Raw genomic sequence first — 72,089 nt, 5'->3', positions numbered from 1 at the left:
TCAATCCTGAAGGCAGAGTGCTTGGTTCTTATGTGAGAGGTTGCCCCTGCATGAGCAGAGCCCCTCTCCAGCATTCGGAGTCCATTCTCTGATGCTGTTTGTAGTGATCCCTGGTCCGTCAACTGATGGGCCCCTGAGGGGGTAGCTTTGAATTTCTTTGGGCATCCCTGGTTGCTCCAGACGTGCCCTGACTTCCTACAAAGTGGTGAGTCCCTCAGACGAAGCATCTTTCTTGTTTCTGTGTGGGTTGCTGTTGCCAAGGCTTGTTGTGTCCAATTCAGGCACCAACGCTGCAGCACTCGACATCCTTTGTGGGACAGCTCGAATCCAGCTCCTGGTTGTCCTCAACACCTCTTGGTCCTCATGGCTGAAGAGTCAAGCTTCACCTTCTTCACCTGAAATCACCCGACATCGGTGGGCATCTGCCTATCGTCTTCCTGGTCACTGGCTAGTGACCCAGACCCTGTCCCCTCTGCTTTCAGGTTCTTCTCATCTTCGATCCAGGCTTGGAACGCTTCGGACACTTCGCATCTTCCCGGCAACAGAGCTTCTTCGCCAGCTCCCACTGAAAGCGACGAAGTGACCCGACACCATTTGACACCTATGCACCAAGCTTCCCTGGGTGAGGTAACACGAGTACTCCGGTGCTCCCATGGGTGTTCACCCTAGAAATTCCTAAGTCCAAAAGGGTTTGGTCCTGACTCAATTCTAAGTGTCCCGAATCTTTAAAAATCTAACTGTGACTTTCCCCATAGAAGCTAACGGGAGCTCGCGGCTGTGTTCTTACACTGCACACGGCCCTCATAGGTCCCCTGTGTCACTACCTTGGGTGGTTCTTTGGGGTCGCAGCAATTCTACAGGCTCTAGGCCTTTTGTCTAGTTAAGTCATGGTTCTTATACCACTATTATAGTATATGGTTTGGCTCGCCCCTAGGGCCTGACGTGGATTTGTGCTTATTACTGTCCTATTTGAAATGTAACTTATGTGTTTTGACCTCTAGCCTCATAAAGAGTCTAGGAGGGTATGTTTAGAAATAAATACATATATTTTATATATATACCTGGTGTGGGTGGCTTTCATTTAGGCACTCAAGAGATAATAGACTGGTTAAACAAGCTGCTTTAAATTCCTTCAAGACTTAGCCTTAAGGCTGCTCTCCATAGCTACCACTAGGATAGCTTTCAATAAAGGTTGTTTGGACTGGTACAGGGTGCCCTCTATAACTAGTGGACAGCATATACCAGGCCAAATTCTCACAACATGCACCTTTTAACACAAAGCCAAGACTATGTTGAGGATGATTAAACCCTTTGTTTGGAATATTCTACCAGGAGCAAGAGAAGGTCACAAATGGGCAATTGAGAGTAAACAACGTTTTTTAAATATGAGCCTTTATGTGAATTTGTCCTGAAGAAAGAGGCGATTTGATTCCAAGATATGCCGAAACCGTGCGTCAACATTTTTATAGGAATGAGATATACTAAGCACAAAGGATTTTTTTTTTAATGATACAGCTTTTTACGTGATTTTCTGCCTATATTCGCAATTGACGATTTATTGCCATTATGACGATGTATTGACATTATGAGACACAATTTATACAAGGATAACTGTTAATACATTATGGGCCAGATGTACGAAGTATTTTTGCACGCGCAAACGGGTTTGCGACCCGTTTGCGCATGCAAAAATACCTGAGGGCCATGTACAAACCCTAATACGCAAGTCACAATTTATTTGCGACTCGCTAATTGGGATTTGCGACTCACTATTAGGAAGGGGCGCTTCAAGGGCGTCCCTTCCTAATAGCGAGTCTGAGCCCTATGTATGACTGTTTTGCGACCACAATTGTGGTCACAACACAGTTGGAATTTACCGCCAACTTCAAGTAGGTGGTAAAGCATTCGCAAACAGGAAGGGGTCCCCAGGGGCCCCCTTCCCCTTTGGGAATGCATGGGAAATTATTTTAAGGGCAGGCAGTGGTCCCAGAGATCACTGCCTGCCCTTAAAAAATGCAACGAAAACGTTTCATTTTTTTTTTAATGCATCCAGTTTTCCTTTAAGGAAAATGAGCTGCATTTTTTTTTTTTAAACTGCTTTATTTAAAAGCAGTCCCAGACATGGAGGTATGCTGAGCCCTGCAGGCCACCATCTCTGGTAGGTCCAGCCATTCCCAATGAGGTTGCAAATTGCGAGTGGTTCATTAATATTCATGACCCTCGCTTTTTGCAACCCCATTGGGAATTATATTGCGACTCGCAATTTGTCGCAATTTGCGAGTCGCAAAAGCAAAAGGTCGTAGATCTGACCCTATATCTGTTCACAATGATCTGCACATGTTTATAATTAACAATATACAGTGTACATAGGCAAAGCAAGGATTGCTTATGTGAGGATTATAAATGAACATCGTACATTGTTACATATTTCACTGATTAGACACTTAGATTGTACATGAGTAGGATTACTCTTTGACTTTATTGTGTTGTGGTGTACTTTATACATTATATTTGCCAATGTGTAAATCTTGGACAGAATGATGTATATTTTTAATATTATAATAAATACATATTTTTATGATGGGAGACAGCTATAATCAGTGGTTTATTTGATGATTAATGAATATAAAGAAGGAGATTGGTTCAGTGCATTCTGAATGTGTTGTTGACTATTGGTTGGAGAAGTGAGAGCACAAAAGGGATCATTAGCTAAATCTTTCCTCACCTGTAGACCATTTGTGCAGTGCTCTCGTTATAGTTAGATTTGTACTATATCCTCATATATTCATATATACCCATACTGCTACTATCTGAACCATCTGTGAACAAAACAGTAATCCAATTATTTGATGAGTTCTCTGTGTACAATTAATCGGCCTTAAACAAATCATTTAGTAAAGCCAAAACTTAACTGGGTCAGCACACAGCAAACCGGTGCTTAATTTGTACAAGCATAATGAAAAACTTTAAACCATAATCTCATTAGATTCACATCTATACATTATAAATTAAACATAAGACTGTGCAATTTACAAACATAAAACACAATGATGCTAAACAAGCAACACCAACTATAAAGTGTACAGGCAGATACTAGTCCTACTCCTTTGTGTATTGATACGGGGACTCCTCTCATTAATGTCCTCACGTTACAATAATATTTCTATGCCCAAGTTCTGGGCAAGGATTTGTACTGGGTTCTATCAGCTGGCCTCTCGGGAAAACGTATCCAAAACGTTTAGACCTGCTAATTGGCGTTTCTTAAAACGAAGGTCTTCATCAGGGAAGAATCTTATTCAAGGAGGACTGGTACCAGATCCGATCATAATGAGAGGAGTCCCCGTATCAATACACAAAGGAGTAGAACTAGCATCTGCCTGTACACTGTATAGTTGTTGTTGCTTGTTAGCATCATTGGGTTTTATGTTTGTAAATTGCACAGTCTTATGTTTAATGTATAATGTATAGATGTGAATCTAATGTGAATATGGTTTAAAGTTTTTCATTAAGCTTGTATATATTTTATATGTGAAATAAGGTAATAGATTATTTCTCTAGTAAGTCCTGCCCAGGGACATCATGTCTTGGTTCAAAATATAAAAAACATCATCTGTATTTAGTTACAAACCAGGGATGAATAAAAAATGTATATGGTGGCAAAAAAGAATACTCTTATCTATGGTGTCAGAGGTATTGTGCTTTGAATACAGTTTAGGATTCCCACCTCTGACTCCTAAACAGAATCATTCCCCTGTTTTTTATCGACTTTTTGCCGATAAAGCGGCGATATTTTTATCTCCCTATTAGCAAGCTGTCGTTAACAGCTGTGAGGAAAATAAAATATCATGAGGCCTATGTGTCCCCGTGTGTTCCTCACCACTCATGTGCACATACATGTAACCTATGTATTTCCCCTCCATGGCCTGTCTATCATGATGCTTATGCTATAACGTGGCCTGCCATAATCCAGTCTCCCATGAGAGAAACGACAAATCTGCTCTGAGGCCTACACGTTTTACATCATGTTTTCCCGCATTTCCATTATTGTGGCTCAGCCAGAGCCGAAAAGAGGTTTCAGACCTCAGAACGCTCTGAAAGCTGCAGCTGCGTATCCTTGGCCTTGCACACTTGGGCCTCAGCCAAAGGGGCCCCGACCGAGGTGCCGAGACAGTATTGAGCACGGTTATCTGCTTACTCCTACCGAAACCACATTCCTGCCTGGAGAAGGAGGGATAAACATGACCCATCTGCAAAGGAGAAAGCCTAGCCTTCCTGTCTCTTTTTGTGCGATTACAAAGCTCACGTCAGTGAAAATCCCATAGCCCCCATGTAAGACTTTAGCAGTAAATGAAGAAATAGATGCCACATTGGCTCTTGGTGATGGGCAATCTATGTCACGAATCAGTCCCTGCTCCAGACCTAAGATATCAGATAATACAAGATGTGCTGGTTGCCCTGACACTGAAGGCCTCATTTCCAGACTCCAGACTCCCCGGTTGCATAGCAACCCTTTCACACGTCAGTTACACGTCGTGCTCGAGTTGAGCACAAGTAAGGCAAAGTTCCAGTAAAATTCCAGCTGATCACGCAACCCCCTCTAGGCATCTACCCACCTATGACACTTACCTATTATCATCAAGTGGACGCCCACCTTCACGCCTACTTACACACCCACATGCTCTTATCTCATTCTCTCTTGCTCCGCCTGAAGCACTCCTGCTTACGTATATTATTACAAACATATATATACTGTACTCTGTGAATAAAGTTTGAGAATATATTTTGAGAATCCTGGTCCTGATCCCTTGTGGTGATGGAACTATTCTCCCTATAACTCGAGTTATTTGAATAAAGCCCTTTTGAACCTGATACCACGGACTCAGCCTCTTGCTTCATGCATGATCATATTGATATATAGAAATTCAGAGCACGTAATATTTTATTTACGACATTAATGGCGCCCGAACAGGGACAAATCTCCTTTCCCATGCGCCGGAGATGAAGGTCCAGTTTTGCCCCCTTCCACAGCCGTGACGGACTTCGAGTGTACACGTCGCGGGTTTTCCCGCCAACTCCCTCAGGCCAACGAAGGAGACGGACTGCGACCAGGCATCCATACGAGGCGGTGAGGATTGCGGATCGTCCCGACCCAGAGCCCACCCTGCGAGAGAGCTGTGTCCGAGGTTTCTAGAGATCCACCTAAGATACGCCATTCCCTGCGCAGCGTCAAGTGTCCGAGGCCTTCAAGTTCAAGTTCAAGTTCTGCTTCCCGGTGAGTTTCTCATGGGGGTTGCAATAATGACGGGTTCATTTAATGAACACGGTAAAGACGTGTCTCACTTGTGAGACCGGTATGTTCAAGAGCATGCATTCAAGGATTAATGTTTCAAGAATTAAAGTCCAAGTTTTCAGGTGCACCGATATAACTGTATGAATGTTATTGCCTCAGTAAGGTTCAGTTAGGTTTGAATGTGTCAGGTTTTTGTGTAAGTTTGTTTCATTGTGATTTTTGGTTTTTTTTGTTCATTGTGATTTTTGTTTTCGGTTACAATCCAACATGCCGTTATTTTCAAAACTGCGTAAGATATGTACCAGGAAAGGTGTACTAGAGGAACCAGTTAACATTCCGCCTAGAGACACACCTGGACATTTCATGTACTGTAAGCATGGTTTAGATGCCGTGTTGTTTTTAGAACTATGGGTGGATTACACGAAGGATTTAGAGACAAAGTATAAATGGCCCATTACGGGAACGTGGGATGCGGAATGCATTATGAAGGTAGAGGAAGAGACATGGAAGAGAAAATCTAGACCTGCTCAGAAGGATGCCATTGAGTTATGGCGCAAGGAGTCACATAGAAGAACAGAGAAAGAGTTCCACAAAGCAGAGAGAAGTAGACAGGAGTCCGAAAAAGCCAAAGAAGAGAAAGTACAGGAAGAAGGGGAGCGGGTAAAAAGAGAGCAGGCTGAAAGAGAAAGAAATACTGTCATTGCTGGTATTTATCCCGTCCTTTCAGAGGAACTAGCAAAAGTGGCCCCAGTAGAAAGACCAGTTAGAGTGCCACCGCAAGTACCCCGAAAAATAAAACAAACAGCATCCGAAACGTTCATTAACACCTACCTAGAGGAATCCCCACCAGCATACGTGGACGGATTTTTCCCTGCACCCCCAACGCAAGAACAACTCCAGGAGCTCGAGGACGGCGGGGAGGGAGGATCCGGGGCAACATCAGGAGGGGGGCCGACAGTAAAAGTAGACATCTCCGAATGTATATATGACCCAGATCCAGGAAAGGGCAGAATGCTCGTGTTTTCACTACGGCTTAGACGAGCAGTCGCAGATTTGGAAAAATTACCAGATATGGATAAACATCTAAAGAAAATGTACACATTCATAAGAACAGGGGAAGGTCCTGAGTGTATAGCAGAAGCTGTACAAAATAGAAAGGTAATTATTAAGAACTATATCCTTCGCTTCCTAATTAATTGTCTGATCAGGGAAAAAGACGAAGGCGACGGGGACGTAGACCGTTGTTATATTGGTTGGAGTGATCGCATAGATGCCGGTCAGCATGATAAATCAGGCCAGACAGACAGCATGTTGACGAAAATTCGAAAGGCAATAATAGCGTCACACGAAGGAGGCCCGAACGAAAAGGCTGAGTTATCATCTGATGACGAAGCAGGGGAAAAAGACAGAATACATTACGTGGGCCATGCCCGGCGATTCGAAAGGCCCAAGGGCCTCAATCACCATAAAAAGGGAACTGCCATAAAAGAAAGATATTCCCTTGAAAGTTTGTTCCAGATCACCGAAAAAGCGGTGAATAAATGGCTAGGTAACGATCAGCCCCTCACCCCGACCGAAAATGAATTAGCACGATCGGCCACCCTGTGGATATCCCAATATGATATATATAATAATGATATCGTAGCACAAACGTTCTTGAGCCTCCCACCAAACGAACAGCGCATAGCTGGTGTTTACATGGTCCAACATTTGATCACGTTATATGAGAGTCAATATTCTGGTCCTGGTCTATTATATAAGTTGCTGGACGACATAATACTAGACAGGTGGATGAACATGGGTACTGAACTGATTAATGTCATTCTGGATCAGCGACACAAGTATATAGTATACGTGACTAGATCCCTGCTTCCCGCTCCACCCCAGGTTAAGGGACAGTCATACGACAACCTGAACCCCCTACGAGAGGTTCATCCTGTAAAGGATGCAAACAATGAACTACAACGGGTGTATGTCTACACCCCCTTGTCGAAATTAGAGATACTGGAAATGAAAAAAATGTTACCATCCCATGATAAAGACCCGGGGGGTTTTCACCGAGAACTAAAGGACATTCTTCGCTTAGGAGAATATACATATGCTGACATTCTAAAGTTATTAAAAGTACTATTGCCTGCTGGTATTTACGAGAAGCTGAAAGGACAGGACTGGGAGGTGGGAGAGAAAAGGCTCAGCTGGGATCTGTTGGAAAGAGAGGAAGAGGGAAGAGGCCCGGGGGTTGGTCTGGGTCCCCGAGCTAAAGACCTACCTGAACTCCTTGTACAAGTTTTGCCCAGATTACTAATTACCAAGAAAGAAGACTGGGATGCTATTTCAGCCTGTAAACAGAAACCAGACGAGGACACTAGCGATTTTTACTCTAGGTTTGAGAAATGTTTCACTATCAATAGTGGTCTTAAGCCCGGTAGTGATTCATATCCCCATCTTTTCGTGAGCAAACTAGTAGAAAATTCCCTACCAGAAGTGAAGTATAGGGTACTGAAGGTTGAGAGTACTTGGCAAGCAAACAGCCCTTCACAAATGTTACAGATGTTACAATACCACCAGAACAGAATTAGAGAAGAACACGACCAGGACAAGAGACGCATGAGAGATACAAAGATGAAGATGCTGGTGGCCCAATCGACCCCGGCAAACACAAACACGAACAAGAATAGCACGAAACAAAATAATGGGACCTGTAATTATTGCAAGAAGCCAGGCCACTTCGTAAATGAATGTGCGGTCCTGAAACACAATATAGCGATAGGTAAAACAAAGCCACGTCCTTATCCTCCCAAAGAAAATAACACACATCAGACATCAGATACATTTCCACCGCCGCCGCCGCCTGTCCATGCACCTGCACCAGCCCACGCCACAACACAAATGTATGAGCACGCTGAGACTAACTATCCAGAATACCAAGCATATTCGTGAAGAATCCCAGAGAGGGAATTCGACTTGCCCCTTATTCCAGTTCCTGTGGACCAAGCGGGTCCCTATGTGCATGCACGTTTACTAGGAAAAAATAAAAAGTTTTTCATTGACACTGGGGCAAGTAGAACTACCATCAGTCATTCTGAGGTTCCAGGGGCACCCCTCTCGGGCTCAAAGAATATATCCCTGGGTTTTTCAGGAAAGCCTATTATCAATGAGGTTTCAGAACCAGTCTCTTTAGGAGTTGGTCCACTAATACATACAACAGACTTACTGCTTACTAAATCATGTCCAGAAAACTTACTCGGCATAAAAACGTTAAAGGAACTGGGGGCAATTATCTGTTGCTCGCCAGAAGGAGTGCGACTGTATTTACGTGATTTCAAGGGACATTTTGTTATGAAAGATATTGACATCAGGCTTCAAAATGTACCACAGCACCTATGGGCACAAGGCCCGACTGACATAGGTTTCATGAACATTACACCATACCAGGTCACCCTCAAGGAAGGAGTGGTGCTGCCACGGATTAGACAATATAAAATTGCACCTGAAGCTGAAGTAGGGTTGCTGAAAATTATCGATGAACTCATCGCACAAGGGGTGGTGATAGAGACAGATTCAAACATATGCAATTCACCTGTTCTTCCTATTCTTAAAAGAACTGATCCCAATGCATCACCTGTCTATAGATTAGTTGTGGACCTGCGAGAATTAAACAAATGTGTGGTGCCACAGTACCCTGTGGTCCCGGACATTTCTTCATTATTGACTGCCATTGATGCGAAGGCTACGTTCTTTACAGTTATCGATCTGAAGAACGCCTTTTTCAGTATCCCAATACATCCAGACAGCCAATATCTTTTTGGTTTCAGTTTAAAAGGCCGCAGCTTCAGATTCACAAGAGCACCACAGGGCTTCACGGAAAGTCCTAGCATCTACAGTCAGGCACTCAAAAGACAACTAGACAGTATTCATATGCCTACCACTACAGCACTGATACAGTATGTAGATGACATTCTCATTACTGCACGATCGGAAACTGACTGTGAAAATGCATCACTCACTGTTTTACATTTCCTAGCTGACAAGGGGCACAAAGTGCCCCCTTCGAAGTTGCAATTCTGTGAAACAGCAAGTGGCGTACCTTGGGCACTTGCTATCCAAGGAGGGTAGGCGACTGACACCAGAACGTATTCAATTGATTTCTGGCCTTTCACATCCCAAGACACAAAAGGAGGTACGTGCATTCATTGGCCTCACTTCATATTGCAGGCAGTGGATTCCCCAGTATGCTCACATAGCCAGGCCCCTAATACAGTTGACGACACAGGAGGTAGCTTCTACTAAAGTCCTCCCTTGGACACAAGAACACACTGTGGCATTTGAAGAATTAAAAAGAGCTTTGTGTCAAGCACCAGTTTTAGCGATCCCTGATTACAACAAATCTTTTATGCTTTTTGTGACAGAGCGAGATGGAACAGCACTATCTGTCCTAACACAAGATCATGCAGGAAAACACAAGCCCTGTGCTTATTTTTCTAGTACATTGGACCCAGTAGCACAGGCTTTGCCTGCGTGCCTAAAATCTGTTGCAGCAACAGCCTTAGCCATAAGACAAAGTGACTCGATAGTGCTGGGCCACCCCCTGACAGTACAAGTACCACACGCAGTAGAGGTTCTCTTGAACCGAACACAAACACAACACCTGACTGTAGCGAGATTGACAGGTTATGAGCTGACGTTATTTCAACCACACATAGAAATCAGACGATGCAACATACTGAATCCTGCTACTCTTTTGCCCTCCAGTACAGAAAACGTTTCCCCACATGACTGTGTTGAAGTAATACATACCGTGACTAAACCAAGACAAGACTTGACAGATGTTGCACTCCCAGACCCTGAACTAACACTCTATGTTGACGGTTCATGTATGAGGACGGGGGCGGGAGAATTAGTGGCAGCATATGCAGTGACCACTGCTACTGAAATCATAGAGACTAAAAGAATAGACATACTGTCAGCACAAGCAGCAGAGCTCATCGCTCTGACACAAGCGTGCATAAGAGCTAAGCACCTGAGAGTAAACATTTACACCGACTCACAATACGCATATGGGGTAGTTCATGACTTCGGAGTACTATGGAGGGAAAGAGGTTTCTTGACCTCTCACGGAGCCAAGATACAGCATGGCCCCCTTATTCAAGCCCTTCTGGAAGCTATACATTTACCAACAGCCATAGCGATCCTGAAATGCAAAGCACATACTAAAGCCACAGATACCATTTCCCAAGGCAATGATCTGGCAGACCGAACAGCTAAACAGACAGCTCAGACCCCACTAGACATGACAAAATCACAGATACCATCAATGACCAAAGCCATGACAGTCAGGGATCCTTCCAAGGATGTACAAGACATACAGACACATGCTACTCTAGACGAATTAAAGAAATGGTCGGAACAAGGAGGGGTACTGACTGATCAGGGTTGGATGACTAAGAGCAAAGAAACATGGTTTCTTCCTGATGCGATGGTACAAGTGATCATAAATACCGCACATAGTCCTGCACACTTAGGAGAGAAAGCAATGCTAGACAGCTTACAGAATATATGGTTCAACAAGCACAAAAACAAAAGGTCAGAACATGTATGATCTGTATGATCTGTTGCCAATTCAATCCAGGTAAAGGCATTCCAATGGAACGAGGTGGATTCCATCCACCTGACCATCCTTTTGAAGTCCTTATTATATCCAAATGGACAGATGCAGAGGTTACAAATATGTCCTGGTAGTAGTATGTTCACTATCAAGATGGACAGAGGCCTATCCAGTCCCTGATTATACTGCTGTAACTACCGCCAGACAATTGGTACGAGAGTTTTTCCCACGTTATGGATTACCGCGTGTCGTATATTCCGACAACGGTCAGCCTTTCTCCTCTGAACTCATGAAAAAGGTGTCCCTTCTGTTAGGGTATACCTGGAAGTTCCATTGTGTACGACATCCTGAGGCAGCAGGCCTTGTAGAAAGACATAATCAGACCTTAAAGATAAAACTAGCAAAGATTTGCGCAGACAAAGGTGTAGATTGGATGGTAGCCCTGCCGGTTGCCCTCTTTTACATGCGAATGGTAGCCCATTCTAGAACAGGCTTATCTCCCTATGAAGTGGTCTTTGGTAGACCACTGAATATGTGGGGCACTCCAATGCCTAAAAAGATCACTGATGTTGATAGTAACATGCTGACAGATTACCTGGCTTCCTTGATGTCTGCACTACTCTCTTGTCGTTCGCAGGTTGCTGCCGCCTTCCCTGACAACACCCAGGTCAAGGAACATTCCCTCGTTCCTGGGGATTACGTAGTCATACAGAACTTTGATAGAACGAGCCCTCTTGAGCCAAGGTGGAAGACGCCCAAGTTGGTATTATTGACCACAAGGACCGCCGTTAAAGTCGAAGGACGGAAAGGATGGGTTCATCTTCATCATTGTAAACGCTATTTTGGAAATGACGATTCGTTTAAAAAGGACATAAACTTTTCAGACTTTGAGCCCCCTTTACTAGAGAAGACTCCCCAGCAGGAGTACAAAGCTAAACTTAGATCTAAGAAGTCAGAACCCATTTGATCAATTAAGTCCACTAGGTGGTGAAGCGGTTGAACATGTATTCTGGCTTGCATAAGATTTTGGATACTACTGATGAGAAAAAGAGCAAGATGAAAAGCAAATACTGTAAAATATTACGTGGTAGATGTATAGTGACTTTGATTTTTTTATTTCTTCTGTGCATCACGATGATATGTATCAGCTTAATACTACATGCTATTTTTCCTCCTATTGCCTCACTCTTACACTCTTCTACTAATGATACCCTAAAGCACACATTTAGTGATCTGCCATCCCATGAGCTATCATATCGACTTGCTTTACGCAACAATACCTTTATTCAGATGCTGCACCATTCACATCAGACTAGCAATGCTACAGACTGCTGGGTCTGTGGCCGACTTCCCCCGTATCAGAAGGTGAAGGGAGTGTTGCCTCTTTTCCCATTTCCATTCTCCCATAATGGTTCTTGCGGAGCATGGTTTGCCTTAATGACATCCATCAATGGTAATGCCAAAGAATGTCAAGACAAGGAGTGTAGGGGCGACTGGGTATGGGGTAACTTGAATAAAGTCATGAATAAAGCATGTTTCCCAGAGGAAGAAGGTCTTCCCCAAAGGAAAGGTACAGATCTAGAAAATGAAGAGTATCTGCAAGGAAATGCGACCCTCGACTTTATAGTGTTGAATGTCAAGCCCATACACAATTTAGGTCCATCCTCAATCACAGTCCTGCCAGTAAAAGGGAACTTGTGTGTCAGAAAAGAAGGCTCTGTACATTTGGGGCACAGCAAGTGTAACACTATACTGGTGTTTAAAGACAAAGGAAAGTCTTACTTCAGAGCATCACGACACACCTACTTTATTTGTGGCCAGACAGCCTATGTGCAACTGCCCTTAGACTGGGGTGGGACGTGCTATATATCATTTCTTCTACCACCCGTTTTCTTGGCCCCATCGAACTATCATCAAAATCTCCAACTAGCACTTATCAGACACAGACGAGGGTTCGATGCCTCTGGCATTGACCAGACTGAAACAGCTTGGGAACAATATACAGATTTCAACAAAGGATTCTTTTTCTTCATAGGTCCCGTCCAGAATAGTAAACTGATCCGCAGACTAACAAGGATTCTAGAAACAGTTGCTAATGAGACTGCATCAGCCCTGGGGAACTTGACCCAGGAACAGTCTGCTATGAGAATGGTCGTTCTTCAGAATCGTCTTGTTCTTGACGTCATCCTAGCGGATAGGGGCGGGGCCTGTAGGGTCATCGGTTCCAGCTGTTGCGTTTTCATACCTAATAACGCACCGTCTGTATACAAAGCAATAACAAGACTCCACAAGATTGCCCAAAGCATACACCAAGATCCAGGCACGTGGACTTGGTCCAGTTGGCTCTGGGAAATAATATCAGCATGGGGATGGAAAGTGTTGACAGTCTGTGGACTAATACTACTGATGATATTCAGTTGTTGCCTATGTCTGCAGTGTGGCCCGGCCATTTGCGGCCTGTGTGCTACTGCATGTGTTCCACATCCCCATTTACAGAGCATTGAAAATGGTAAAATAATGCTGCAAGAACAGATTGACTGTCTCATGAGAATAGATGTGACATGAGGGTCCACTAGGGGACAAGGAGGGAATGAGGAAAATAAAATATCATGAGGCCTATGTGTCCCCGTGTGTTCCCCACCACTCAAGTGCACATACATGTAACCTATGTATTTCCCCTCCATGGCCTGTCTATCATGATGCTTATGCTATAACGTGGCCTGCCATAATCCAGTCTCCCATGAGAGAAACGACAAATCTGCTCTGAGGCCTACACGTTTTACATCATGTTTTCCCGCATTTCCATTATTGTGGCTCAGCCAGAGCCGAAAAGAGGTTTCAGACCTCAGAACGCTCTGAAAGCTGCAGCTGCGTATCCTTGGCCTTGCACACTTGGGCCTCAGCCAAAGGGGCCCCGACCGAGGTGCCGAGACAGTATTGAGCACGGTTATCTGCTTACTCCTACCGAAACCACATTCCTGCCTGGAGATCCTTCTCATGACCCATCTGCAAAGGAGAAAGCCTAGCCTTCCTGTCTCTTTTTGTGCGATTACAAAGCTCACGTCAGTGAAAAGCCCATAGCCCCCATGTAAGACTTTAGCAGTAAATGAAGAAATAGATGCCACATTGGCTCTTGGTGATGGGCAACCTATGTCACGAATCAGTCCCTGCTCCAGACCTAAGATATCAGATAATACAAGATGTGCTGGTCGCCCTGACACTGAAGGCCTCATTTCCAGACTCCAGACTCCCCGGTTGCATAGCAACCCTTTCACACGTCAGTTACACGTCATGCTCCAGTTGAGCACAAGTAAGGCAAAGTTCCAGTAAAATTCCAGCTGATCACGCAACCCCCTCTAGGCATCCACCCACCTATGACACTTACCTATTATCATCAAGTGGACGCCCACCTTCACGCCTACTTACACGCCCACATGCTCTTATCCCATTCTCTCTTGCTCCGCCTGAAGCGCTCTTGCTTACGTATATTATTACAAACATATATATACTGTACTCTGTGAATAAAGTTTGAGAATATATTTTGAGAATCCTGGTCCTGATCCCTTGTGGTGATGGAACTATTCTCCCTATAACTCGAGTTATTTGAATAAAGCCCTTTTGAACCTGATACCACGGACTCAGCCTCTTGCTTCATGCATGATCATATTGATATATAGAAATTCAGAGCGCGTAATATTTTATTTACGACAGCTGTTAGCGACAGCTTAATGGCGATAGCGGCCATTTTTTTACCGCTTTGCATGTCAACGATATTTATCGCTAATGACATGCAAAGTAGGCGTTCCTCACTAAAAGTAATAGGAAGAAGTCGCTAATACAACTTCTCCCTATTAGCAATGCTCGCGAAGTGATAAAAAAACTCGCGCTAACCGCAATTATCGCTGGATTTTAATACCTGCTGAAATCCTGACTTAGCCATTGTTTTCTATGGGAGGTGGATTCTACGGCTGAATCCTCACCTGCCTATTAGCGACCTTTTTCTTAGCGATGGGAATTCATCGCTGGAATTCCCATGTTATTGCTGGAGAATCGCAGCTATCGCTGGTTTATTATCGCCTTGGAGATAAATGTTGATAATAACGCGATATCTCTGCGATGCAAACCAGCGATAGCCGGCGATAAAAAATACAGCGCTAAGCGCGCTTTGCGATAATTATCGCACTTTCTTGGTAATATGGGACTATGTGACTATCACTGATGGTAAAAATCTGACTCTTATCTCTCTGGAGTCCCCACCTCCTGGAATACCCTGAACCCTCCGGACCCCCTCCCTCCTCCGCCATGTCCTTCCGCCACCCCCCATATCTCTCAGCTCCAGTTGTACATTGCAAGCAAAACATTAACCATTGTATAAATACTTAGGAGCCCTATTCCCCTAAAGTTAAAAAAAAGTATCTGTAGGAACATAGATTTGGGTAATGTGCAACAGATCCCCGGTCTCACTGCTATACATCTTCTGATGACTATTGAGCGAAGGCCCTAGAGAAGACAAGAACAAGTGAACAAGGGGTCATCCATTAACTCCTTCCTGGTGAAAGCAGCACACCTCCCTCCTTAAACCAACGCAGGACCTTATTTCACAGTAGATGATCAGATCAAGTTCTCAAAGACTTTCAGACAAGGTCTGGTAGTCTCTGTTGTCTGTATGTTCTCCCGAGAGCTCCTCACTGTCAAAGGGTTATAACATTTTTACAAGTTGTACCTCATTTCCCAGTACAGCAACCCTTGCATTGGTGCTGTCATTGCCATGTCAAATGCGCTGTTGTTTCCTTTGATTTACCAGTCTCATTTTGCAAGGTAGAGATATCTATCCCCAACAGTTCTGCTGCTCATTCCAGCTCTGTGAAGTGATGTGGTTTATTTTGATACTTGAAAGATATGCCAAAGGGGTATGCCCATCTATATCGGACCTGGTTTTTTCACATCTATTCGGTAACTGGTTTAAGATACATTCACCTCGCCAAAGTAGCAGGGGCCGTAGTCCTCTGAATTGATATAGGTTCTTGGTTACAGACTTCCAGAAGGATCCACTCCTTCACCTTGAATGAGTGCAACTTAGCCAAAACATCCCTAGCTCAGGGGTTGTCTCCAGGTCTCTGCGGCCCCACTCTGTGGGCCATTTTCAGTTGCACCTCCGGGTGCTGGTCTCCCAGGATGTTCGAAAACATGCCCACCATGAATGCCTCCTGGTCGGGCCCTTTTTCCTCCTCCGCCAAGCCTCTTCTGTGGATATTATCTCATTTGGAGCAGTTTTCTAACTCTTCACACTTATCTGGGAGCGAAGATTAACCACTTCTGTCTCCAGTGGAGACATTCTGTTCTCAAGTTCGAGGCTTTTCGTTTCCAGGTCTAATGTTGTTGCCTCTACTGAGTCCACATCAGCTTGAAGAGCGGACAGGGGAGTATTTATATCACTTCTCAGGGTATCCAATTATGTGGTGCGGTCGGCCTATGACTCCTCTTGAAATTCGTTTTTAAGATTCCTTAGAGATGTCAGGAGGTCCTTCTTTGTGAGTGGCATGTCACTTCCCATGTTTGCCTGTGAGGTCCCGACTGGTTGAGTAAAATAGCTATTGACTCTATTAAACTAGGCTTTCTTTGGTGGCATAGAAACTGCTGAGTTGGGTGTTCTAATCCTCCCAACTTCTGTGTGTCCCAGAGAGGCATCAATCCGGTTGGCTGCCTGATGGACCAGGGAGCTGGTCGCGACTTCCGCTAAAAGAGAGGACCCCTCTCCAAAACGACACCTTCTATGTACAAAGTCCATAGGATCAGATTGCCTAGGGGCCTAAAGGATCATGAGCCACTAATGTCTAATCCACAAAGATCCCATCAGGGTGGTCCCCCGGCACCCTTCCGTAAATCTGCTGGGGAGGGGGGCGAAAGCACTCCCAATGTAGGACAACTGGTCAGCCTGCTGGACCTCCAATTGCCAGGCAAAAATCGCAGTAGATGAGGGGCGATGCATGTCACCAGGCCCCCAGGGAGCAGTCTGACTCCCTCATACCAGACCAAAAGATAAACACTTTGGACTCCACGATGGCCTCCTGTGCATTCCTCGGAAACAATAGGCAAGCTTTGCAAATTACACTGCAGTCACGGGGGAGGGGGCCGAACACCTCGCCATTCAAGGACATCAGCATCCCAACTATCATGCTCATATAGCTGCAGAAAGTTCAAGGATAAGGCCCCCAGTGGCCGTACTACCGATCTCGATATGGTTTGGCATTGGGGCACACACGTCTATACCCTGAGCCGCTCTCACCCTATGCTTCTTCTCTGTGCACTGCTCCTCAGGCCCCTTCAAAGCCGCCTCAAGTTCAGGGCCATGTTTAATTCAGGCACAAATGCAATTGCGGTCTCTTTGCTGTCTTTCCCGAATTCGTCATACCGCACCAGGCAGTTGCAACTCCGTCTGTTCGGTCATGTCTACTGGATGAGTAACGGTTGGTCAGGGGCATCCGTCGGTCTTCCTTATTGGTGCTGCCGTTGTGGCTGTGGCGTTTCGGTCACCATGATACTTTCAGGCTGCCATGTCACGGTGGTGGATCCTCTCAATTCCCCCCAGTCCGGAATCATCTAACTGCCTGCAGGTGGTAAAGTACATCAGTGAAGCACGGAGCCTCAGTGGATTACATCCAACCGGCCATGATGGTTGACCACACCCCCCCGACAATGTGTTTTAGCCTTGTTGTACACCAGTGTGACTGCTGTTCAGCATAGCTAAAGGTTAGTGGAGTGGAGTGTCGTACAGTAGAGTTGGGGGAGTGTAGTGTAGTACAGTGGTGTAGAGGAGAGTCAAGTTCAGTGGTTCAGTGGCAAAGAGTGTTATAGAGTGCAGTGTCATGGAGCGGAGCGAGGTGGAGTGGGTTGTAGTGGATTGAGGTAGTGAGATGAATTTGATTGTAGTTAAGTGGGGAGGATTTGATTGGGCTAGAGTGGGGTGGATTTGATCAGAGTGGGGTGGATTGGATTGACAGGATTGGAGGGGGTTGGATTGGGTGGAGTGGGGTAGATTGGATGATTGGGATGGATTGAACAACGGTGGGGTGGATTGGATTGGGAGGGAATGGATTGGTGTAGGATGGGGTGGATTGGAGTGTGGTGGAGTGGGGTGGATTGGAGTGGGGTGGACTGTGGTTGAGGCTGTAAAGAAAAGTGTCATGCAAGCCAATTTATGGTGAGCAACAGGCGGACTCCAAGCCCATTTTTGTTAACAATAGTATCTCGCAAGTGAGATACATGCGCTAGTGTATACTATCACAGGCTCGACCCTTAAAAGTACCTCCAAAATCGGACGAGCAGTGAAAGGAAGCTGGGCAAGGAAGCAGAACTTGGGCCATGCTTTGGGGAGGGACAAACACTCAAAGAGTAGGTGAAATATGCACAACCTGGCCAAGGAGAAAAACAAGATGAGATTGACAATGAAGCCAACCAATGGTAAGCAACAGTCCGGTTCCAAACGTCCTGTAAGTAAACAAAATGTCTCGCAAGTGACAGCAAATACAGTGTCTCAGGTGAAGACTAAAAATCTGGAGTATAGCTACATACCATTACCTTTCATGTCACAGTTAGCGACCCTCATTATTATATATACCAACTTGTCAGGTTATCCTTTCAGCATAAAAAGAACAGTTTTCATAGCGGGACTCCATCTGTGAAAAAACGTGTGAGTCTCACGGTTTGTGCCACATCCTCAAATAACATATTTGGCACTGTGGATTTTGCATTAATGTAACTGCTTTGGGATCAGCATGGTTTCAGTGTGTGCTTGTAGACCTGCTACATTTCTCCAGATAGCTCTAAATGAGCGTATAGTGGCTGAATATTCACCGCTTCTAAATGGCAGCTACTTGCCACCCAGTGTAAGCAGAGGGCATCAACAAAATGTGCACTTACAAAACAAAATATATAAATGCCACTGGGCTAAATTAGATTAGGTGAGCTGCCAAAATTCACTAATGAGGCACAATAGCACAAATTGCTTTTTTGTGGTTTTATTGCTACTAAGAAGTGAAATTCATGTACTTTAATCCGTGTTTTCAAGCAAACACATGCATTTGCCAGTGCTGCCATACTGAAGTCTGACTCTTACTCAAACACGTGTTTAGCCAATCAACTTACAAAAAGTGCACCTACAACTATGGAGACACGACGTCATAGTCTACAGTTTTAATCGTGAGACTAAAGCCCAAGAAAAGCAGGCTGTGAAATCTTGAATTGATGACTCTTGTCACACAGCAAATAAAGGATCAAAAGAGTATCAGTGACCATTGCAGGCTACATTCCATACCGCAATGGTTTTTAAAGGCCTGGGATTCTTCGGATTCTGTCTGTGGGAATGTCCCAGCAGACAGGACATGTTGGCTTTTGAGACAGTTTGATAGAAGCAAGCTACTGAACTCAAGCAATGCATTTAGGCAGAAACATTCATGGCCTTGTTCTGGTACCTGCAGTATATTGTTGAATCAGGGCCGTAGGGGTCGCCGCCGCAGGTACGCAACAACACAATCCAGCACACAATCACAACACACAACTCACGGGCTGATACAGGGTCCCTGTCCACACCAGACACACTTGTGGGGACAGGAAGACATCCATAAGTGTACCCACACATATCTTACCTGGCACCAAATCACCCCTCCGCATCCAGGTCATGAATCTATCACAATCATGAAGTAATGTCCTGGACACGTCAACGCAGCGGTGAATACGCGGGAAAACATGCGCACAATGCAGAAGGCAGGACAAGGCATGGGCAGGCCATAAAGACCACAGGGCCACACCTCCACCCTTCACACACTGCCCCCGCCTACATGAATAGACATGCCATGTGCACCCCCCTGTGCACCCCCATGCCCAACACCAAGCTAGGTGAATCCACACCCTGCACCACTCAACTAACAACTAGGGAGACAGCCACAGCAGGAGTGGCTGCAGAGGAACACACAGCACAGAAGCACAGGCCCAGGGCAACACACACACCACAACAACACCACATTCATGGCAAGAAAGCTGAGTACAACCACGAAATGAACACACACACATACAATGAACAAACATTCCACTGGACACACAGCCTGCAAAGTCACACAGACATACCCCACACTGACACACAGCCACATACACAGACCACATGCTACCAGCAATGGAGCACTTCATATAGGAAAGCCAAAGTGAGGTGTACACAAATGGGAGGTCAAGGAGACAACCAACAAGCATGTGTACATCACATGCAAGACAAGGAATAGAGAACAACACCCTCACACCATCAAAGCACACATGGCTGGCACAGTAATTGTCAAAGAGAGCGCCGTCCTCAGGATATGCATAAAGATTGTTTATTCCACCTCCAGGCAGCTCCAACTCAGAGTAGCTATAATAGCACTGAGTATTGGAGTGGCCAGGTGAGGGAAGGGAAGGAAGGGGTCTGCGGGGAGGGAGATCTGTAAAAGAAAAAACAAGATACATACACAAGGCCAATCACATATAGGTTAGCAGACCTCACTACACAATGTGTCTTAAGTTTGCTCCAGTTGTGCCTTTGAGAAAAAAAACAATGCACCAAGGAATGTGTCACAATCATACAGGTTGTTTGTGCCAGCGAGATGCAGTTACGTTACATAAAAGAGAATTTACATTCCTAACATCTTGGATCACAGGCGCGCTTGTTCAACTCACAAGCAACAGGTGATGCAAAGGGTGAGAATAACCAGAAGTCTTCAGTGATCATACTAGTACTTAATGTCTTTCCCAAGCGCGCTTGTTTGATTCTTCACAAGCGCGATTTAAGGAATGCCCTTTAATTCAACTACGCAGTGTTAAAGCTTCACAGCGCGAGAAATGCCTTTTAAATCAAATGCGCACCGTTAAAGCTTCACAGCGCGATTAATAAATGCACTCCGAATAAATGATCGTCGCCACTTAAATGAGCCTCTTAGGAATTATGAGCAATCTCCCCTACTGTGTTGTCCGTACCATCGACTTCTATCCCATCCGAGATAAACACAATCACCGCGCCGCAAGATGAAACCTCCTTGCCGGCCGGTGAATGATGGTACACAAGATCTTACCCTTAAGACCGGTCCGGTCTTACCTTGACACTCGCGGTAGTGTATCGGAAGGCAAATCACCGCTTCTAGCAGTACTGCGCCACTCTTCCAGCAGCCAGCACCAAAGCACGTCTCGTCAAGAACGGGGATTATGAATAGTGAGCACCGAGATACGTGCTCACGCTGACTCATCGGCAGTCAGCATTCAAGATGGCTGCCACCCAAGACTTCTGGGACTTGTAGTCCCCTTGAGTAAAGACAGGGAAAAACACAAAAGGGCTACAAGAAAAAACAAAGGAGTACCCATAAACGTAAAGGAGGCGCCACTTCCATCATAAACATCACACAACATAACACAAAACATAATTATACAGCACTTCAGTGCACAGAGCAGCGCTACCACCAACGGGCCCGTGGGCCAGAGAAATGAGCCTTACCACACGGTAAATGGGGCATCTGGCGCCGAGGACAGACCCTCCAAGGCGTCGTTGCGCCAGAGGCTGGGGCGGCCTCTAGACCGCGCACCGCCACGTTAACAGTACACCCCCCTCCCAAGTGCGGTCTAGGACCCGGCTTATTGGGATAACGGAGGTGAAAGCGGCGCACCAATCGTGGAGCATGCACACAGTCCGCAGGTTCCCAGGAATCATTCTCCGGACCATAACCCTTCCAGGAAACAAGATACCAAAGGGCGGAGCCCCGCCATTTGGAATCCGAGATGGATCGCACAACATATTCCCACTCGCCCTGAACTAGCACCGGAGGAGGAGAAGTAGGCGTTACCCCCTGGGCAGGTTTCAATAAGGAGGTGTGGAAAACAGGATGGATTTTCATAGACCCGGGCAATTGCAATTTGTATGTCACAGGATTGATTTGTCGCTCAACTGTATATGGTCCAATAAATCTGGGATGGAAAGGGGACCGCTTCCGAAACTGAATGTTTTTTGTGGATAACCACACCTTGTCTCCTGGTTGATAAAGGGACCCTTCAACGTGACGTTTATCGTAATGAGCTTTGTATTGCTGCTTAACCTGGTCTAAATTATGACGTATGTGAAGGTGGACCTGGTGTAGGTGGGTTAAAACATCCTGTACTGCCGGATTGGTGACAATACACTCTGACAAGGTTACTGGCAAGGTATGGGGGTGAAAACCATAAACACCAAAGAAAGGGGACACTCCTGTAGAGGTATGAAGGGAATTATTATAGGCCAGTTCCGCCAACCAAAGATGATCTAACCATGACTGTGTAGAGTCTGTCACATAACAATGCAGATATTGCTTGAGGGTTTGAGTCAGCCGCTCGATTTGGCCATCCGACTGTGGGTGGTGGCTAGTGGACAAGGCGGCTGAAATTTGTAGGGCTTTTCACCACGTTTGCCAGAATCGAGCAGAGAATTGTGATCCCCTATTGGACAGAATAATTTTGGGCAGACCATGCAACCGCACCACGTGATGTTATAGCAATGTGGCCAATTGGCTAGATGTGGGGAGGCCTTTGCAGGACACAAAATGCGCATATTTAGTGAGGCTATCGACTACAACCAAAATCACTGTTTTCTTCTGATCTTCAGGGAGACCAGTAATGAAGTCCATTGAAATGTGTTCCCACGGTCTTTGTGGCATGGGCAGGGGTTGTAATAAGCCTATTGGTTTTGCATGACTTGATTTAGCTCGTGTACAGATGACACAGTTTTTCACCAGGTTTTTTATGTCTTTTCTCCAACCTGGCCACCAGAAATATCTTTGGACTAAATCCAATCTTTGGAATTCCTGGATGTCCTGCCAGCGGATTTGTGTGCAACCATTGGAAAATTTGTTGACGGAGTTCTTTTGTGGGAATAAACAATCGGGATTCGTACAACGGTAAGCCTTGTTCTATGGATTTCTTGGTATCTCCAGCTACCCAATCTTTCCATTTTGGGAGCAAGAAAGTGTCTCGCACAGCATCTAAGAAGTTTTCTGCTGAGATTAAACACAACACCTTAGAAGGTGGTATTATTGACTCTGGAGTTCCTTGGACGTGACCAATTGTGGATTCTTGCCGTGATAAGGCGTCCGCCTTTTTGTTGTCACTTCCTGGCCGGAAGATTACTTCAAAATCAAATTCTGCAAAAAAGGACATCCAACGTAGCTGTCGTGGAGTTAACATTCGTGCGGATTGCATGAACTGTAAGTTTCGATGATCCGTGTAGACTGTAGTTATGAATGTAGCTCCTAATAAATAATGTCTCCACTCTTTGAAAGCATGGCCAGCAGTTCCTTTTCGGCGATGGTGTAATTTTGTTCCGCATCATTGAGCTTCCTGGACATATATGCCACTGGATGTAATTGGCCCGACTCAAAATGTCTTTGGGATAAAATTTCTCCCACCGCGATGTCCGAAGCATCAGCTTCCACAATAAAAGGTTTGGTGGGATCCGGGTGAGTCAAGATGGGAGCGGACGTAAATGCGTCTTTAAATGTCCGAAACGCCGTCTCAGCACTTGATGTTCACTCAAATTGTGTTTTTTTCCGCAGCAACTTGGTGATTGGAGCCACAGTCTGTGAAAAGTGATCAATAAATCTGCGATAAAAGTTCGCAAACCCAAGAAAACACTGGATGTCGCGAATGTTATTTGGGTGGGGCCATTTAGCAACTGTGTCCACCTTTCTTTCTGCCATTTGCATCCCTGCTGGTGTTAGTATCACCCCTAGAAATTCCATCTGATGGACATGAAACTCGCATTTGCTAAGTTTGCAGTAGAGTTGGTTTTGTTGTAACGCCTCCAAAACCTTTGTCACATGCTGTTCAGGAAGATCTTCAGTGTCAGAATAAATCAGGATGTCGTCAATGTAGACGATTACGAAGAGGTCTAAAAATGCCCTTAACACCTGTTTAGAAAAAACTGAAAAGCGGCTGGGGCGTTGCAGAGCCCGAAGGGCATCACCAAATATTCGATCAAACTGTACCGTGTTTTGAATGCGGTTTTCCACTCGTCCCCTTGCCTGACACGCACCAAATGATAAGCACCCCACAAGTCGAGTTTGGTGTAAATAACGGCCGATTTCACCTGGTCTAGCAACACAGGGATGAGGGGGAGCGGGTATCGATTTTTTATCGTGATCTTATTAAGGGCTCTATAATCGATACAGGTGTGCATCTCTCCATTAGCCTTCGGAATGAAAAACAAAGGGGATGCAGCTGGAGAGCGAAAGGGTCGAATAAAGCAGTTTTCCAAAAATTGATCTAAATATTGCCGTAGATGTAAAGTTTCTGTCTTGGATAGTGCATATATGCGACAACTAGGTGGAATAGCACCAGGCTCTAAATCAATTTGGCAATCATATGGGCGGTGCGGTGGTAGCTGTACTGCTTGTTGTTCACTAAAAACTGGAGAAAAAGCCGCATATTGTACAGGTAAGGTAAGTGGACATCTTTTTCAGCTGCGGTAAGCAGTGCTAAGGGGGAATCTTGCTCCTGGCTGTTTCGTGAGAGGATACAATGTTGTTGACAAAAATGGGATGAGAATTGCATCGACCTCTTACTCCAAATAATTTCAGGATTGTGCAAAGCCAACCAAGGTATTCCCAAAATAATCCCATATTGTGGGGCTTGAATAATATTGAGCCGAAGCTGTTCCACATGTTCGTCTTTGCTGGTGGTATGACTCGGTGTAATTGGTTTAGTTTGGAAGGTTACAGGACCTCCTAAGAGGTTGCTACCATCTACCACCTGAACAACTTCGGGAGTTTGTTTGTTCTCATAGGGGATGGTGTACTTCTTGGCCATGTCCATGTCTATGAAATTACCAGTTGCTCCTGAGTCTATTAGGGCTTGTACTGCAAACTGGCTACCATTTTTTGTTATTGTTACTAATATCTTAAAATGGGGTGTACTCTTGTCATCCAGTCCTGCCAATGAAGGGATAGTGAAACCACCCAAGTGTGTCCCTTCTGTTAGACTCAGGCTTTCTAGTTTCCCATAGATAAGTCTGTACTGGCTAGACTTTGTTTTGAGGCGTAGGACACCGGAAACTTCCCTTTTGGCTTGGTTGGACATTCCTTCACGAAATGCCCTTTCCGACCACAATAAAGACACAAACCGTTCTTTCGCCGCGTTTCTTTCTCCTCTTTTGAGAGTGGTTGTCGAATGGCACTGATTTCCATAGGTTCGCCACGGTTCTAGGTTACTGTTTGTTGGGGTCGAGATCGCTCGGAACGCCAGGCGGTTTTGTCTCACCTTCTCCGATCTCCTTTTCTTTCTGACAGACGATGGTCTAATCTCAAGGTGAGGTTAATGAGATCTGCACAATCCGTGGGTTGGGGGTCGATTTGTGAGAGTACATCTTTGAGATCGTCTTTGAGTCCTTGATAAAACAGCGCCGAACGTTTTTCTTCGGGCCATGCAGTTTCGGCGACTAGACGGTTAAATTGAGCCAGATATGAAATGAGGTCCCTATTTCCCTGGCGTAATTCAAGTAGTTCTTTATCCGCGGACAAGGTAACCGCCCGACGGTCAAAGACTTTCTCAAATTCGTGGACAAATCTTTTCCAATGGTAGAGCAAAGGACTGTCTTGACGCACCAAAGGGACTGCCCAGGAGGCTGCATCCCCGTTAAATAAGAAATGAGAAAGGCAATCCTTGACTGTGGGTCTGGGAAGGTTGTGGGTCTACATGTAAAAATGTAATTCTATCTGGGTTAAAAATATCTGGACTTTCCCTGGATCTCCAGAGAATCGCTCAGGTGCTGCTAAGGGGATGGTTGCTGGCACATGCACTGCAATGTTTGTGGTGGGGGTAACAGCGGGACCTACACTAGGTGTGCCTGTGGGGACGTTCGCCCAAGGATGGGAAGTTGTGTCTGTTCCTGCTACACCACCTTCCAAGACCCCCACCTGGTGTTTTAACTGAACCACCTGCGAGCCTAACGCAGCGGTGGCGTGTTTGGAGTCTGCAAACTCCTTCTGCATTTGCGTGATGCCCCGTAGCAAATCATCTAAAGTGGCCATTATAAAGAATCTCCACGCAGATCAGGAGAAAAACTATTCTTGGGCTCACTATTCTGTCAAAGAGAGCGCCGTCCTCAGGCAGCTCCAACTCAGAGAAGCTATAATAGCACTAGTATTGGAGTGGCCCGGTGAGGGAAGGGAAGGAAGGGGTCGGTGGGGAGGGAGATCTGTAAAAGAAAAATCAAGATACATACACAATGCCAATCACAGATAGGTTAGCAGACCTCACTACACAATGTGTCTTAAGTTTGCTCGAGTTGTGCCGGTGTCAATAATGTCCAGTCAATACACAGACAAACAATCACACTCCCTGGGGTATCCACAAACATCACACACACACAGGGATGCCAGAACCAATGTCTGAACAAAAACAACAGCCAAACACATAACACAACAGAAACACACACAGCACCACAACAAGACCACACATGACCTGTGCAGCCAAACTATGGGAAGGCAATGGGAGCACAGACACAACAGGAGTGCACAACCTCATCAGTCAGGAACAATGCACAGACAACATAACACAACACAGACAAGAAGTGCACCATCACAGAACAACACAGCCAGATCAAACACACAACAGATGCACATGACAACAAATCACATAGCAAACACAGCAGGACATCAGGGGATGCACACCAGGCCAGGGAAAGGCAACATACATCCACAGCACTGCATGCACAACAAGCTGTGTGTGCACATAAAACATAACAGTCCCACACAGCCATGAGTGACACACCATGAACACCCACAACAACAATCAAAACATACTGACAACATCACACCCAGGAAGTCAAGCAGTACCCCAGGATACACACATACACCTAACACAACAACCACAGATGCACAAGTCTGGGACACAAAAGTGGAATCAACTTGACCAGAGGACTGGGCAGCACAGACAGTTGAACTGCACATGATCAACCATGCCTGCTGAACAGTACTAGAACAACACAGATAACGAATTGGGGAAATGTCATGAGTGGCACAGTGCCACTGGCGAAAGATACGCACCACAACGCACAGTGTCACAAATGAAGTGATGGGGAGGCACACACACAGGCAACACAAGGCAAGGGGACAGCTGACATCAAAGTGAAGTGGGGTGCACCTCATGAGCGGACATGGCAGGAGTGTACCATACACCAATAGAGGGAGTGCTGACTCACAATGTCAAGGCATCTGAAGCACAGATAGGGGATGGTATCACACCACACACCACATGCCACACTGGAAGCAATAAAGGACCATGTGACAGCAATGCATGAGAAGATCACACCCACAATGTCAGTGTGGTTGAGCAGGTATGCACAGTGAGTACAAACAGTATCAAGACACATGGCTGTTCACCAAAACAAAACCCTGACTTGCCAGTCACACACTATGCATACACACAATTGGCAAAAGCAACAAGTAAAAGTCAACCAGAACTGCAAGGACACAACAACACACTGCACAGTGCACAACATACAACTCACACATGTGCACACAATCACAGGCCAGAACAATCACACAAAGAGGCACTCTACTCCTGGGTGACACATGTGTTTAGTTGACATTGCATGGGCATACACACATCAACACTCACAACAAACCCACAACCTTTACACTGCTCACTACTTGACCACCCAAGTGCACACATTGAAAGTAACCCATGTGACTAGGATGACTGCCCATCACAACATGACCATACACCTACACTGCTGGGCACACATGAAAGCAAGAACACACATACATGATGACCCTTGCCAGCCTGCCTGCAATCCTGTGGATATAATCCCACAATGCGCTGGCAGTGCCCCCAAACCAGACATGTGTATAATATTGCCAACATGAACAAAGAATGAATGTGAAAACGGAATGTCATCTAAAAACAACATCATTGCACCCACAAGTATAAATCAGGAAGAATTGAATTCCCCGTCACCCCTGTAAAAATAGAATAAGTGAGACAAGCCATTGGCACAGTTGAAGTGGCACACAGAGCATGTGGCACAGTAAACCATATACACACAGAAAAAAACTTTATTTAGTAAGGACACTGACAAAACTGACAACAGGAGCAACTGTTTTTATTCACATATTGCACAGATAGGCACCAATATTAGACAAGAGCAAGGCACAAATGCAGAGCCTGTCCATGAGAAGATGCACAGGCTGGGGGCACACAGCAGTGAACGACAAGGCCAGTGGGCAGGACAAAGTGCAGAGGAACTCCATGAGAAGCTGCACAGGCAGGGGGAAAACAGCAAGGCCAGTAGCCAGTCCAAGGTGCAAAGTGAGTCCATGAGAAGCTGCACAGGCAGGAGCCAAACAGCAGTGAACAGCAAGGCCAGTGGCCGTCCTAAGGTGCAGAGTGAGTCCATGAGAAGCTGCACAGGCAGCGGGCACACAGCAGTGAACGACAAGGCCAGTGGGGAGGACAAAGTGCAGAGTGAGTCCATGAGATGCTGCACAGGCAGGGGGCACACAACAGTGACCAGCAAGGCCAGTGGCCAGTCCAAGGTGCAGAGTGAGTCTATGAGAAGCTGCACAGGCAGGGGGCACACAGCAGTGAACAGCAAGGCGGCCAGTGGCCAGTCCAAGGTGCAGAGTGAGTCCATGAGAAGCTGCACAAGCAGGGGGCACACAGCAGTGAACGACAAGGCCAGTGGGCAGGACAAATTGCAGAGTGAGTCCATGAGAAGCTGCACAGGCAGAGGTCACACAGCAGTGAACGACAAGGCCAGTGGGCAGGAGAAAGTGCAGAGTGAGTCCAGGAGAAGGTGCACAGGCAGGGGGCACACAGCAAGGCAAGTGGCCAGTCCAAGGTGCAGAGTGAGTCCATGAGAAGCTGCACAGGGAATGTGTGTGACTGTACCCTGCCATGGTCAGCAACACAGTCTGGAGTGTCACGATGGGCAGCACAGGCACCGCTGTGGGAGAGACAGGGGTGTGAGGTTGACAACATTCAGACTTGGCTGTCAGACGGACTGCAAGCTGGCTGTGTGTCGGGCACAGTTGGAGCACTTCACTAGGGAGAGAGAGGCCCAGCTGAGGTAGAGCTATCAGTGGCATGGCAAGCCGGAGGGCTGCTTGGACCAGGTGGTGTAGTGGCACGTGGAGGTGGAGTCATGCTGACGTGAGAAACAGTGTGGGTGTGAGATTGTGGAGGGGTGCCTTTCCACTTCTTGGGGATTCTAAATGGCTTGCCTCACGTTGGATCAATGGGAAGTGGTGTGGACACAACAGGCACACGCAACACCAAGCCTGCAGTAGGTTCAGACGCTGGCCCTCCCTCTGGGGACATGATGGATCCAGCAGGACGCTTTGCCTGGCCTTGCCTCTGCCCCTCATCCCATGTTTACCAGGTGTTCCCCCAACAGTGCCCTCCTTTCCCTGCTTCACTGGGCTTGGAATGGGAGTCGAGGTAGTGGGTGAATCTGCCTTGGAGCCCTTCTTATGTGTAGCCTTGGCAGGCACCACCTTCACAGTGGGCCCGGAAACTGTCTGCTTGTCTTTGCGAGACGCTTTTGGGACAGGAGAGTCCTTGGCTGGGGATTGCTCTGAGGCATGTGACCCTGAGGACTGCTTTTTCGCTTTTTGGTCCTTGGTGTCGTCTGACGGGCTTTTCTCTTTGCGCTCTGGGGTGGCTTTGGTTTTCTGTGGGGATGGTGTCTGTGACCTGGACCGCTTGGGCTGCTGCTGCTGTGGGCTACGTGTGCTGTATCATGACCTAAAGGTGTGTGGGGCATGGTCACTACCATCAGACGTGGCCACTGACATGGGGGTGGACAAAGGGACTGGAGCTGGACAACAAGATTGTGCCAGTTGAAGTGCTGCTGTCACTGCGGAGGACATTGACTGGACGGTCTGGTGCAGCCCACCCATGTCTGAATGTATGCCCTCCATGAAAGTAACCACCTTCGCCAATTATTTGTCGTGGTCCATAAATGCATTGAGGAGAGCTGTCTGGCCTACACACAGCTGGCGCAAAAGGTCCACAGACTCAGCACTGATGGCAGCAGGGGGGACAGGGGCAGGGGCAGCAGTTCCTGGGGTGAAGGACACTCTTCCCCTCTTACTGGTGCGAACACGGGCAGCACTAGAGGAAGTTGCTGGGAGGGTGGGCACTGGACGCTGTGTGGTGGAAGATGATGCAGAGTCCCCGTTCCCTGTGTCCCCCAACATGGCTGTGTCACCGCTGTTGTCAGATGACGTAGAACTTTGCGTCTTGGGCTGTGATTCCTCCAGCAGACTCCTGTCCCCCTCCAAGGCGCTGGTCACATCTGTGTCACAGGTCTCCTGTGCAGTTGTTGTGCTTGTTTCCCCACCACTGGTGTCTGTCCCCTGTTCCTCGATGACCACGGGAGATGCTGCATGAGAGAGAGAGATGTAGGGTCAGTTCCGTGGCAGCAACAGAACAAACATATGCAAGCAAAGCAACACTGAGGATGACTAAGTCTACATGTTGCAGCCCACCCTGTGCAATAACACTGTGCAAACACACTTTTGTTACTCAAACAGTGCGTGTAAACAAGAAAACAAGGCATAAGTGAGCCATTTGATGACCACACAGCACAATATCCTGCATGTGGCTCCGTACAAACACTGATCAACAAAACCAGGAGTGCAGTTCCTCTGGGCGAGAAGGGGGGGAGAGCGATTAGTCTCTATAGAATGCCCTCACACACCTAGCAAGGTGTCATGCTTCATCATAGGACTGTGCTCCTCGTCGGGCCGGCGCTGCAATGCCCGATGGGCTCCCGCGAAGGGGCTCTTTTTCGGAGATCTTTTTAGAGACAGTCGTATGGGTGCGTGGGGGTAGGTGCAACAAGTGTAGTGAGTAGTGGTGTGGTGGGTTAAAATAGGTATGGTATTGCCAATCAAGGAACAATTTTATTCTGGTGGTATACCAGCCTAATTAAAATAGGTGAACCCCAAGGGGATTATGATGCTCCCCAGGGAAATAGAAAGGTCGACATGTTTCTTGCCCTGTGCCCAAACGGGTCGGTGGCAATTCTTCAGGACCAAGTGAGAGAGTGCTCAAAATAATCTCTACTACATAGTGGGTGACAGTAAAATTAGTACATCACCAAAGAGAGTCCATTGGGTCCCAAAGGGGAGTGGACCCACTGTTGCGAGACCTAAAAGAAAAAGAGAGACGAAAAACAGAACAACACAAGGAACAAATTCAGCGCGCGTCATAGGTGCTTACTGGGTGGCTAAGGTGGGCAACCATCCAATAGTGAGATTCATGCTATCATGGCCAAATTAGTGCTACCATGGCTATCCATCTCGAAGACTACTCGGGTGGAGTTTGTAGTGCTGGAGATGGGAACTATGGACTACCAACTACAAAATACAACACCAATGGTGCCAAGTGCTGTGGACTACTTCATTAGCAACGTAATGAGTGCCGTGTGACCGCGATTAGTGGAAGTGCAGGTAGCGAGCAGAGTGCATTGAAAACTGCCGCCCCCAGGTCTGTGGGCTACTTCATTAGCGGAGTAACGTTTGATGCAAAAGTTATGAGCATCATGCATACAAAGCTGCCGCCCCCAGATCTCAGGTCGCGTGTGGCTTCTTGAATCGTAATGGAGCCATGAAAACATTAAGTGCGTGCCAATGGCTATGAGTGAGAGGGACTCCACAAGGGGAAAACTCACCCCCTGGGATACAGATATTGCTGTACGGGTTCGCCAATAAAGCCGGAATTAGCTCGTCCTAAACAAGAAAGCATTAATTTCCCCGCAAATACCGGAGGCAGCATGTCAGCAACCGGCATGTAAAGGACTGTACTCACGAAAGTAGGGCGTGCGTGTAGCCGTGCTCCTACTGAGGCTTTGGCTTCCGTAGTGAGGCAACGAAGGTGTGTTCAAAATAAAGGAAGTGCTCGCAAGCACAAAGAAAGACTAGACCGTCTACTGGGTCGGCCATCTTGAGGATGAATGTCAATCCAAGAAACTTTAGTATGAGAGGACAACGCGGTAAAAGGAGCGTCAAATAATGATGTTCCCAAAGGGGGTGTTTAAGGGCGAGTATCTGATCGAATAGTTGAGTGCAATGTGATGTAATTCATGAAGTATTAAATTAAAGAGTTCGGGCGGGCATCTATTGAGATAATTAGGGAAGACGCGGTTTTGTGTAACCCGCGATATGCAAGAATGCAATTGAATAAATCAAAGTCCTAATTGTTGTACGACAAGGAAAATTAAGAGAATTACTCAGGTTACAGGTGCATAAAAATAAATGCGTACCAGTTGGTATGGCCATATAAGTTGGGAGTAACGATGTCAGTGTCTGTCATTGCAACATGTAAGGTGTCATCTGATGGGATGAAGAGCACCACCTGTGAGCGGTCCAGGGGCACACAACATCGATGTTGTAACCATCTGGTATAAAGAGTGTCCGTGGGGCGGATCATGTATTATTCAGTGTTGCCCATGGTATATCATCATTGAGGCCGATTGTATGGCTCGAGATTTTAAAGATCCATTGCTGTTCTTTTCTGAAAAGGGCATCCTTACTGATCACAGGGAAGGCTTGCAAAATTGTCCACGTCAGGTCATTGGCCGTATGGTTCTTCTCCAGAAAATGAGTGCACATTTTGGTGTTTACTTTTTTGCACCTGATGTTGCTCCGGTGTTCAGAGATTCATGGCTCCATTACGATTCAAGAAGCCACATGCGACCCGAGATCTGGGGGCGGCGGCTTTGTTTGCATGATGCTCATAACTTTTGCATCACACGTTACTCCGCTAATGAAGTAGCCCACAGACCTGGGGGCGGCAGTTTTCAATGCACTCTGCTCGCTACCTGCACTTCCACTAATCGCATTCTCACGCCACTCATTATGTTGCTAATGAAGTAGTCCACAGCACTTGGCACCATTGGTGTTGTATTTTGTAGTTGGTAGTCCATAGTTCCCATCTCCAGCACTACGAACTCCACCCGAGTAGTCTTCAAGATGGATAGCCATGGTAGCACTAATTTGGCCATGATAGCATGAATCTCACTATCGGACGGTTGCCCACCTTAGCCACCCAGTAAGCACCTATGACGAGCGCTGAATTTGTTCCTTGTGTTGTTCTGTTTTCGTCTCTCTTTTTCTTTTAGGTCTCGCAACAGTGGGTCCACTATTTTGAGCACTCTCTCACTTGGTCCTGAAGAATTGCCACAGACCCGTTTGGGCACAGGGCAAGAAACATGTCGACCTTTCTATTTCCCTGGGGAGCATCATAATCCCCTTTCGGGTTCACCTATTTTAATTAGGCTGGTATACCACCAGAATAAAATTGTTCCTTGATTGGCAATACCATACCTATTTTAACCCACCACACCACTACTCACTACACTTGTTGCACCTACCCCCACGCACCCATACGGCTGTCTCTAAAAAGATCTCCGAAAAAGAGCCCCTTCGCGGGAGCCCGTCGGGCATTGCAGCGCCGGCCCGACGAGGAGCACAGCCCTATGATGAAGCAAGACACCTTGCTAGGTGTGTGAGGGCATTCTATAGAGACTAATCGCTCTCCCCCCCCTCTCTCCCATAGGAACTGCACTCCTGGTTTTGTTGATCATACATTTGGAGCACTGTGCAGGACCTCAGGACAAAAGCTCTTGGTTCCTCCCTTTTTTATCCGTACAAACACTAACACAAATAGCCCAGACCTGAAGCCCACCATCCAGAATGCTATTGAAAAGCCCAGTACCCGAATTCCATTAGGAAGTACAGGTAGGACAAATGCATGACAGCTGCACCCAGCACAGAGGCTACTTACAAGCCATTGCATCATACTAGCAGCATCACGTAGGCCAGCGCTGACACAGGCTTGGTACACATGCAGCCACTCACAGCCAAAGTCACCCTTCCCAGAATACTCACCCCTAGCTTGCTGTTGATGCTCCTTCAAACGTGCATCCAGCTCAGGCTGTGTCACGGCCAAGATGCAGCACATTAGTGGTGTCATGCTGCGCAGTGACAACCAGACACTGCGAGGGAGCAGCCCCAGTGTCATCTCCGCAATGTTCTTTGCCCTCCGAGAAATGTCATCCCACCTCTTGTGGCAGTGGGTACGCAGGCGGTTTGAGACTCCAAGAGACCGCACCTTGGTCGCAATGGCCCTCCACATGCCCTTACGCTGGTATACTTTGAGCTGCAGGCATGGGAGACAAGAGGGGAAAACATCAGTGACACAGTGTTATGTAACAACAGCTCTCAGTACTGTAGCATGATTCTGACTCATCCCAACTCCACAGATATGTCTTGCAGAGACAGGAATGCATCTCACAGGGTACATCGGCATGTGAGAAGCCCATGGAAATTCATGCAGGTGAGAGGGGGAACACAGTACCTGCACATCTCATATACAAGCAGGATTCTAGCATAAAAAGCCATGTGTAGTCTGCCCACATCTACTGTCCATGTTCAGGTAGAGCAAGACATACGTCACATATCAACATGTGTTTGGGGTGAGACTCACTGTGTCCAACACTGCGCAGGCCTCAACAAACTAGCCCTGTGAATAGCTCACTGTGTCATGTATGTCGCATTGAGGGACATGATCTCACATACCCACACTCCTTTCACAGGGCCAGTCGTGTGCAATCTACAGGGCTGAGATGGCTCATTGATGGAGTGTAATGAGAAAAGACACATGCAACACACTGTACGTTCAGTGATGTGTCCTTGTCATTTTGGGCGGTGACTGTGCAGGCCAGGTGGGCTCACACTGAGATGGACAACAGGGACCCACACAGCCTTTCACATAAGCAATCACTGTCCTGACTCCTGCATTACCAACTTGCTGCGTCCCTGTATAGCTGCCAAGACAATACATGTCCCACCAATCTTGATGTGCAAGCAGGGAAACGTGTGGAATAGGGTACACCCCCAGCATGTTAGGCAGTGCATGACCCAACCCCACACTCTCAGGCACATACTGCATCTGACCAACTACATGTGTGCCCCCCCTGCACTCTCACACCCACTGTTGAAGACTTACCACGACATTTGGGGCACCATATAGCCTTGGGTAATGTGTGAGCACCTCGCCCACCAGGACCTCCAGCTCCTCGCTTGTGAAGGGACTGGCACGGATCTTCTCAGTCCTTGCCATCACTGTGGACATGAGACAGCAGCAGCGGCGGCAGTGGGTGGTGAGGGGTCTCAGGCAGCAGTCCCTGGAGGCAGCAGCAGGTGAGGGGTCTCAGACAGCAGTCCCTGGAGGCAGCAGCAGGTGAGGGCTCTCAGGCAGCAGTCCCTGGAGGCAGCAGCAGGTGAGGGCTCTCAGGCAGAAGTCCCTGGAGGCAGCAGCAGGTGAGGGGTCTCAGGCAGCAGGCTCTGTGAGCAGTGGAAATGTGGGGCTCCCTTTCCACACATCTATAGCCCCCTGGTGTCGTTTCAGCGGTCATAAGCTGCTGCAATTGGTGCTCCAAGTCAGCCTTTTTCAAATGCATCCAATGACCGGCTCCGCGGTGGTGGAGCACGCCTACCGCGATTTTTAAAATTGCATCAGGCCACCGCTATAGCGGTTCCCATCGGTTGTAAGGGCATGGTCCATGGCGGTGACACACTGCAGGGGCCAGGCGGGCGCTAACACGGTGGTGCATCTTTCAATTGGAACCAATGACCGGCTCTGCGGTGGCGGAGCACGCCTACCGCGATTTTCAAAATTGCATCAGGCCACCGCGATAGCGATTCTCATTGGTTGTAAGGGCATGGTCCATGGCGGTGAAATACCGCGGTGTCCAGGCGGGCGCTACCGCGGTTTGGGTGCTATACAGTGACATGGGTGACAGGGATTTGGGTGGCGGAGCATGCCACCCGCCATTTGCCAATACATATATATCTATCACTACCGCGATTGTGTCCTGGGCATTGGCGGTGAGACACCACGGAGTCCAGACGGGCGCTACCGCGGTTTGGGTGCCATATAGTAACATGGGTGACCGGGATTTGGGTGGCAGAGCATGCCAATCACCATTTGAAGCTATGTAGATGCCTATCACTACCGCCAATGTGTCATGTGCATTACAAGACACACTGGCGGTAGTGGTAGGCATCTACATAGCTTCAAATGGTGGTTGGAATGCTCCGCCAACTAAATCACGGACAGTATGGGCGGTCGCTACGGCGAGGCTGCAGCATCACATTGTTGACTCTGTGCGTTATTGGGTTTTTGGAGCACGTTTAAGGCACCTACAGAATGCTGTGTCAATATCAATGGTCATTTATGGACTACGAACAGTGGACACTTACATTAAATCTTGGCACTGGATGTCAATAATATGGTCTCTTGTTACAAATGACATCCTTACGTAATATCTAACACCAACTAATGTTGCATGAAATGTACCCCCAATTTCATATCTGAGCCCATGTGTCACCCTAAATATCAATATTTACTCATGATTTCAGCATGAATGTCATCACTGGACACATATGTCACCCTGCTGTCATTTTGGTAAGACCAATTACAGCCTTCATGTAATGTTACAGTAATGAAATGAAATGAATTGCACTTGTATAGCGCACTTATACCCTGGACCGGGGTGTCCTGGCGCTGTACTCATACCGCTGTGGAACCCTTCCTGGCTTTTCCCTGTGAAATGTCCACTCCTGGGCACCCCAAGGTTAAGCCAGGCATCCCTGCTCTGTTGGGGCCGTTGTGGAGATTAAGCAAGCTATTGCCCAGAGTTGCAGAGTGGGACCCATGATTAGAATAGGCACCGAGGCGAGAATTATCAGGTCCAAGGAAATTGAGCCCAAGACCTGCCGAAGCGGGAATTGAACCCTGGTCCCGGGTCAGACCTCTGCATCAGGGTCTGCCACACTCCAGTACACACTGGCAACTCCTGCAGTGTATGTCCACATGTACATGTGGGTGATCTACCTACTTAAGAATGTTAAGTACTTCAGCGCCACACTTGGCATTCTGTACATTCTTATTCTTTGTCACCTGGGTATATGCCTAAGTGGATGTTTTGTCTACATGTCTGCCACCTGTTACCACAGTGACTTATGTTGTTGTGTCTGGTCCATGCTCATGTTGTTAGGCCTGTCGTATGTGAATTTGTCACATGTATATTTCCACAATGGTGATTTTGTTGATATAGGATTTGAGTAGTGTGGTGTGTTCCATTGCTACTCACCTACGATCAGTGCACTTCCATTGTTCACATCACGAATGTTGCGTTGGATGATGGACTGCATGCAAAATTGTGGATGGGGCTCACTGCACGGAAAGTTTTCTATGGCATTTGTGAACAGTCAACGGGGGTCCACTATTGACTGCCCATTGATGGAATAGGTGCGCTTTGATTTGCAGTAATTGTGTGCTGTGTTGGTGGGTTGCACAAGTAGGACACGTGTACAGTCTATAGCCACTAACACAAGTGTATGTGCCTGCTATAGAGTGGTAGCCATGCTTGCTCACCAACTGTTCCTGCGCAGTGTGGGTGAACTGAATGTGCTGGTGAATCAAGATGAAGAGGGTATCCAAGACAGGTGAGATGTGCCTTGATAGGGCTGCCTGTGACACTCATCCAAATCTTACATTTGTTCATTGGGAGGTACTAGTGGCCGACAAGTAATGCACAGTCAGCAGCTTTGTCTGCGGTGGAATGTTGATTGTCCGCTGTGTCGGTCCTGCCAGCCTGTGTGTAATGAGGCTCAGGATGCATGTCCTTTGGGACATGTGGTGTGCAATTACATCCACTGGTGTCATGTGATGGAGGCTGTTGGGCATTTGTAAGGCCTCCAGTCTACTAATGCGCTGACTTGTTGGTATACTAGGGTGTGTTTTTCCTGGTAGTGTTGTAGGTTGGTGGTGTGGCACTGTTGTGTCTCCAACCAGCTGGATGATTATCGCCACGGCATCTGTTGTAGTTCACATGTGTCTTTGGGCAGTGCTACCTTCATACTGCATGTCATTGTTCAACTTAAGGGCAGAATAAAGGTTGTCTACAGTCCCTGCTGATCACGTACCTTATCCACTTTTTGTGAGCCACATTGACAATCTGTCTGCTTGTTGAGAGTATTGGGCAGTGGTTTAATGGTGGCTTGTTACATGTGAACACATACTCTGCAAATGCTTTGCATTATCTGTCACTGTCAGACTTTGAATTGTAGGTAGCAGCAGATATGGCCTGTCTACTGATGACAGTGGATATTGGCACATGCTTGTGAATATGCATGTGAATGTCTCTGAAATTGTGTGTCTTTGAAGTAGCACTGAATCCAAAAACTGTCCTACTGAACTAGCCACATTGTGTTGTTAATGTGTCCCCTTTCATGATTGCACAAGAAGGTGTGGCAGGTACAGCAGCCACGTGGAAGCCAGCAGTGTCTCTGCTTCCCACATGTCCTGTATCGTATACTCTCAGGGCTAGGTACACAAGAGCTTGAAATGTAACTATTAGCATTCACAGAGACAGTTCCCGTATTGGTTCTACTCACTGTGCAAATACAGTACAGGTGTACGACTATTTTGTCTCAAGGTGGCACAACATCTAACTTGCGCTGTATGCTTTCAGTGATGCCAGACAATGTTAGCGCTGTGACAGAAAGAACTTTACAATTTTGTGCACATCTAATTGTGTGTTGCAATGACATGTCCCCTGTCATCTCACCTAGGAGGCGACCTAATGTGTATCGTCCCTTCACCCTGCTGGCTGACATGAAGGATAACGACAATATACGGCGATTCCGTCTGGACAGGACAAACCTACAAGTCCTATGTGCAATGTTGGAGCCACACCTATCCAACAGCACTCACAGCAACGGCTAAGGTGATAGCATTCCTGCATTTCCTGGCTACTGGGTCATTCCAGAAGACTGTGGGCATTGCAGGGGGTATGTCCCAATCAACATTCAGCATGGTGCAACGGGATGTCCTGTTGGCTATGATGCAACACAAGGACCGATTCATACATTTCCCCAGGAGGTAGGAATTGGCGGATGTAAAGGGAGAATTTTATGCACTTGGACACATCCCTAATTTGGTTGGTGCAATAGACTGCACACATGTTGGCCTGGTTACACCACAGGCACGGGAGCACAAATACAGGAATCGGAAACATTTCCATTCCATCAATGTGCAGGTGGTGTGCCAGTCTGATATGGTCATCTCACACGTCTGTGCCAAGTTTCCAGGATCAGCCCACGATTCCTACATTCTGTGCAACAGCATTGTGCCCCAGCTGATGGCCAATCTGCTTCCGGAGCGGGCATGGATTGTGGGTGAGTACAAAGAGTCAAGTTGTGTGCTGTTTGTGTGCTATGCTGTCCTCGGCCACATTTCAGACACTCAATCTGTATGTGTATTTCACACTTAGGTGACTCTGCATATCCCAACAGCCCTTGGTTGCTGAGCCCACTACGCAATCCCAGGACACCTGCTGAAGTCCGCTACAACAATGCCCATGGGAGGACATGTCGGGTGTTTGAGCAAACATTTGGACTCCTGAAATCGCGATTTCGCTGCCTCAACAAGACCGGAGGGGCTCTGCAGTACTCACCCGTAAGGGTGTGTCAGATAGTGGTAGCATGCTGCATGCTACACAACCTGGCCTTGCAGGAGGGAATCCCCTTGATCCTGGATGATGATGACCAGCCACAGCCCCAGCCCCCACCTGCAAACCCCCAAATGTCAAGTGACGAGGATAGTGGAGAGGACGAAGGTGTCGACCAGCATCAGCAGCTCATCAACAACTACTTCACTTGAAGGTGAGTGACAATGTACAACGTGGCCGTTGTCTGCTGATGTTGTGTTTGGTGAATAGGTCTATGTGAGCTTTGTGACTGCAGCAGGTTGTTGAGTCAGTGCTGGCTGCAAATGTGTTGGGAATAGGGTAGTCTGGTACAGCTACTTGATGTCTATGTCAGTACTGTTGTATATACTTATGTGGGCGAGACGTCCAGGTCCATGGCAACTCGCCTAACAGAACACAGATCTGCAATCAAAACAAGAAAAATACAAGCGCCCCTAGTGCAACACTTTATTGATTTCAATCATACCATTGAGGATATCCGATGGTTGATCTTAGAGAAAGTCAATAATTGCGGACCTCAAGGAATGGAGATCCGCAAGAGGAGAGAGGTGTATTGGATATTCTCTCTGGACACATACAAGAAAGGTTTGAACAACGAGATTCCGTGGAGCCAAGCCATTCGCTATAACACTTGACATTTTCTCTTGACACTGAAAAGTAAAAAGTATAATCTTCTTACCTTGCTTTATGTCAGGGTTCCATTACCCCCCTTAAAATCGGTAAATTGAATCTAATATTAAATAGCTAAACTAGGATTCACAAAAAGGGCATGTACTGTCAAGCACATAAACTTTGAAATGATGTGTCATAAGGTATTGCTGCGTTACAACAAACAATTGATGGACGGAATGCTGACAATGCAGACATTCTCCCCCAGTCAAGAGATCTGGGTTAAATCCATCGTTCTTTTGCCCACTACACCACCCCAGTTTAGACATGGCCATATGCAAATCAGTCTTGACCCTGTGCCTCATGGGAACAGTCCAGCCCGAACTGCCAAGCCATGTCTTCCCTGGACCGGAATCAAGCATCCTAGGACCGGTTTCTGGCTATCAGCCGTCATCAGCCAGGATAGCTTGACTCCAGTGGCGTAGTGAGCACGGGTCCCACGTCTGGGAATACCCATCCCACTTAGGGCGAAAAGCGTTACAACAAACAATTGATGGACGGAATGCTGACAATGCAGACATTCTCCCCCAGTCAAGAGATCTGGGTTAAATCCATCGTTCTTTTGCCCACTACACCACCCCAGTTTAGACATGGCCATATGCAAATCAGTCTTGACCCTGTGCCTCATGGGAACAGTCCAGCCCGAACTGCCAAGCCATGTCTTCCCTGGACCGGAATCAAGCATCCTAGGACCGGTTTCTGGCTATCAGCCGTCATCAGCCAGGATAGCTTGACTCCAGTGGCGTAGTGAGCACGGGTCCCACGTCTGGGAATACCCATCCCCCTTAGGGCGAAAAGCGTTACAACAAACAATTGATGGACGGAATGCTGACAATGCAGACATTCTCCCCCAGTCAAGAGATCTGGGTTAAATCCATCGTTCTTTTGCCCACTACACCACCCCAGTTTAGACATGGCCATATGCAAATCAGTCTTGACCCTGTGCCTCATGGGAACAGTCCAGCCCGAACTGCCAAGCCATGTCTTCCCTGGACCGGAATCAAGCATCCTAGGACCGGTTTCTGGCTATCAGCCGTCATCAGCCAGGATAGCTTGACTCCAGTGGCGTAGTGAGCACGGGTCCCACGTCTGGGAATACCCATCCCACTTAGGGCGAAAAGCGTTACAACAAACAATTGATGGACGGAATGCTGACAATGCAGACATTCTCCCCCAGTCAAGAGATCTGGGTTAAATCCATCGTTCTTTTGCCCACTACACCACCCCAGTTTAGACATGGCCATATGCAAATCAGTCTTGACCCTGTGCCTCATGGGAACAGTCCAGCCCGAACTGCCAAGCCATGTCTTCCCTGGACCGGAATCAAGCATCCTAGGACCGGTTTCTGGCTATCAGCCGTCATCAGCCAGGATAGCTTGACTCCAGTGGCGTAGTGAGCACGGGTCCCACGTCTGGGAATACCCATCCCGCTTAGGGCGAAAAGCGTTACAACAAACAATTGATGGACGGAATGCTGACAATGCAGACATTCTCCCCCAGTCAAGAGATCTGGGTTAAATCCATCGTTCTTTTGCCCACTACACCACCCCAGTTTAGACATGGCCATATGCAAATCAGTCTTGACCCTGTGCCTCATGGGAACAGTCCAGCCCGAACTGCCAAGCCATGTCTTCCCTGGACCGGAATCAAGCATCCTAGGACCGGTTTCTGGCTATCAGCCGTCATCAGCCAGGATAGCTTGACTCCAGTGGCGTAGTGAGCACGGGTCCCACGTCTGGGAATACCCATCCCACTTAGGGCGAAAAGCGTTACAACAAACAATTGATGGACGGAATGCTGACAATGCAGACATTCTCCCCCAGTCAAGAGATCTGGGTTAAATCCATCGTTCTTTTGCCCACTACACCACCCCAGTTTAGACATGGCCATATGCAAATCAGTCTTGACCCTGTGCCTCATGGGAACAGTCCAGCCCGAACTGCCAAGCCATGTCTTCCCTGGACCGGAATCAAGCATCCTAGGACCGGTTTCTGGCTATCAGCCGTCATCAGCCAGGATAGCTTGACTCCAGTGGCGTAGTGAGCACGGGTCCCACGTCTGGGAATACCCATCCCACTTAGGGCGAAAAGCGTTACAACAAACAATTGATGGACGGAATGCTGACAATGCAGACATTCTCCCCCAGTCAAGAGATCTGGGTTAAATCCATCGTTCTTTTGCCCACTACACCACCCCAGTTTAGACATGGCCATATGCAAATCAGTCTTGACCCTGTGCCTCATGGGAACAGTCCAGCCCGAACTGCCAAGCCATGTCTTCCCTGGACCGGAATCAAGCATCCTAGGACCGGTTTCTGGCTATCAGCCGTCATCAGCCAGGATAGCTTGACTCCAGTGGCGTAGTGAGCACGGGTCCCACGTCTGGGAATACCCATCCCACTTAGGGCGAAAAGCGTTACAACAAACAATTGATGGACGGAATGCTGACAATGCAGACATTCTCCCCCAGTCAAGAGATCTGGGTTAAATCCATCGTTCTTTTGCCCACTACACCACCCCAGTTTAGACATGGCCATATGCAAATCAGTCTTGACCCTGTGCCTCATGGGAACAGTCCAGCCCGAACTGCCAAGCCATGTCTTCCCTGGACCGGAATCAAGCATCCTAGGACCGGTTTCTGGCTATCAGCCGTCATCAGCCAGGATAGCTTGACTCCAGTGGCGTAGTGAGCACGGGTCCCACGTCTGGGAATACCCATCCCACTTAGGGCGAAAAGCGTTACAACAAACAATTGATGGACGGAATGCTGACAATGCAGACATTCTCCCCCAGTCAAGAGATCTGGGTTAAATCCATCGTTCTTTTGCCCACTACACCACCCCAGTTTAGACATGGCCATATGCAAATCAGTCTTGACCCTGTGCCTCATGGGAACAGTCCAGCCCGAACTGCCAAGCCATGTCTTCCCTGGACCGGAATCAAGCATCCTAGGACCGGTTTCTGGCTATCAGCCGTCATCAGCCAGGATAGCTTGACTCCAGTGGCGTAGTGAGCACGGGTCCCACGTCTGGGAATACCCATCCCACTTAGGGCGAAAAGCGTTACAACAAACAATTGATGGACGGAATGCTGACAATGCAGACATTCTCCCCCAGTCAAGAGATCTGGGTTAAATCCATCGTTCTTTTGCCCACTACACCACCCCAGTTTAGACATGGCCATATGCAAATCAGTCTTGACCCTGTGCCTCATGGGAACAGTCCAGCCCGAACTGCCAAGCCATGTCTTCCCTGGACCGGAATCAAGCATCCTAGGACCGGTTTCTGGCTATCAGCCGTCATCAGCCAGGATAGCTTGACTCCAGTGGCGTAGTGAGCACGGGTCCCACGTCTGGGAATACCCATCCCACTTAGGGCGAAAAGCGTTACAACAAACAATTGATGGACGGAATGCTGACAATGCAGACATTCTCCCCCAGTCAAGAGATCTGGGTTAAATCCATCGTTCTTTTGCCCACTACACCACCCCAGTTTAGACATGGCCATATGCAAATCAGTCTTGACCCTGTGCCTCATGGGAACAGTCCAGCCCGAACTGCCAAGCCATGTCTTCCCTGGACCGGAATCAAGCATCCTAGGACCGGTTTCTGGCTATCAGCCGTCATCAGCCAGGATAGCTTGACTCCAGTGGCGTAGTGAGCACGGGTCCCACGTCTGGGAATACCCATCCCACTTAGGGCGAAAAGCGTTACAACAAACAATTGATGGACGGAATGCTGACAATGCAGACATTCTCCCCCAGTCAAGAGATCTGGGTTAAATCCATCGTTCTTTTGCCCACTACACCACCCCAGTTTAGACATGGCCATATGCAAATCAGTCTTGACCCTGTGCCTCATGGGAACAGTCCAGCCCGAACTGCCAAGCCATGTCTTCCCTGGACCGGAATCAAGCATCCTAGGACCGGTTTCTGGCTATCAGCCGTCATCAGCCAGGATAGCTTGACTCCAGTGGCGTAGTGAGCACGGGTCATTTGTTTGTTGTAACGCTTTTCGCCCAAAGTGGGATGGGTATTCCCAGACGTGGGACCCGTGCTCACTACGCCACTGGAGTCAAGCTATCCTGGCTGATGACGGCTGATAGCCAGAAACCGGTCCTAGGATGCTTGATTCCGGTCCAGGGAAGACATGGCTTGGCAGTTCGGGCTGGACTGTTCCCATGAGGCACAGGGTCAAGACTGATTTGCATATGGCCATGTCTAAACTGGGGTGGTGTAGTGGGCAAAAGAACGATGGATTTAACCCAGATCTCTTGACTGGGGGAGAATGTATGCATTGTCAGCATTCCGTCCATCATTTGTTTGTTGTAACGCTTTTCGCCCAAAGTGGGATGGGTATTCCCAGACGTGGGACCCGTGCTCACTACGCCACTGGAGTCAAGCTATCCTGGCTGATGACGGCTGATAGCCAGAAACCGGTCCTAGGATGCTTGATTCCGGTCCAGGGAAGACATGGCTTGGCAGTTCGGGCTGGACTGTTCCCATGAGGCACAGGGTCAAGACTGATTTGCATATGGCCATGTCTAAACTGGGGTGGTGTAGTGGGCAAAAGAACGATGGATTTAACCCAGATCTCTTGACTGGGGGAGAATGTATGCATTGTCAGCATTCCGTCCATCATTTGTTTGTTGTAACGCTTTTCGCCCAAAGTGGGATGGGTATTCCCAGACGTGGGACCCGTGCTCACTACGCCACTGGAGTCAAGCTATCCTGGCTGATGACGGCTGATAGCCAGAAACCGGTCCTAGGATGCTTGATTCCGGTCCAGGGAAGACATGGCTTGGCAGTTCGGGCTGGACTGTTCCCATGAGGCACAGGGTCAAGACTGATTTGCATATGGCCATGTCTAAACTGGGGTGGTGTAGTGGGCAAAAGAACGATGGATTTAACCCAGATCTCTTGACTGGGGGAGAATGTATGCATTGTCAGCATTCCGTCCATCATTTGTTTGTTGTAACGCTTTTCGCCCAAAGTGGGATGGGTATTCCCAGACGTGGGACCCGTGCTCACTACGCCACTGGAGTCAAGCTATCCTGGCTGATGACGGCTGATAGCCAGAAACCGGTCCTAGGATGCTTGATTCCGGTCCAGGGAAGACATGGCTTGGCAGTTCGGGCTGGACTGTTCCCATGAGGCACAGGGTCAAGACTGATTTGCATATGGCCATGTCTAAACTGGGGTGGTGTAGTGGGCAAAAGAACGATGGATTTAACCCAGATCTCTTGACTGGGGGAGAATGTATGCATTGTCAGCATTCCGTCCATCATTTGTTTGTTGTAACGCTTTTCGCCCAAAGTGGGATGGGTATTCCCAGACGTGGGACCCGTGCTCACTACGCCACTGGAGTCAAGCTATCCTGGCTGATGACGGCTGATAGCCAGAAACCGGTCCTAGGATGCTTGATTCCGGTCCAGGGAAGACATGGCTTGGCAGTTCGGGCTGGACTGTTCCCATGAGGCACAGGGTCAAGACTGATTTGCATATGGCCATGTCTAAACTGGGGTGGTGTAGTGGGCAAAAGAACGATGGATTTAACCCAGATCTCTTGACTGGGGGAGAATGTATGCATTGTCAGCATTCCGTCCATCATTTGTTTGTTGTAACGCTTTTCGCCCAAAGTGGGATGGGTATTCCCAGACGTGGGACCCGTGCTCACTACGCCACTGGAGTCAAGCTATCCTGGCTGATGACGGCTGATAGCCAGAAACCGGTCCTAGGATGCTTGATTCCGGTCCAGGGAAGACATGGCTTGGCAGTTCGGGCTGGACTGTTCCCATGAGGCACAGGGTCAAGACTGATTTGCATATGGCCATGTCTAAACTGGGGTGGTGTAGTGGGCAAAAGAACGATGGATTTAACCCAGATCTCTTGACTGGGGGAGAATGTATGCATTGTCAGCATTCCGTCCATCATTTGTTTGTTGTAACGCTTTTCGCCCAAAGTGGGATGGGTATTCCCAGACGTGGGACCCGTGCTCACTACGCCACTGGAGTCAAGCTATCCTGGCTGATGACGGCTGATAGCCAGAAACCGGTCCTAGGATGCTTGATTCCGGTCCAGGGAAGACATGGCTTGGCAGTTCGGGCTGGACTGTTCCCATGAGGCACAGGGTCAAGACTGATTTGCATATGGCCATGTCTAAACTGGGGTGGTGTAGTGGGCAAAAGAACGATGGATTTAACCCAGATCTCTTGACTGGGGGAGAATGTATGCATTGTCAGCATTCCGTCCATCATTTGTTTGTTGTAACGCTTTTCGCCCAAAGTGGGATGGGTATTCCCAGACGTGGGACCCGTGCTCACTACGCCACTGGAGTCAAGCTATCCTGGCTGATGACGGCTGATAGCCAGAAACCGGTCCTAGGATGCTTGATTCCGGTCCAGGGAAGACATGGCTTGGCAGTTCGGGCTGGACTGTTCCCATGAGGCACAGGGTCAAGACTGATTTGCATATGGCCATGTCTAAACTGGGGTGGTGTAGTGGGCAAAAGAACGATGGATTTAACCCAGATCTCTTGACTGGGGGAGAATGTATGCATTGTCAGCATTCCGTCCATCATTTGTTTGTTGTAACGCTTTTCGCCCAAAGTGGGATGGGTATTCCCAGACGTGGGACCCGTGCTCACTACGCCACTGGAGTCAAGCTATCCTGGCTGATGACGGCTGATAGCCAGAAACCGGTCCTAGGATGCTTGATTCCGGTCCAGGGAAGACATGGCTTGGCAGTTCGGGCTGGACTGTTCCCATGAGGCACAGGGTCAAGACTGATTTGCATATGGCCATGTCTAAACTGGGGTGGTGTAGTGGGCAAAAGAACGATGGATTTAACCCAGATCTCTTGACTGGGGGAGAATGTATGCATTGTCAGCATTCCGTCCATCATTTGTTTGTTGTAACGCTTTTCGCCCAAAGTGGGATGGGTATTCCCAGACGTGGGACCCGTGCTCACTACGCCACTGGAGTCAAGCTATCCTGGCTGATGACGGCTGATAGCCAGAAACCGGTCCTAGGATGCTTGATTCCGGTCCAGGGAAGACATGGCTTGGCAGTTCGGGCTGGACTGTTCCCATGAGGCACAGGGTCAAGACTGATTTGCATATGGCCATGTCTAAACTGGGGTGGTGTAGTGGGCAAAAGAACGATGGATTTAACCCAGATCTCTTGACTGGGGGAGAATGTATGCATTGTCAGCATTCCGTCCATCATTTGTTTGTTGTAACGCTTTTCGCCCAAAGTGGGATGGGTATTCCCAGACGTGGGACCCGTGCTCACTACGCCACTGGAGTCAAGCTATCCTGGCTGATGACGGCTGATAGCCAGAAACCGGTCCTAGGATGCTTGATTCCGGTCCAGGGAAGACATGGCTTGGCAGTTCGGGCTGGACTGTTCCCATGAGGCACAGGGTCAAGACTGATTTGCATATGGCCATGTCTAAACTGGGGTGGTGTAGTGGGCAAAAGAACGATGGATTTAACCCAGATCTCTTGACTGGGGGAGAATGTATGCATTGTCAGCATTCCGTCCATCATTTGTTTGTTGTAACGCTTTTCGCCCAAAGTGGGATGGGTATTCCCAGACGTGGGACCCGTGCTCACTACGCCACTGGAGTCAAGCTATCCTGGCTGATGACGGCTGATAGCCAGAAACCGGTCCTAGGATGCTTGATTCCGGTCCAGGGAAGACATGGCTTGGCAGTTCGGGCTGGACTGTTCCCATGAGGCACAGGGTCAAGACTGATTTGCATATGGCCATGTCTAAACTGGGGTGGTGTAGTGGGCAAAAGAACGATGGATTTAACCCAGATCTCTTGACTGGGGGAGAATGTATGCATTGTCAGCATTCCATCCATCATTTGTTTGTTGTAACGCTTTTCGCCCAAAGTGGGATGGGTATTCCCAGACGTGGGACCCGTGCTCACTACGCCACTGGAGTCAAGCTATCCTGGCTGATGACGGCTGATAGCCAGAAACCGGTCCTAGGATGCTTGATTCCGGTCCAGGGAAGACATGGCTTGGCAGTTCGGGCTGGACTGTTCCCATGAGGCACAGGGTCAAGACTGATTTGCATATGGCCATGTCTAAACTGGGGTGGTGTAGTGGGCAAAAGAACGATGGATTTAACCCAGATCTCTTGACTGGGGGAGAATGTATGCATTGTCAGCATTCCGTCCATCATTTGTTTGTTGTAACGCTTTTCGCCCAAAGTGGGATGGGTATTCCCAGACGTGGGACCCGTGCTCACTACGCCACTGGAGTCAAGCTATCCTGGCTGATGACGGCTGATAGCCAGAAACCGGTCCTAGGATGCTTGATTCCGGTCCAGGGAAGACATGGCTTGGCAGTTCGGGCTGGACTGTTCCCATGAGGCACAGGGTCAAGACTGATTTGCATATGGCCATGTCTAAACTGGGGTGGTGTAGTGGGCAAAAGAACGATGGATTTAACCCAGATCTCTTGACTGGGGGAGAATGTATGCATTGTCAGCATTCCGTCCATCATTTGTTTGTTGTAACGCTTTTCGCCCAAAGTGGGATGGGTATTCCCAGACGTGGGACCCGTGCTCACTACGCCACTGGAGTCAAGCTATCCTGGCTGATGACGGCTGATAGCCAGAAACCGGTCCTAGGATGCTTGATTCCGGTCCAGGGAAGACATGGCTTGGCAGTTCGGGCTGGACTGTTCCCATGAGGCACAGGGTCAAGACTGATTTGCATATGGCCATGTCTAAACTGGGGTGGTGTAGTGGGCAAAAGAACGATGGATTTAACCCAGATCTCTTGACTGGGGGAGAATGTATGCATTGTCAGCATTCCGTCCATCATTTGTTTGTTGTAACGCTTTTCGCCCAAAGTGGGATGGGTATTCCCAGACGTGGGACCCGTGCTCACTACGCCACTGGAGTCAAGCTATCCTGGCTGATGACGGCTGATAGCCAGAAACCGGTCCTAGGATGCTTGATTCCGGTCCAGGGAAGACATGGCTTGGCAGTTCGGGCTGGACTGTTCCCATGAGGCACAGGGTCAAGACTGATTTGCATATGGCCATGTCTAAACTGGGGTGGTGTAGTGGGCAAAAGAACGATGGATTTAACCCAGATCTCTTGACTGGGGGAGAATGTATGCATTGTCAGCATTCCGTCCATCATTTGTTTGTTGTAACGCTTTTCGCCCAAAGTGGGATGGGTATTCCCAGACGTGGGACCCGTGCTCACTACGCCACTGGAGTCAAGCTATCCTGGCTGATGACGGCTGATAGCCAGAAACCGGTCCTAGGATGCTTGATTCCGGTCCAGGGAAGACATGGCTTGGCAGTTCGGGCTGGACTGTTCCCATGAGGCACAGGGTCAAGACTGATTTGCATATGGCCATGTCTAAACTGGGGTGGTGTAGTGGGCAAAAGAACGATGGATTTAACCCAGATCTCTTGACTGGGGGAGAATGTATGCATTGTCAGCATTCCGTCCATCATTTGTTTGTTGTAACGCTTTTCGCCCAAAGTGGGATGGGTATTCCCAGACGTGGGACCCGTGCTCACTACGCCACTGGAGTCAAGCTATCCTGGCTGATGACGGCTGATAGCCAGAAACCGGTCCTAGGATGCTTGATTCCGGTCCAGGGAAGACATGGCTTGGCAGTTCGGGCTGGACTGTTCCCATGAGGCACAGGGTCAAGACTGATTTGCATATGGCCATGTCTAAACTGGGGTGGTGTAGTGGGCAAAAGAACGATGGATTTAACCCAGATCTCTTGACTGGGGGAGAATGTATGCATTGTCAGCATTCCGTCCATCATTTGTTTGTTGTAACGCTTTTCGCCCAAAGTGGGATGGGTATTCCCAGACGTGGGACCCGTGCTCACTACGCCACTGGAGTCAAGCTATCCTGGCTGATGACGGCTGATAGCCAGAAACCGGTCCTAGGATGCTTGATTCCGGTCCAGGGAAGACATGGCTTGGCAGTTCGGGCTGGACTGTTCCCATGAGGCACAGGGTCAAGACTGATTTGCATATGGCCATGTCTAAACTGGGGTGGTGTAGTGGGCAAAAGAACGATGGATTTAACCCAGATCTCTTGACTGGGGGAGAATGTATGCATTGTCAGCATTCCGTCCATCATTTGTTTGTTGTAACGCTTTTCGCCCAAAGTGGGATGGGTATTCCCAGACGTGGGACCCGTGCTCACTACGCCACTGGAGTCAAGCTATCCTGGCTGATGACGGCTGATAGCCAGAAACCGGTCCTAGGATGCTTGATTCCGGTCCAGGGAAGACATGGCTTGGCAGTTCGGGCTGGACTGTTCCCATGAGGCACAGGGTCAAGACTGATTTGCATATGGCCATGTCTAAACTGGGGTGGTGTAGTGGGCAAAAGAACGATGGATTTAACCCAGATCTCTTGACTGGGGGAGAATGTATGCATTGTCAGCATTCCGTCCATCATTTGTTTGTTGTAACGCTTTTCGCCCAAAGTGGGATGGGTATTCCCAGACGTGGGACCCGTGCTCACTACGCCACTGGAGTCAAGCTATCCTGGCTGATGACGGCTGATAGCCAGAAACCGGTCCTAGGATGCTTGATTCCGGTCCAGGGAAGACATGGCTTGGCAGTTCGGGCTGGACTGTTCCCATGAGGCACAGGGTCAAGACTGATTTGCATATGGCCATGTCTAAACTGGGGTGGTGTAGTGGGCAAAAGAACGATGGATTTAACCCAGATCTCTTGACTGGGGGAGAATGTATGCATTGTCAGCATTCCGTCCATCATTTGTTTGTTGTAACGCTTTTCGCCCAAAGTGGGATGGGTATTCCCAGACATGGGACCCGTGCTCACTACGCCACTGGAGTCAAGCTATCCTGGCTGATGACGGCTGATAGCCAGAAACCGGTCCTAGGATGCTTGATTCCGGTCCAGGGAAGACATGGCTTGGCAGTTCGGGCTGGACTGTTCCCATGAGGCACAGGGTCAAGACTGATTTGCATATGGCCATGTCTAAACTGGGGTGGTGTAGTGGGCAAAAGAACGATGGATTTAACCCAGATCTCTTGACTGGGGGAGAATGTATGCATTGTCAGCATTCCGTCCATCATTTGTTTGTTGTAACGCTTTTCGCCCAAAGTGGGATGGGTATTCCCAGACGTGGGACCCGTGCTCACTACGCCACTGGAGTCAAGCTATCCTGGCTGATGACGGCTGATAGCCAGAAACCGGTCCTAGGATGCTTGATTCCGGTCCAGGGAAGACATGGCTTGGCAGTTCGGGCTGGACTGTTCCCATGAGGCACAGGGTCAAGACTGATTTGCATATGGCCATGTCTAAACTGGGGTGGTGTAGTGGGCAAAAGAACGATGGATTTAACCCAGATCTCTTGACTGGGGGAGAATGTATGCATTGTCAGCATTCCGTCCATCATTTGTTTGTTGTAACGCTTTTCGCCCAAAGTGGGATGGGTATTCCCAGACGTGGGACCCGTGCTCACTACGCCACTGGAGTCAAGCTATCCTGGCTGATGACGGCTGATAGCCAGAAACCGGTCCTAGGATGCTTGATTCCGGTCCAGGGAAGACATGGCTTGGCAGTTCGGGCTGGACTGTTCCCATGAGGCACAGGGTCAAGACTGATTTGCATATGGCCATGTCTAAACTGGGGTGGTGTAGTGGGCAAAAGAACGATGGATTTAACCCAGATCTCTTGACTGGGGGAGAATGTATGCATTGTCAGCATTCCGTCCATCATTTGTTTGTTGTAACGCTTTTCGCCCAAAGTGGGATGGGTATTCCCAGACGTGGGACCCGTGCTCACTACGCCACTGGAGTCAAGCTATCCTGGCTGATGACGGCTGATAGCCAGAAACCGGTCCTAGGATGCTTGATTCCGGTCCAGGGAAGACATGGCTTGGCAGTTCGGGCTGGACTGTTCCCATGAGGCACAGGGTCAAGACTGATTTGCATATGGCCATGTCTAAACTGGGGTGGTGTAGTGGGCAAAAGAACGATGGATTTAACCCAGATCTCTTGACTGGGGGAGAATGTATGCATTGTCAGCATTCCGTCCATCATTTGTTTGTTGTAACGCTTTTCGCCCAAAGTGGGATGGGTATTCCCAGACGTGGGACCCGTGCTCACTACGCCACTGGAGTCAAGCTATCCTGGCTGATGACGGCTGATAGCCAGAAACCGGTCCTAGGATGCTTGATTCCGGTCCAGGGAAGACATGGCTTGGCAGTTCGGGCTGGACTGTTCCCATGAGGCACAGGGTCAAGACTGATTTGCATATGGCCATGTCTAAACTGGGGTGGTGTAGTGGGCAAAAGAACGATGGATTTAACCCAGATCTCTTGACTGGGGGAGAATGTATGCATTGTCAGCATTCCGTCCATCATTTGTTTGTTGTAACGCTTTTCGCCCAAAGTGGGATGGGTATTCCCAGACGTGGGACCCGTGCTCACTACGCCACTGGAGTCAAGCTATCCTGGCTGATGACGGCTGATAGCCAGAAACCGGTCCTAGGATGCTTGATTCCGGTCCAGGGAAGACATGGCTTGGCAGTTCGGGCTGGACTGTTCCCATGAGGCACAGGGTCAAGACTGATTTGCATATGGCCATGTCTAAACTGGGGTGGTGTAGTGGGCAAAAGAACGATGGATTTAACCCAGATCTCTTGACTGGGGGAGAATGTATGCATTGTCAGCATTCCGTCCATCATTTGTTTGTTGTAACGCTTTTCGCCCAAAGTGGGATGGGTATTCCCAGACGTGGGACCCGTGCTCACTACGCCACTGGAGTCAAGCTATCCTGGCTGATGACGGCTGATAGCCAGAAACCGGTCCTAGGATGCTTGATTCCGGTCCAGGGAAGACATGGCTTGGCAGTTCGGGCTGGACTGTTCCCATGAGGCACAGGGTCAAGACTGATTTGCATATGGCCATGTCTAAACTGGGGTGGTGTAGTGGGCAAAAGAACGATGGATTTAACCCAGATCTCTTGACTGGGGGAGAATGTATGCATTGTCAGCATTCCGTCCATCATTTGTTTGTTGTAACGCTTTTCGCCCAAAGTGGGATGGGTATTCCCAGACGTGGGACCCGTGCTCACTACGCCACTGGAGTCAAGCTATCCTGGCTGATGACGGCTGATAGCCAGAAACCGGTCCTAGGATGCTTGATTCCGGTCCAGGGAAGACATGGCTTGGCAGTTCGGGCTGGACTGTTCCCATGAGGCACAGGGTCAAGACTGATTTGCATATGGCCATGTCTAAACTGGGGTGGTGTAGTGGGCAAAAGAACGATGGATTTAACCCAGATCTCTTGACTGGGGGAGAATGTATGCATTGTCAGCATTCCGTCCATCATTTGTTTGTTGTAACGCTTTTCGCCCAAAGTGGGATGGGTATTCCCAGACGTGGGACCCGTGCTCACTACGCCACTGGAGTCAAGCTATCCTGGCTGATGACGGCTGATAGCCAGAAACCGGTCCTAGGATGCTTGATTCCGGTCCAGGGAAGACATGGCTTGGCAGTTCGGGCTGGACTGTTCCCATGAGGCACAGGGTCAAGACTGATTTGCATATGGCCATGTCTAAACTGGGGTGGTGTAGTGGGCAAAAGAACGATGGATTTAACCCAGATCTCTTGACTGGGGGAGAATGTATGCATTGTCAGCATTCCGTCCATCATTTGTTTGTTATAAGGTATTGCTGGGCACACGTGTTCTCTTCTTTTTTTTTTTTTTTTTTCTTTTTTTTTTTACGCACACATTAGTGCAACATGGATGAGCGTTTGGCATTCATGTGCAGGGTTGGAATTTTAACAATATCTTTCCAACCACCAGGACACTAGTGGCAGTGTTTCTGTCCTTTGCCTCTTTGGATGCAAATATCAAGTACACCTTTAAATACGAAAAGGGTAGAGAACAGGTAGGGCAGTGTATATACCTTTAAAACACAAGAGAACTAGCCCCTCAACCCCTGAGGCATGCTATTGGATCTGGTAAAATCAGGTGGACAAAATCTGACCAATAAAGGAAGGGCTTAGAGGATATATTAGGCTCTCCAATGGCCAGCCTTGTTTGTTCTTCGATGCCAGAATTCTAACCTAGAAGGAAGAAAAATGAACAGGACCGGGTGAGTAGGGGCGCATTATATGATTAAGCTAATACAGTAGGAAATCTCTCTTGACTCTGCTGCAGCTAAAAGTGGCAATTACACACACTCTCTTTCAGATAGCATGACGACATTCTGGGGAAACAAGCGCTTCGGTCACATGCTTTAATATTGGCGAGAAAGGTCAACCAACGGACGTTCGAACTGCGCTAGCATTTTTCAGTGAGTAAAAAAGTAGTACATAAAGTGAGAGTCACTAAAGCCTAGTTAGGCTGAGAATGTCATAAAGGATAGGCCTTTAGATGTGTTGTCTGCATTTCTGAAAAAAGTGAGTTCACATCTGCGCGCCCGCATTTTGAAGTAATTGTGAACCCATGGTGATCTGAACCATGCGAGTATTTATGAATAAGTTAGAATATGTTTAAAAATATTACATCGACTTAGAGAGATATTATGGGATATAAACTTACAAAGGAGGAAGATCAAAAAATCATTGCTGCTTCATTTCCCATTAATTCAGAAATGTACTGACCAACCGGGAAAAAGATTCCTCAAAAGTCAAGCTGCACTGTGAAAAAAGTGAGCTCGAGGCTGCACACCCGTAGTCTGGGGGAATTCGGAACCCACGATTTTACGAATCACGCACACACTTGCGAGTAAGTTGAGAATAACATTGTATCCACCCGGAGATTTATCATGGGCCTCAAACCTAGAACGGGTGAAAGAAAAACATTGGCTATGTTTATTTTTCTATTGCTTTAGAATCGTACTGACCTACGCTTTTAGAAGTCTCTCAACAGTCAAGCTGGTAAAGGGCGTATGATAAAGACGCAGGAGCCCACGAGTAAGTATACAAGCACCTCAGCTAGATAAGCAACCTAATCAGTAAGCATGACAGCTCTTCAATACTGGCAGGTAGTCTCTATAATTTCCGCCTTTAATTGTTGTTTGCCTTAGATTCACCAAAATTGTCCGTGTTCTCCAGTAAGCCGAGTCGGAGTACAGCTCATTACGGAGATAGCCACCCATGAAAATAGATGACTAGATATCGTAAAGAAAAGAAATAGGGAAGGTTTTAATTCATCCCTTCTTGGAATTTGGAATCTGAAAATCAAGGTAACATTAGTAGCACGTTAATATGGCTACATAGAAAATGAGGAAATAGATAACAAAATTATCCCATTTGTGTAGATAGTTGCTTGACTCGATTTAATACCAAATTTAGGTTTAGTCAACATAACGGGCTGATTTCTCCACATGCTGGAAATAACAATGATGAGTTATTACCTATGTATGCAACATTACTTTAGTTGCAACCTAAATTATGTGTAAATAAAAGCGATATGGCAGATAGGAGATGACATTATTGTCTACATCTGTGAACTCAATTGATATAATTTCCCTAGACTCAAATCATGCTCTCTAAAGTTTTCCCCTACAGATTTCATAATGAGGCACATAGGTCTATGTATATAGAACGGATTGGAGATGGATTATGTTTGTTTGTTTTTGTAAATAATATGTATAGATATATAGATGTAAATAGAAATGTATAGATGAATAGAAGTTACACATGTATATGAGTATATGTCCAAAAACGTTTGTTAATAATCATAAATGTGCACTTGATCTATCTGGTATGTGCAAGCGATTATAGTTTATGTTTCTTTTACCATAGGATTTAAGAAATTATGGCCACCTGAGGAAGGCTGAACGCCGAAACGCGCGTAGATTTAACAAAAGCCATAATTGATATTTGCTCTCTATCTCTGTTGTATGTAAATATGGAATGTAAATACGATTGTCCAACTGAATATGAAATGATACAGCATTGAGGATAAGAAATGTCTATATAGAAAGACCCAAAGAAATGAGAAAAATGAAATGATTCTCTATTGTATAAATCAAAAAATATTTAAATAGTAAGAAATAAAGAAGTTCAATGAAAATGTGGTCTTTTCAATAGTCCTGTTTGATCAATGGGGGCAGGCATAATAATCACTTGTACATTACCTGGTCTTTTATAAACTGTTTCCTATATTTTTTCACAAATATGTCAGTACTGTTGCCCATTGTAATGTGTGCAGATTGGAGTGCCTTGATGACAAGTGTTGTGGGTAGGAACTAATGTTATGTTGTGTTTTCCTAGGTCCCTTCAGCCTCTCCTTGCCTGCGGAGAATCCCTGCTCCTGTGACATTGTAATCATGGGTAGCATTTTACATAGTGTGATAAACATGGAGCAGAGACAACTACATTGGTACGTGATTAGTGTTTATTTACAATGGGTATCTGTGAGAGAGAAGTTAATATTTACATAAAAGTGAATGGTGAATCAATGATTTGATAGGGATGGTAGATGAGACAATCGAGTAAACACCACATTGTTATGGTGACACAGTCTAACAGACAGATGACATTTCCACGGTAGTGTGGGTGATGACAGGTTACAAAATCAATGGCAGGGTGAAGAGAGGTGCCATCATGGCTGGCTCCTTGACTGGCGTTTGGCAGGTGCTTTGCCACGGGATGCTCCCAAGGATTTCTTTGGACAGCCCCTTGATCTCTTGGCAGGGGGGGACACAAGTGCAGGGACAGTGGGGTCTGAGGAGTCCCCCCTCTCCGTGTCCGCAGGGGAGGATGTGGAATTGTCATCCTGCGGGCCACCGGAGGGAGGTGTTGGTCGTGCCGCAGGCCTGTCCCTCAATGCCGCCACTAGCTGGCCCAAGAGGTCCACTATTTGGCCCATGCGGTCCAAAAGTTGGCCCATGCAGTTGTCTATGGACTGCAGCATCTGTTGTTGCTCATGGGCATCTTGCTGAGCCTGCACCAATTGTCCCTTGGCCTGTTCACAGACCCCAACAACTCTGTTGATGTGTGCCAGGGAGTCCGTCCCAGGGTCCTGTTGGCTTCAAGTATTCCTCGGCCTCCCACCTGGCCTGCTGTCACAGACCTGTTGCCTCACCACTGTGGGCACCCGCCTACTCTCCCTGACCTTCGCAGTTGTTGGGGTGGTCTGGTTGTCCTCTGGGGCAGGGCGAGTGTTGTGGGCAGCAGTGGTAGTGGTGGTGGTGGTGGCACAGGTCATTCCAGCATGGCTCAGTGTTGATGTGGTTGCTGGGGGGGGGGAAGTGGGGGCCTGGGACAGATTGCGCCCTGGCACACCAGATGGGCCGGCTTGGTCCTCCACATCCTCAGTATCCTGGGAGTCTGCATCAGAGTGTCCATGTTCCGTGGGAGGAGACTGGCTCTGCAGGTTGAGGTTGTCGTCTTCTGCAGTCAGTTGTTGGTCACCTGTGGGACAGAGGGTAGATGGTCATTGACTCACACCCCTCAAGCTTGCTGTGTTTGATGTCTCTTATTTGCATGTTATGCTACACACAGTTAAGTATTTCACACATTGTATGTCTGCACAGGGATGTGCGTCATGCCATGATGTGGAGTTACATTCATTATTTTCAATGGTGTGACATGTGATTGGATACCATGTCCCACGTGTAGGATTTGTGATTACGATGAAAGTTTGTCATCTGACAACTGGCATAACTACAACTTGATGTGAGGCATCTTTGCTGATTACTCTGCCTGGCAGCCATTACATGAGCGCATGAACTAGCCATTGTCATCTCATGCATACAGTTGTCATGTCCTGTGCTTGTATTTCTTTATACAACAGACCATGCTTGTTTAGATTTCCCATGGTTCTTCATGCTCAGCACCCCTGGAAGTTACAGATGGCATTTGGAGCAGTGCATGTTTGGTCCCCGATTTGCTTACACATAATTTTTGGTGAGTCACAGTTCTGTTCCTGTCAGTTACGTACGCTTAGCTGTCTGCATTCTGTCAATAGATATATTGTTTGGTTCTATATTGGTGTGAATTTAGCCCTTGTGTTGTCATATGGCTCAATGCTTTTGGTGTAGGATGGTGGGGTGCATGCACTGTCTGGTTACCTGTCCAGTTTTCCCTTTTGGGGGGACTTTCAGACACATGCTAAGGGGTTAGGGGGTTGGAGTGCTGAGGGGTGGGACAGGGGGGCCTGTTGGGAGTTGTAGTGCTGGCTCCCAAGACACATTCCCCCTCCCTGTGAAGATGGCTACATACTTGTTAGATGAGGGGGAACCATACAATGGCTAACACATGCTTCTGGGTGGGGTGGAGTGCTCCATCCTGCTGAGGGGTGGGACAGGGGGGCCTGGTGGGAGTTGTAGTGCTGGCTCCCAAGACACATCCCCCTTCCCTGAGAAGATGGCTATCTACCTGTTAGGTGAGGGTGAAGCATATAATGGCTAACACATGCTTGTGGGTGGGGTGGAGTGCTCCATCCTGCTCAGGGGTGTGATAGGGGGGCCTGTTGGGGATTGTAGTGCTGGCTCCCTAGACACATTCCCCCTCCCTGTGAAGATGGCTACCTACCTGTTAGGTGAGGGGGAACCATACACTGGCTAACACATGCTTCTGGGTGCGATGGAGTGCTCCATCCTGCTGAGGGGTGGGACAGGGGGGCCTGTTGGGAGTTGTAGTGCTGGCTCCCTAGACACATTCCCCCTCCCTGTGAAGATGACTACCTACCTGTTAGGTGAGGGGGAACCATACAATGGCTAACACATGCTGCTGGGTGGGGTGGAGTGCTCCATCCTGCTGAGGGGTGGGACAGGGGGGCCTGGTGGGAGTTGAGGTGCTTATTGTCTGGACACATACGACACAGTTGATGTTGGGTACCTTTGTGGTGTATCAGGTTGAGTGGAGGTTACATCTGTGAGACCTGTTTTGGGTATTGTGGGGCAATACAATGGACTTGAGCCTCGGAGGTGTAGGTTTGTAGTTGTGCAGGACAGTCCATGGCAGTGTGATGGTATGCATTTTATAGTACTTACCAGCTTCCACTCCCCCAGGTATTCCTTCAAGACTCTCTGGATGCAGTATGGCAAGCACCTACTCCTCCCACTCAGAGAGTGGTTTAGGTGGAATGAGAGGGCCTCCGCCAGTCCGGTGAGCCAGCTCACGGTTCTTGGCCCTCTTCTTCTTGACCACGCTCTTCAGGTCATGCCATCGCATTTGTATTTCCTGCTTGTTGCGGGGGGTGGTCCCTGTTGGATTAACCTTGTTCACTATCCTCACCCACATTTGGGTTCTGGTGGCTAATGGTGTCTGTTGGACCATGTTACCATAGAGTTGTGGTTCAACTCTGATTATCTCATCTACCATGACTGCCAGCTCTGTATCTGTGAATTCTGGCATTTTGCACTGGAGGGCGCTGTAGACCAAGGAATAGTGTAAATTACTGTTTCCAACACCTTCCCTACTGTATGTAGACTGGAGTTGGAATAGTAATTTACACTATTACTAAATCCAGTGTCCCTCCAGCGCAAGTCGATGTAACGACTTACGTAGTGAAAACCGCGATCTAACAGACCGTGTTGAAATGGCCCTCGTTGTATCGTCATACTTCCCAGCGGAACGTACCGCTGTGGAATCGGGGATATCATAATGTCACGGGCGGTTACTCCACGTGCCTGGCAGCGGTTTGTATATTTACCGCCGCAAATACGACCGTCGCGGTTAGATTTTCACCAGCTCCGCCGGTTACGGGCGGTTTTTCGATGCCTCCTACCGCCGCGGTCAGAATATTTTGGCGGTTTATCATAATTTGACCGGTGTTTTTCCCGCTGGTCCTGCGGACGGTCTTTTCCCGCTACCATGGCGGTCGGGATTGTTTTCCGACCGCCATCCTAATCAACCCCTTAATGCAATCATACAGCATGCTTTTCCTCATTCTGAACTAGGAACTGAAAATGCTCCATTTTTCTGGTGAAATGTAGGCAGGCTAAATGGTACACAATTTGTGCACGCTTTATAATCCAAAAAGAATAATTGATGGACGGAATGCTGAACAATGTCAAACATTCTCGCCCAGTAAAGAGATCCAGGCCTAAATCCATCGTTTTTTTATTTTCCATGGCATTCCAGTTTGAACCCACCCATATGCAGATCGGACTTAATTCTGCTTCACAAGGGAACAGCAAGCCCAAACTGCCAGGCCTAGTCCTCCCTGGATCAGAAACAAGTATTCTGGGACCAGGTTCGGGGTATCACCCCTCATAAACCAGGCTAGATTGAGTCTAGTGGCATGGAGAGCAAGGGACCCATGTCTGGGCATATCCGTCCCACTTAGGGCAACAAATGCAAAAAGAACAATTGATGAACTGAATGCTGAAAAATGTCAAATTTCCACCCACAGTACAGAAATCTGGGCCTAAATCTATTGGTTTTTTTTTGCTCAGCATGATATTTCAGTTTGGGCCTAGCCATATGCAAATCAATCTTAACCCTGCTTCCCAAGGGAACAGTACAGCCTGCCAGCCCTGGTCCTCCCTGGACCAGTAACAAGCATCTTGGGACCAGTTTCAGTGTATCACCCCTCATCAGCCAGGCTAGTTTGAACTTCAGCGGCCTGGAGAGCATGGGACCCATGTCTGGACTTACCTGTCCCACTTAGGGCAACAATTACAAAAAGAAAAATTGATGGCTGGAATGCTGACCATTCTCAAACATTCACCCCCTACACAGAGATAGGGCCATAAATCCATAATTTTTTTGTTTACTATTCCATTCCAGTTTAAACCTAGTTCTGTGACGGGGTGAATGTTAAGATTTGTTCAGCATTCCGTCCATCATTTGTTCGTTTCACTTTGTAATCCAGACCGAAACACAAACTTTTGCTTGTTCTAGAAACTTTATAACTGGGGTGCTCAAAATGGGCCCTTAATTATGCATACTGTGAGAAGATGAAGCAACCTAACAAAAGAACCTCAGTGATAAACAACTTCGCTTGGCTCCAGAAACGTTGATTTTTCACAAGTGCATTAATAAACTAGGTGGTTGACTAAAGGGTCAAAAGGTGCAAAAATGTGCAGCTTTTCTTATGTTCTTGTTAGAAGGTTAGATACTATTCCTGCGTTCAACATTTGACCATGTTTGCCAGTCTGCTGCCTTTTTAGTTGGTTTGGCCTATCCAAATACACCATACATACATACACATAGAGGTGCGCGAGCTCTTAACACCTGAAGCCTGGCTGGAGCCAGATGCCCGACATTGGTTCGGGGTCTAAATAGACCCTTGAGGCCAACACAACATGAGCCCAGCCCCTCCCCCTGAATCAAGAAACACAAACACTGATACATTTTCTATTGCATCTTTTAAGAACAGACAATGCTCCCATGTTGGTGTTTTTAAAGTTGTTACAGCTTATCGGTTTTTACAACCTGTGAAAATCAGTATTCAACTCTAAAAATGCCAACACAAATGCACTGCCTTTTAGCACGACTGTTAGATAGACAGTGTGCCCATGTAGGTGTTTTTTAAGTTGTAACAGAATGTTGGTTTTCACAAGCAGTGATAAGAAGATTTGTTACAACTCTGAAAACAGCAACATTATCCCTACATCCTCATTCCAGTCAATTACACATGAGGTGAACCCACCTTGATCACAATCTAAAACCAGGAAGTAGGAGTGGACTTGCCCTAATTTCACCCAGGTAGGTTGGTATAAGAATTGGCCAATTCCCTTCCTCTTACTATTTTTTTTACTGTCTCGAGGACCAGGACTGGGAAAATAGGACACAGGTTTTGGGTGACTGCACACCAGTAGCAGAGGACTGCACTCTGCTGGGCTTTGGTGCTTTCTCTCTACTCACCAGGGGAGCAGCAAGGAAATATGGAGGAGGCAGCAGTTCCATCCAGACTTTCTCAGTCAGGCCCGATTCGCGTCCACCAAGAGGCGTGGCAGCGACATGAGGGTGTTTTCCGGTGCTCATTTAGATGTCAGGTGATGCTGTTCCTTGGCGGTGTCCAGCGTTTGTAGCATCGAGTTTCTTATGCCCTGCGGCTGAATTATTTGCCTGATTTATTGTATCACGCAGAAGGGGCATGCGCAAAGGGAGTCCTGGCCTTGTTTGGAGCATGCGTATGCATAATCTTGGGGTGTATTCATGCCAGAGGTTTTGGGGTGTATTCATGCTCGAGGTTTCGGTCTCCCGTCTCTCCTTCCCTTGCCATTTAATGAAAGCACCGGAGTCAGGTAAGGTACTGTGTTGCTCTGCATTGTGTTCGATTTTACTACATTTTTTATGCTCTCTTTGGGCCTGTGGTGTGCCTGCTGCACAAGAGTAGACACTAGGACTCTTCTTCCAGCAGTGATTCCTCCTCTAGATCCAGGTCACTTCCCTGGAAGCGATTTAGGAGTTCCAGGTCTCCTCTGGGGATGGTGCAGTTTGTAGAGAGCCACCCAACCCCTGCACAACAGTGTTGCACCCTGTAACACACCTCCGGGGTGACCTCACCCAGAGGAGATAAATAAAGGGGCAGAAGACTGCTCAAGGTCTTCGCCCGTATACCGCAGATCTGTGTGGTGTGTATTCTTTGTGCGAGTACTGATAGGCCGTACTGCACATGAGGGCTCGGCTACAGCAGAACGCCTGACCCTCCACATCGGCGACGAGGCCGGGACTCACCCCTGCCCACCAGGTTGCGTCTCGATGGTCCTGTAACGTAGACCGCAGGAGCCTCTATTCCTGACAAGGCTCTGCTCACCGCTGGTGTCAACCCTGGTGTCCCTAGCTGCTCTCGCTGTGCGGTGATCCTGTGTGCTCCCAATCTGGTAGCAGCCAGCTCCACGTATGGCCCCTACTGCACCTGTGGTGACCTCCGGAGGCCCCTCAGTGGCATGCTGACGCCCGCTCGTTACCTCTACCAGGTGGGTGTCTCGTTGTCAGCCTGGCCTTCACCCATCTGTTGCTGCTAAGGTGCGGGGGTCACAGCCCTGCCCCACTCCGCTTCTGCCCAGCACCTCTGCTCCAACACCGCATCCGTATGCCCGGCCTCGCTCTCCTGTAGAGCACGCATTTGCAGCGAAGGCCCCAGCGGACACGTGGGACTGCAAAAGCTACCCTGTGGGATCTCTTCTCCCGGCGACTGCGGGAAGACGGCTCTACCCCTGCTGTGAGTGTGGCTACATGCCTGAATCTGTGAAGGAGAAAGAAAAAAAAATTGAATAGGGAAAAAGAATATATATATATACACAAAAGGACAGTTAGATGGGGCACACAATGCTGCGGAGAAAAAAAAAGTAAAGAAATAACAAGCATTGCAGAATAACCACGTCAAAGACTAACCTGGCGCAAGGGCCACACACAGAAGGGAAGATTGGCCAGAGCAACAGTTTTCCAGCTTTGAACAAGACCTCCCCCAATAACTTTTCACCACAGCCTCAGGCGTAGCTGGACTGCCAAGGGATGCTGCTCCACCACCGCAACACCAAAGCCATGCAGCTGTGACGCCCCTCCAGCCATTCAGTGAGCTCTCCAACCCCGTGACTGTGGCCCCCCACAGAAGATCATGGATCTGGCGACTCAATCACTACTTCAGATGCACAAGGGAGACGGACAGAGCTGTTATGAGGCTGTTGCTCATGCACTATGATCTGTATGAACTGTACGATATGTTTGAGACCCTCCCAGACACTGGTGATGCTGATGATTTCGATGCCGCGGTGGCGATGCTGAACCAGCATTTTGAAACCCGGATCAACCTGGACTTCAAGCATTTCAAACTGCGCCAAGCCAAACAGGCCGAGACTGAATCTGTTGACATCTTGTATGCCTGCCTGAGAAAACTCACAAGCACATGCACCTTCCACGATCAGCGGGAGGAGATACGGGCCCAACTCATACAAGGGTGCCGCTCTGTGCTGCTGTGATGGCTAATCCTCAGACATTCAGGAATATCACTTGACGTCATCTTCATATCAGCACGATCCCATGAGCTATCAAACTTGTGAGCTGATGAGATGGAAGCAGCCCTCAACAGGTACTTGCCTACACCCAGCACCTCCCAACCAGCCCACATCAGGGAAGAAAGAGAGGATGCCATCAAGAAGTGTTCAAGCGGGGGGAGGAGCCTAGCGCGCATCCAAGATGGTCGCGTGAGCACAGGGCTCCCCGGACCCTCTCTGCTCCTCGGAATTTATCCTGAGAATATCCTGACGTGGCTTATGGAATCTGGGAGATAAAGACCAGCTGAGTGTATATCTCTTTTCAAAACTCAAATCGGACCTGGGAATCCTGAGTTGTCGTCGTCGGAACTTTTGGGACCCACCCGACGGAGGTGACCGGGGTGAAGGTGACCCGAGGGACCGGGCTGCAATTGAACAACAGCGGCTTCAGCGCGGTGCCAGCTGCCGATCCACCACTTTCGGTTTCGGTTTTGCACTTCAGGAGACCGGCAGGGAGGTGCGCTCGGGGTGGAGAGGTGCTTCCTGGGCCTCTGCATGAGGTTTTCTTTCATCTGCCGCTAGAGCGCCTATCGCCTCCGACCCCCTATACCGACATTTTGTGGTCTTCTTGCTGGTGCCTTACACCTCTTGATTGGAGGTCCCCTCGGGTGACCGTGTTCACATGGGGGGCAAAGGGGGTCCCGAGGGCCGCAAGACCAAGGCTTCCCTCCGCGGGGGGGCAGTCCAGAGCAATAACATGGACCGCTACACCCAGGGCAGGGGGCCCTCTGGCGCTGCTGGCCTCCCCTCGGATACTGCGGAAGGAGGCGCGACCGCCACTACGGAACTATCCTTGCAGGACATTATGGGCGCCATTGATGGCATCAGGGAAACCATCGCGACGCAATATGAGGCCCTGGCCCGTAAGATTGACACTGTCGCGATCGATGTCACCCTGATCCGGGCCGACCTCTCCAAAACTAACGAGAAGGTCCAGGCCCTCGACGCACGGACCTCCACCCTCGGTGCGGATGTGTCGGATCTGCGGGCCGCACTTGGAGACATCAGGGTGGTTAACGACCATATGGCCCGGCGGCTTGAGGACTTCGAGGGACGGGCCCGACGCAACAACATCCGCGTCATAGGTGTACCGGAGTCCTCTGACGGCCGCCCGGTTGACCTCGTGGTCGAGGAACTTATCCTGAAACAGTTGTCCTCGGCTGGCCTAAGTAAGTTCTTTGCCGTGGAGCGGGCCCATCGAGTTCCGGGCGGTCGGCCACGGCCGGGGGCCCCCCCGAGGCCTATCGTGGCCAAACTGTTCTATTACAGGGACCGCGACGCTATTCTGCAGGCCTCACGGACCCACGGCCCGGTTCGTTATGAGAACTCGACCATCAATTTTTACCCGGACTTCACGCAACTGGTCCAGAAACAACAGATGGGATTCCAAGGGGTGAAGCGTCGTCTCCGTGTGCTGGGCCTAAAGTATTCGATGCTCTACCCTGCAAAACTCCGAGTGGAACATGGGGATCGGACAGCCTTTTTTGACTCTCCTGTGGCTGCAAGTGACTGGCTGGACTCTCTGCCGGACGGAGGTGGCCGTCCCGGACCCTCTGCGGGCACCGCAGGTGATGGGTCCCCTTTAGAATGACTTTTGGTCCTTGATTTTGCCTTTTTGCACTGTACAGTCGGGTCTTATTTCATTTGCATATTGTGTTTTACCAGGACCAGTGAGGGGGGCGGGCGGGGACGGGTCCCTTACCTCCTCTGGGTTCTTTTCGTAGAATGGGGTTAGTGGGGCGACAGGCACACTGCAAGTTGGGGGGGTTTTTTGGCCCGCAGGGGTGCAGGGTGGGGGGGGTTGGTCCTGGGGTGGGGTTGGGGGGGAGGAGGGTTTGTTTTGCTGTGTGTTTTTTGTTTACAGGGCGAGGTACTGATTTTTGTCCACATTTGGGAACTGTGCTGCAGGCGGGGGGACCCTTGATCTATTGGGGGGGATGGGGGGGGACGGGTTGAGGCTTATGTCATGGAACGTCAATGGGTTGGGGGACCGTATCAAGCGGGGTGTAGTACTGCAATATTTGCGTCGTTTGACTCCTGATGTGGTGTTTCTCCAGGAGACGCATCTTGTTGGCAATGTTTGTCATGCAATGAACAGGGGGGGATACCGCCTCGTGGCCCATTCTGGTTTCACAACTGGTTCCAGGGGGGTGGGCATTCTGCTGCGAACCTCACTTCCGGTGGAGATCACTAAGATAGTCTCGGATGACAGAGGGCGCTATGTGTGTTTGATTGGGAGGTGGGAGGGGCAGCCCCTTGCCCTGGTTTCAGTTTACGTCCCCCCGGGCCTCCAGAACTCCACCTTCACTGACTTGGGTCGAATGCTGCTTGACCTTCCGGACAGCCTCCTGCTCATGGGCGGGGACTTTAATTCTGTGGTTTCGGGTGAACTGGATCGTCACCCACCAAGGACCCTCCCCGCTGCCCAGGCATGGCTGGGCGGGATGCTGGAGACCTTCGGCCTGGTGGATAGTTGGAGATTAATGCATCCGACCCAATGTCAATTCACCTTTCACTCGGGGGCGCATGGGAGTCTCTCTAGGTTAGACTACTTCCTTATGCCCGCGGCGCAGACTGGTCGGATTCGAGAGGTCAGGCACCTGGCGCGGGGTATCTCCGACCATTCTCCGCTGTGGCTTGTTTTTGACACCGGGCCGCGGTCTGCAGGGCGGATCGCTCCCATTAACCCATGGTACCTGCGAGACCCTACGACTCGTGACAGCCTGGTTAAGGCTATGGACCAATACTTCCTGGATAACGAGGGGTCGGTGTCTTCTGCAATGTCCCTGTGGGAAGCCTTTAAAACCGTGATCCGCGGACACGCCCTTTCCCAGATAGTGGTGGCTAAGAGGGTCAAGAGTGAGGCAGTGGTGAGGCTGGAGACTGACATCTTGGGGCTGGAGTCGGCCTTGGAGGCGAATGTTACTCCGGACGGGCTCCATGCCCTCAGCCTGAAACAGTTTGAATATAGGTCCCTGGTCACTGACGCGGCCAAAACTATGTATAGGGAGCAGCAGGGTCGACTGTACGATGCCGGGGACAAGGCGGGAAAGTTGATCGCGTGGCTGGACAGGAAGGAGAGAGTGAATCGTGTGGTCCCGGAGTTGCGTGCTGCGGATGGTGTGTGTGTGACGGAGCCTGACGAGATTGTGGAATGTTTTGCCGACCACCTCCGGGCTGTGTACTCCCCAGTGACTGACAGGGATGAGGACGACTCTCGCCTTCTACTGAGGGATATCGCCTTGCCCTGCCTGTCCGTTGAGGACCGTGAGCGGCTGGACGCCCCCTTGTCGGTGGATGAAATAGCGACCGCGATCCGCTCCCTTCGCTCGGGCAAGGCTATGGGTCCCAACGGTCTGCCCATTGAGCTATATAAATTGCGCCCTGACAAGCTTGCGCCCTTCCTCAGTCGCATGTTCCGTGAGTCTCTGGCGGCGGGTTCCCTCCCGGCCGATCAGCGTTTGACCACGATAGTCGTTATCCCCAAGGAGGACAAGCCGCGAGATCGCTGTACTTTTTACCGGCCTATTTCACTGCTAAATGCGGAGCCTAAGATCCTGGCGAAAGTCCTTGCCAATCGTCTGTTGAGCGTCGTGTGCGATCTGATTCATCCGGACCAATGCGGATTCATCCCGCATCGTAACACCGCTCTTAACTTGCGGCGTCTTCATGGCGCCCTTGCCAGGGCGGAGCTCCTCTCCGAACCGGCCGTGCTGGTCTCTTTGGATGCCACGATGGCTTTTGACACCATCGAGTGGCCATTCCTCTGGGCTGTCTTGGCTAAATTTGGCTTTGGGGAATGATTTATTGGCTGGGTGAAGCTTCTGTACACGGGACCCATGGCTCAGGTGGTGGTGAACGGGCGGGTCTCTCGGCCCTTTGCCCTCGGCAGGGGCACGAGGCAGGGATGCCCGTTGTCCCCTTTGCTCTTCGCTCTCGCCCTGGAGCCACTCGCGGCTTGGCTCCGCTGGGAGCCCTCGCTTCGAGGGATCCGGTGGGCCCCGGGCTTTGAAGATCGGGTTTCGCTGTATGCGGACGATATTCTCCTATATCTCACCTCACCGCGACAGTCGCTCAACGTCCTCTTTGACGTTCTGACTTCCTTTGGGAGTAATTCGGGTCTCACGATCAATTGGTCTAAATCCTGTGTCTATCCGATCTCCGGTGGTCCTCCACTCCTACCGCCTCGGCTTCCGATCCAGGTATCACTGAGCGGCTTTAAGTACCTGGGGATATACGTTTCGCTGGACCCGGTGGCTCGCTATGAGCTGAATCTCCTGCGTCCGCTTCAGCGATTGCGAGAGGATACGGCCCGGTGGTGCAGGCTGCCCCTGTCCCCGCTGGGTCGGGCCGCGCTGTTCAAAATGATGTCCCTTCCCAGGTTCCTCTATGCACTCCAGAATTCCTTCGACGTCATCCCAGTGGCCTACTTTCGGGAGGTAGAGAGCCTGCAGAGGAGACTGGTGTGGGACGGGCGGGCGCGTATTGCTCTTGCTAAGCTTACTCTCCCCTGGTATGACGGGGGCATCGCGCTTCCCGACATTCGCAGGTATTATTGGGCCGCGCAGCTTTCGGCCATCAACCATGCCACGTATGCGCCTGGCCTGAACCCGGCGTATGAGATGGACAAGTTCCTGCTTCCCGGCGGGGACTATAACAGGGCGCTGTACTCCCGCTCGGCTGGCCGGACCCTTACGGGTCCTACTAAGATCGCTGTGCGGACCTGGAGGGCCGCCACTGCGGCCACGGGCTGGGGTGAGCGACTGACATGTGCTACTCCTTTGTTTGCCTCCGATCGCCTGGGGAGCCTCTGGACTACGAAGGGGTTTGACCAGTGGGACACGATTGGTATCAGCAAAGTGGGAGACCTGTGGCATAAGGGCGCGGTTAAGACTTTCGCGGCTCTTCAGGCCGAATATGAGCTTACGGACAGGGAGTTCTTCCGCTATGCCCAGGTTCGACACGCCCTGCTCTCGGTCTTTGGAGAGGGGACCACGATCCCGGTTTCCTCGCCCCTCGAGGACCGCATACTTGACGGACATGTCCCGGACAGCACTATTTCTTTAATTTATAAGAAACTGATTAATCATCGGGCTGACCTCTTGGTGCGCCTTCGGGAGGCTTGGGCGGGGGATGGGGTGGAATTGGACGACGAGGACTGGCAGTCTGCACTGTCGTCCCCCAAAGAGGTCGCCATTCCAGCCCGTCTCCGGTTGGTACAGCTTAAGATTCTTCACCGGGTGTATGTGACGGGTCCTCGCTTGGTCTCGATGGGATATTCCGACGATGGGCTCTGTAAGCGGGGTTGTGGGCTCAGTGCCACCTTTCTCCATATCCTGTGGGAGTGCCGCGAGGTGGCGGACTACTGGCGCCGGGTACATACGGTTATGGGACAGGTCACTGGGGTTGTGCTGCTGCCGGAGGTGCGTCGCTGTGTCCTGAATGTGTGGGAGCCCAATGATTATAGCGCGGCTCAGACTCGGTGGGCGGCCCTGGGGAACATGATTGCCAAGAGAGATATAGCGCAGCTTTGGGGTGCCCAGCGGCCGCCCACCGTGTCAGTATGGAAGGAGAATATGGACTGGTGTATGTTCAGGGAGAAGACTGTGTATGTTGCCCGTGGTAAGCCGGGGGCATGGGGCAGAATCTGGGGGCAATGGAATGCTTATCGCGGGGGTATCTGTACGCCCCCCCTGGTGGACACCGATATCGCCATGTCCCCCTGACCCTTGACGGGTCCGGGCACCTTTTGGAATGACTACATATGGACGTTCAGTTCCCTTGGCCCCCCCCCCCCCCCCGTCCCCAGCCTCCCGGTACTCCTTCCTTTCGTGTGCTGCTTAATGGTCTGACCTGGAGTTCCCCGGAGGGAGCCTGACCTGCGCCGTTTGTCTTTATGCCTCGCCTTTTGTTTTTCTTTTAGTTTTTTGTGTTTGTTTGATCTAAGTCTCCTGTGCCTCTAGAACTATCCGGACTCACTACGGGGCCGACCCCCGGGAACCGACTGCAGCGTTGATAAATGTATATTTCATTCTGTACTTAGCGGCCGGCCCTGGTGGTTGTAGGCCCGTGCTTGTAATCGAATTATTGTTCAATAAAAACTTTTAAAAACAAAAAAAAAAAAAAAAAAAGAAGTGTTCAAGCCCTGCCTGCGTGCCCCCAAAGATGCCTACGGGTGGGCCCTGCGGAAACTGTGGTGCTGAGCACTCCCCAGCTGGCCTCTGCTACACAAAGGGGAATGTCTGCTCCAGGTGGGGCAAACTGAAGCACTTCACAAAAGTCTGCCAGAGTGGGAGATCCAAAACCACCTTCAGCAAGCCACGCGGAATGTCATCCAGCATCAAGCAACTTTCACTCGAAGACCCTCTCGGGCAGGAAGACGTCACCCCACCAGGTCCAGGGTTCAACATGGAAGGGAAGGAAGACAATATGTTTGTAGTATCTTTTGCCAGTCGCACCGACCTGCGTTGGTGGCCGCCTCCCATGTGCTCCATCCTAGTGACAGGCTCCATGGTGAAAGCACTCATCTACACTGGAGTGTCTGGGAATGTCATGGATTCTGAGCAGTATGAGAGACTCACACCCTGCACCTTCTCTTTCCCACTAGGGCGAACATCTACACCTACAGTGGGACGGAGCCCCTCCCTCTGTGAGGGGTGATAGAAGTAGAGGTGGCCAGCGAAAAAGATATTACCCAGGCTAGATTTCACTTGACGCACCAAAAGAAAGACACTCTCCTCAGCTGACACACGGCAGAGCTCCTGGGGCTGGTATTTTTCATCAACCAAATCCACTACTCGCAAGCAGACACCAAACTGCATACATTTCTTCAGCTGTTTGAGAGTTTTGGCAAGCTCAAGAACAAACAATTCCAGCTGCATATTGACACCTCAATTTGGTAGACAGCGCAGAGACACCGAAGGGTCCACTTCCACTTATGTCCGCAGGTGGAGGAAGAGTTACGGAAACTGGAAGATTTGGGCATCATCGAGAAAGTCACAGGCCCGACCCTGTGGGTGTCGCCCCTAGTCATCGCCCTAAAGCCCAAGCAGCTAGGAGCTATAAGGCTCTGCATCAACATGTGCCTCCCCAACCAGGCTGTAAAGAGGAAACACCAACTGACCCATCATGGACGACATCATGGCTGACCTCAATGGGGTGAAATGGTTCTCCAAGCTCGACCTCAACTCAGGGTACCACCAGCTCGAGCTTGCACTAGAGAGCCGGTACATTACCACGTTCTCCACTCACATGGGTTTGAGCTTTGGGGTGTCGTCAGCTGCTGAAGTGTTTCAAAACACCATCCAGGAGACATTCTCAGGCCTGCAAGGTGTCCTGAACCTCAGCAACAACATTCTGATATTCTTCAGCAGCCTAGAGGAACAACATGTGCACCTGCGAAACACACTCCAAAGACTGGGAGTCAGCGGCCTCACCCTGAAAAAAGTGGAATGGTTGCTCTACCAAGAGCTGATCAACTTCTTTGGATATATCTTCTCATGTGAGGGACTCCAAATTGATCCAAAGAAAGCTGTTGCTATCCAGACTTCGCAGAACCACACCGCCCTGACTGAAGTGTGCAGTTTCTGGGGATGGCTACCTACTGTGGTAGTTTCATACCAAACCTTGCCTCACTGTCCGAACTTCTGAGGGCCCTTACAGAAAAGGCGTGCCCTGGGCCTGGACCTTGCAAGCAAACGCAGCTTTCCATGCTATTAAAGATGCTCTGATGGACAAGACAGTCATGGCCTACTTTCACCCTGGAAGGTGAACCGAGCAGGCCGTGGATGCGATCCCCTTCGGCCTAGTAGCTGTCCTTCTACAGGAAAAGGCAAACAAGGGCTGGTTACCTGTGGTTTATACCAGCAGAGGGCTTTCAGAGACCGAGATGAAGTATGCCTAAGTTGAGAGGGAGGCTCTTGCCATCATATGAGCCTGCTAGCATTTCCACCTCTATCTCAAAGGAAGTGGCAGCACTTTCTGG

The sequence above is a fragment of the Triturus cristatus genome, chromosome 6, assembly GCF_964204655.1.
Source record: "Triturus cristatus chromosome 6, aTriCri1.1, whole genome shotgun sequence".
Classification (NCBI taxonomy): Eukaryota; Metazoa; Chordata; class Amphibia; order Caudata; family Salamandridae; genus Triturus; species Triturus cristatus.
This window is presented reverse-complemented; position numbering follows the sequence as displayed.